This window comes from Pinus tabuliformis, chromosome 1_1, assembly GCF_031772625.1.
Source record: "Pinus tabuliformis cultivar Carrire ecotype Pingquan chromosome 1_1, CPIR1, whole genome shotgun sequence".
NCBI lineage: Eukaryota > Viridiplantae > Streptophyta > Pinopsida > Pinales > Pinaceae > Pinus > Pinus tabuliformis.
Window position 1 is genome coordinate 325,659,451 of NC_142297.1, and position 72,089 is coordinate 325,731,539.

Genomic DNA, 72,089 nt, shown 5'->3' on the forward strand with positions numbered 1-72,089 from the left:
AAATCTATTTTAGCTCTATCATGGTCTCCTTATGATTGGCTAGCATCTGTCAATGAAGCAAGGATTTTGAAGGGGTGGTTCCCCTTTCCTCCTAAGGGGATGTAGCCTTCCTATTTCCCCTGTAACCAGGCTTTGATCCTTGTTAAATTGCAATCACCTCACCATAGTTTTTTAAGTTGAACTTTGATGGTGCAACTAAGGGAAATCTAAGACCTACAAGATATGGAGGTACAATTTCAGACCACAATGGTTTTCTTGTGTTCATTTATTCTGGTATGATTCGTATTAGCAAAAATAATTCCACATAACTAATTGGTCTTTATATGGGGTTAGAATATGCCCATATGCAAGGTTTTTCTAAGATTCTGGTTGAAGTTGACTCCCTAATCATTATAAGTACACTATAGAAACTCCAGAAGGTATCCCACATTCATAAGAATTCATTAAGATGGAAATTGGAATCCCTTTTGGAACATGTATCCTTCATCTCTTGTATTATTGCTCTAATTCCGGCCATGCCTAGGGAACTGGGAAAAAAATTGCATACCTACAAGTGAACCATGGATGTCTAGAAGCCTCTTCCAAGTTGGCTTCAAATTGGAATCTCCTAAAAGATTTTCATTTTAAGGTGGTTTATTGGTAATTATCTCAAAAGGACTATAGATTCATGGATGGGGTGACAAACATTATATACTTGGTGGCGAAAGGGGGGTGGGGGGCGCGGGTGAAACCACTGCCCCACTTGGAAAATAAGTTGGGAGACATAGAACCCATCCCTAGTGAATTTTAATGCACCCATCATATGTGTATAATGGATATAGATTGAGATTTATTATCCTTTAGGCGAAGGTGAAGACAACATGCTACGAATGGTGAGAGAAGATGGTGCATTCATGAGATGGAAGGAGATGTAATAATTTCTCTGGTTATTAAATTTTTAGAAGTGGAATGTTGGAGGCTTGGCTACATACAAAGGGAAGTAAGTGGTGGAGGTTGCATCCACCTCACTAGCAATTAGGGTGTTTAAAATGGGAGCAAGTGAGGGCATTTAAAATGATATTTTTTTGCATACATCTAGCATCCTCTTCCAATTAGTTCAGTTGCGTTGACTACCTAGTATTGATATGTTTCTCCCTTGCTTTCCTTTTTTAAAGTTAATATAGAATTACTTCAGGGGCCTTTGTGTGGCGTCTAAATGAGAGTGGTGGTTGTTTCCTTTTCTATCCTTGCTTTCTCATGCTAGTTATTCCAAGTTGAGCTTACATCTTTCACTATTTGAAAAATCCCTAAGTGATTTTCTATGCCCATTCCCCCAGTTTTGGTCTAAGATTTTCACCCTCGTCTTCCACCCTATCAGACCCATGTTGTTTAACTTCTTTCCTAGAGTTTATCCCATACTCAGTCACACACTTGCCTTTTGGTGTTCTTATAGTGGTGATGGGTTGTTTTGGATGGTGAACTCATGACTAGTAAGTCGCTCTGTTGTTGTTCATTTTCAAGGCCTTCTATTTCTATCTTTGAGAAATTATTGGCGTAGTTCTCTCAGCTTCCTATCACATTTGCTGTTTTATTTTGGTGCTATTGACTCACCCTCTCTCTAACTAGAGTTGAATACTTGTTGGCATGAAGGATTTTCTTTTGTCAAAAGGTGGCTTTGTAGGTGTGTTACTGTTTTTATGAGTGGTGTAAGCTCGACTATAATTCTGGGGGTGGTGGGATTGTATATTACCTTTCTCAATCCGAGGAAATTTGGAGGTTTGGTTCATGGGTGGAGTTGTTTTGGGGTTGTACCTTTGCAACTCTCATAAACAAGGCTAAGATTGGCCATTTTTGGATTCCTTTTTCTGACATGCCCAACAACCATGCCATGCTAGCATGCTCAGGCCCGAAAAGGGGCCGCTTATTCTCAAGAGCTAGCCCATAGATGCCACACTCATATGCATCATCTATCAGTGGCTTGCTCAAGAGAAAGTTCAAGAAGGACTCTTTTAATCTAAGGGAGAATCATCCTCTCATAGGACTGCTCTCTCAAACATGAAGTTGTTGATTGAATGGACTGCTTGGACACACAAGGGGAATGCTCAATAAATACATGTAGACTATAGACTTATATTGGAATTTGGTAGATGGAATTTTTATTGTGTTGGACACTCTTGGACTGGAACAAGAAATGTATGGATATCGTGCATTCTCTTGAACACTTGCACAAGCATCAGAGGCATATGGATGCGAGAATGTAAAGGATTCAGTGACACCTTGGTATTCCTCCAAGAACTAGTGGCATTCCAGAGAACTAAAATGGACCCATTCATATGCCAACATTAGATACAAATCCTTCGTTTAGATATGTTATGATATTGGAGATGGATTTCATAATTATTTTTTTTTAGTCAACTTTGTAAATCGTTATTTAGGCCAATTTCTCCATCTTAGTCATTTTCTTTTTGTCTATGTTAAAACTGATGTATCTCTTTCCTCTTTATTGAGAGTGTACTTTTATTCTCCACAATAAGAGCTAACTTGAGGATATATGCTACACTGTGTAAATTTTAGTTTCTAATGATAATAGTATTCACCCAAAAAAATCAATCTTTTTATAGTTATTTTGCAAAAATAATTATTCATTTTAAAAAAGTTTGTCTAAAAAAATATTTATTAATATTTTAACATATTAGTTTCTTAACCTTTAAATATTCCTTGTCATATGATACACAATCTAAAAAAACATTGTAAAAAAATCAGCATACATATTACGAAAATATATATCTATATATATATATATATATATATAATTATTCAACTTTTTTTCCAAGTGCAAAAAAAAACAATTTATTTTAAAAAATAAACTAAAAATTAATTATATAAAAAATTATCAATATTAACTTAACATCATCTTACCCATAATTAACTATGAAACACCTCATAAGGCTATAACAACATCAATTAACGATAAATTATATTATATATATCAACTAAACATATCTTATCTATTACACATTTTAATCCCATCTTAAAAACTAAATTAAACTGAATTATTTGATAATAGAAATCAATATTGTTACAAATCGACAAAAGCCATTAAAGGTTGTCTCCACGACATACAACACACAACGCCGCTATTATAGGAATGGGATAGGACGCTTACAATACACTCAACTTCTTAAGAGGGAAGCAACATAATATTTATAACCATATATCCGAGCATATACTATTTAAAACAGACAGGAAAATGACGATTTTGCTTTGTTCGCAGAAAACAATGTTAAAAACTATGAGACGGCAACCTTCCATGAAGAGAAAGGAGGTGTTTCTGAGTTCATCCACGTGAAATCCTGGTGATCATCAGGATATCGATTTCCTGAGAATCCATAATTGGATAATATATTTTCTATTTCCTTCATCTCATCAGGTGTGATCTTCACAGAAAGAGCACCAATATTTTCTTCTAAATTCTTCACTTGGGTGGTTCCATGAATGGGCGAAATATCATTTCCCTGATGAAAAATCCAAGCAAGTGAAAGTTGACCCGGAGAACATCCCTTGCTGGAAGCTATTTCAGCTATCTTTGCAAAATTCACCTTATTCTTTTCAAGATTCTCTTCTGTAAGCCTTGGCATTGTCTGTACAAAACATTAATACTTACTAAAATTGTAAAAAACCTTCGACAAAACAATAAAATGCAGAAATTTATCAATGCATTACTAGTAACTCAATATAATCCTGAGAAAATGAACTCAGTAATTTCGGGGAACGGGTATTAAAATGAAATGTTTCGGATAAATATCAAATAAGATTAAGAATGTTAACTTTAACTTTTAAAGCAATACTTATATTTATAATACAACTTTTTTTATATATCAACATTCTTTTTTAAAATACTAAACTCAAATAAAATATAGATAAACGCAGATATACCTTTCTAGCATCATTATTCGTTAAATTTTCAACTGACTTTGCTCCGGATGAAAGAAAACCCCGCCCCAGAGGGCTGTATGGCACAATTCCAATACCGATTTCTCTGCCATTAGAATGTTCATATGTTAATTAGCAATTCATAATACAAAGCTAATAACAATATGGAAAATGCCAACTCCAACATCTAATCATACCTGCAAGTGGGAATAATTTCGTCCTCTACACCCCTAGTCCACAAAGACCACTCTAACTGAACTGCTGTTATAGGATGAACAGCATGAGCCCTTCTAATTGTCGATGGGGACGCCTCCGAAAGTCCGATGTACTTTATTTTCCCTTCTTCAACTAATTTCTTCAGCTCTCCAATCTGTCACAGATGGACACAAAAAGCACCACATCAAACAGCTGTATTTAAAAGGACAAAAAAGTTACGGAGAGATCTTGCTTCTTTTATATGGATGTTTTATGGTGGATTTCGAGCCATTGAGTGTGGTTCATTTCTGTCTGGAAGATGAGATAACTATATCTGTGCTGAAGATGTAGATGAGTCATACTTAATAACAAAAATTTTGACCATAAAAATTTCAATATGAGGAATTCCTAAATGGTAAAACAAAATTGCTTTTTTCACCTAAGCCTCCATTCTAAAATCCAGAACCATTCCAGGAGTAAACCTGAAATCCATTCTGAAATCCAGAATCATTCCAGAAGTAAACCAGAGCTATTGCAACAGCACATACCGTAACTTCAATGGGGACTTCAGTGTCAATACGATGTTGGTAATAAAGATCAATGCAATCCACTTCAAGTCGCTTCAAGCTTGCTTCGCAGCAGGCACGGACATATGCAGGGTCTCCTCGAATCTTCAGTTTTCCATCGACAAAACTAGTTCCAAACTTTGTGGCTAATTGGACTTTCTCTCTAATTCCTTTAATGGCCTGCAAACAACATACCGCAGGTAAAAATTCTATCAAAATTGGATAAGCTCTAGATAATTGCAAATAGAAGGAAAGAGAAAACCCCATACAACAGTCGTACCTTTCCAACGAGGATCTCGTTGGTGAAAGGGCCATAAATATCCGAAGTATCAAGAAAAGTGACACCTCGGGAGACGGCATGGCGGATGAGAGATATCATTTCTTGGTCGGGCTTTGGAGGGCCATAGAAGGCCGACATGCCCATGCAACCTAACCCCAATGCTGATACTTCTAATCCTTGTGACCCCAAACGTAATCTGCCCACTGATGGTAATCCCGCCATTGCTCTGCTCTGCTCTCTGCGCGGCACTCAAACAATCAATCCGGTAATATAGAACCGTTCCTTCTCGTTCGCCCTTAGCCTCGGATGTAGATGGATACAAGCGAGTTTCACCCCATGTATATATATAGATGGAAATATATGTATATGTACCTGCCCTGCTACTTCAATGCCGTAAGAAATAAATCCATCACGGCGTTCGAAATCATTAATGTGGTCTAGGATGAATTGGTCTTTCCTTTGACTAACCCCAGGATCAATTGTCATGTCGTTCTCATTTAAAAAAAACAGTAATCTGGTTATGGGTACAATATTTCGGGACATTGCAGGTTTAGGGTACAATATTTTGGGACATTGCTAGTTATAAATATAAGTAAGCTGATTGTAGTTGGATAATTTCTTCGAAAGCCAAAATTTATTTCAATATATAAAACCACATATTATCAGATAGAATTTATATTTACTATTTTCTTTATGCCGTTTTTATAGATAAGATAAATTGATGTTGATGATGAATCTAGTTCTATAGTGAAAAGATTAATCAATGATATGGACGCTGTCGGCCATTTTTAGATTCGGTAATCCAACAACACCAACCACGAAAAATCTTCACACAGATATTATCACATATTTATTTTATATATTATCATATAGAATTTAAATGTAATTTTTATTTTTATTCTAGTAAATAGACATATGTTTGTCCACAAGAGTAGCTCAAGTGCCAATGGCTGGGTTCCATTCTTTTGCTACCCTCCCCAGAAATAAGGTGAATAAAAAACATGTAAAAACTGGAAGATAAGAAAGTCTTATCTAAACTTACAAAAAAAAATTAACATATGTTTATCTTATTCCATATTCTTTAATATATATATATATATATATATATATATATAAAGTATTATTAAACCTATAATGATTCTTTTATATTATCATGTATAAAATGTTAATATAATAATTTACTCACATTTTATAGATAATTTTTTTGTTTTTAATTTTTTTAATTATTTTATATTAAAAATTAAATAAATTATATATATATATTTTAAATAAAAATAGAAAAAGATTATTTCATATAGAAAAATAAAATAAAATAATTAACCATTTTTATTTTTTTTAAATGGATATGAAATCATTTTAATTAGAAAAAACATTACAATGTTTTATTTATCACGAAAATTCAAAATTTTAATTATTCTGGTAATAGTAATTATAAGGTGTAATTATAGTAATAGTAATTTTAATTATTATTGTGGATGAAAACTGGTAATAGTAATTATAAGGTGTTTACTGGATTTTGGATATAAAGTAATTAGGTGTATTTTTAAAGTATTCTTAAACATTAAGTTAAGAGTTCAATTTTTAATCTTATTTGAATGTCGAAGGAAAAGAGAAAAGCCCATACATCAGTCCTACCTTTCCAAGGAGGATTTCGTTGGTGAAAGGGCCATAAACGTTCGAAGTGTCCAGGAAAGTAACACCTCTCGAGACTGCATGTCGGATAAGAGATATCATTTCCTGCTCGGCACTCAATCGATCGATCCGGTAATATAGTAGTGCTTCTTCTCGTTGGTCCTTGTCACATATCTACATAATTGAACACACATAAAAAAAAAAATTGGGACTTATAATACCGACACTTCATTATAAATCTGGTTGTAAAGGCCACCACCTCGCATGTATATATTTAACCTATGCAGTCTATGGTGTGGCAGGTCATATTAATCATATATGGGTTTAATCATTGGTTAATCCCAAACTTTATTATACCACAGTTGCTACGGTTTATGATTTCAATTCGCGTATGTCAAGGTTGTCCTGCCCATGACTGTTGGCGTTCTGTATGCTTGCCACCCGGCAATAGCATTGACTCTCAGCGTCCTGTTCACGTGACTGAGGTAAGGTTGTCAAGTCTGGAGTTCTCCCGCGCTTTACATTTGGCCATTGGCGCTTGGATCAACGGTTGGATGTTTCCGCATGAGATCAAGGGCCACGGGCGCTCCACTTTACCTCTGTTGGCAGGCAGAGTATATACGCGCCCCTTTCCGGATTCTTCGAGGCTTTTGTCATTCTGCTTGGCGCTCTGCAGCTGCTCCACTCCGATTCACTTCTGCATGGGGTGTCCTTCTGAGGTTTGCGCCGAGTTTCTCCACTATACTAGGCCTGTATGCCCTCTCTGGCGAGATTCTGCTCCATGGTTCTCGCCCTTGAACCAGCCAGGTAATGTTTTTCCCGTCCATTAAGATTTTAAACATGTTTGTGATTTATATGTTGCAAGGTATAGTAATCCCCTGATTCTCTGGCTTGACAGGTTTCGCTCGGCGATTTCCGGTTCTGAAGGTGTTGAAGGATTCTCCAGAAATGTTCCGCTGAACTATGCTCAGGTATTTAACTTTGACAGATGTATGAGTCTTGGTTACTTCTGGTTCAATTCACCTTTGGCTACAGGGGTTATCCTTTGTGCCAAGGCAGGCCTCAACCTGACCTTTGCACGGTTGGCCGTAGATCTTATGGACGGATGCCTTCGTTCCAGTTCCATGCGTTCTGGTCTGGCTAAGGACATAATGATTCTCGCTTACGGCGGTTTTGGGAATTGCTCTCTAGTTACAGGCCTAAAGATTTCGTTTTAAATCTGTGACTCAGATGTATATTTTGTAATTACCACTGTACTGTAGTTTATTCCGAGCTCTGGTCTTCATGCCAGCTCGTCTGTTTTTCATCATAGACTTATATAACTAGACAGACAATGTTTACTGTAATTTGTTACTTGTATGGCGCTATGACTTGCCCATTTTCGTTTACTGTTAACAGTATACTATGAAATATATACATAGGGTTTGAAGTATCTAGATCTTGTATTACAGTTCCCGTTCTGGGTTCTTGCTTATTCAGTTAAGATGGAATGCGCTTCGCTCCCAAAATGTATTAAGGGTTATTTCATTTCTATTATGGGTTACCCGCCGTATATATTTGTGGTATTGAACCGTCGCACCTGCCTCTAATTTCCATAGAGGTATGGCCGACCATTATGGGTTTTTCCCATAACCTGAAACTCTAAGATTTTGAGTAACTTATGACTATGGTTTTATATCATTTTGCTTCTCATTCGTATGGATTCTTTGGAATATATCACCACTGTGTTGATGCAGGACCGCATGAATGCTATAGCATGGTCTTTATTACTTTTGATGACATGCATACATATACTGTCGCAATCTCTAAAGGAATTTTCTCTATGTTACATATATATATATATATATATATATATATCAACCCTCTGGTTGAATAATATCCTGTTTGTCTCTCAGCTCAAGGGTTTCGGCCCTTACCCGATGCTGTGAGATCTCTAGGAAGTCGTTGATACAATTCGACCTGGCTCGGATTAAAAAATTATCTAATCTTGAATACCCTTACGGTATACTTGTTTTTCCTAAAAGTCTGCTTCTTAGAAATGTATATCAGTTTACGGTTAAAGATAATCGTTTTTGTCACACGACTTGCTTGGGTATGGACTAGTGTATAATGAACCATAAAGTCAAGATATTGTTCGACCCAGAACTCCATTCTTGCTTATGTAGCCGAGTTCCATTTGGGTCTCCCTTTGACTATGACTGTTAGTTGATAGGGATAAGGGATTCTTTCGAAATGCATTGATTTCTTTATCTGGGGTTCTTACACATACGCTGCCTGTATTTGGTAGACAGTATATATATATATATATATATATATATATATATATATATATATATATATATATATATATATATATATATATATATAACATCGTCTTTGTTTTCCTTTTACAACAAATAGTGTGTACCCGCGTACAGTTAACTCTTAGTTTATACTTTCTTGGATTTGTACAACAATATCATGCTAGATTTATACAACAATATCATGCTAGATTTTTACAGCAATATCATGTTAGATTTATACAACAATATCATGCTAGATTTATACAACAATATCATGTTAGATTTATACAGCAATATCATGCTAGGTTTATACAGCAATATCATGTTAGATTTATACAGTAATATCATGCTAGATTTATACAGCAATATCATGCTACTCTCAGTTTAATCTAACTTTTATATTCGTACAACATTATTATCTATAACTGGTACAGATAGTATACCCATAACATATTCTGTTCACTACTACTGCACAAATAATAATAATCAGTCTATCAATTACACACATAACTCTGGGGACATAAAGGTTCCACTACTTACCTGGTCTCCTCTGATAAGGTGAGTCTAGAACTAGTCTCCTGCCAAATCTCTGTGTAAGCTTGTTATCCTCCCAACCGTGAGATCAGTCTTTCAAGACCTGAGTCTCCCCTCAAGCTTCCGCTTACTGGATCAATATCCTCAGTAAGCCAACACTGTGTGCTTCACTATCTGGTCCTTACCAGACTTAGTCTTTTTGTTTTTCTAGGGTTCTCTCTTCCCCTTCCTCTTCCTCTGCCTGTCTCTATAGCCCATAGTTTTTCCACCCACCTCCCTTTTTCCTGGAAAACCTTCCAGTTAGGGAAGGTGGTTATATTAAATAACTTTTCTTTTCCAGTTCCCTTTTGGGAATTCAGATATCTTCATGATTAATTCCTTTAATCATTAATTTAGTGAACATGTCACATCAACAGAATATCTTTAAAAGAAAATAAGTTACTCAATATTATTTCAATTCAGTTTTCTATGCTATAGTAACTTTCAAATAATTACATTTTTTTACGGGGTCATCACATCTCCCCCTCCTGAGATTGGACATCGTCCCGATGTCTAGTGTCTCCAAACAGTTCCGGATAAGCTTTGCGAAACAGATCTTCGTCCTCCCAAGTGGCCTCTTCAGGCCCATAGTGCTGCCACTGCACTTTAATTTGGGTAATAACCCGCTTCCGCAACTGCACTTCTCTCCTATCGAGAATGCTCAGTGGCTCGACCAGGACCTCTCCTTCCGGTTCGACCTGCAACCAATAACAGTATCAGTCTTTTGTTCCGATCACTTTTCAATTAGTTCAACTAAAAAAAGTCCTTACCCTTATATTCTGCCACTTGATCACATGCTTAGGGTCATAAACATACTTCTTAAGCATGGATACATGGAAAACATTATGAATTCTAATGTGGCTAGGTAAGGCTAGCTGATAAGATACCGGCCCAACCCTCGCTAAGACCTGAAAAGGTCCGAAGTAGCGGGGTACAAGCTTAGCACAACTGCTCCACTGCAGAGTGCTCTTCCTGGCCTGAATTCTGATGTAAACGTGATCGCCCACTTGATACTCTTTGAATCTTCTTTTCTGGTCTGCAAAATTTTTCTGCCGATCTTGAGCGGCCTTCAGGTTGGCTCGCACCTTTTTGACCATGTCCTCCATCTCCTTGAGCATTTCTGGTCCCAATCTTAATTTGTCCTCCGGGCCACTCCAATTTGAGGGCGTCCGACATTTCCGTCCATACAAGACTTCGAATGGAGACATCTGAATTGATGTATGATATCCATTGTTGTAAGCAAATTCTACCAGATGCAAATAGTCCTCCCATTGGGTCGGTTTCTGCATGACACATGCCTTCAACATGTCCTCCACCATCTGATTTACTCTCTCCGTCTGTCCATTAGTCTGGGGGTGGTAAGCTGTGCTAAAATTCAGCTGTGTACCCAATTCTGCAAATAGCGCTCTCCAAAAGGCGGACGTAAACTTTACATCCCGATCTGATATTATAGTCTTTGGGAGTCCATGAAGTCTGAACACATTTTGCATGAAGATGTGCGCAATTTGCACTGCGCTGTAGGTGGATTGTACGGGTATGAAATGTGCTGCCTTGCTTAGCTTATCAACCACTACCATAATGGAGTCATTGTTTCTTTTTGTTTTAGGCAGCCCAGTTATGAATTCCATTGATATAATTTCCCATTTCCATTCTGGAATGGGCAGGGGTTGCAATAATCCAGCCGGATGCTGATGCTCCGTCTTGATCTGCTGACACTCCAAACATCGCGCTAAATATTCAGCCACATGCTTTTTCATTCCCGGCCAGTAATACTGATTCCGAAGTGCAGTCAGCATTTTCTGGTACCCGGGATGGCCAACGTAATAGCTAGTATGGAATTCGTTCAAGATTAAGTTTTTGAGGTTGTTGTCATTTGGTACAAACAGTCTTTTTTTGTAAAGCAGCATTCCATCCTTGCTAATCTCATATTCCTGCGGACTTCCCTCGCTGGAAAGTGGCATTTGCTGCTTCAACCGTTGGTATTCAGCATCTTGGCTTGCTGCTGTTTTCATCATTTCCTGCAAGGAATTTTCCCACTTACTGAATGTAATTTCATACAAACATTGTACCTTTCGACTTAGAGCGTCGGCTACACGATTTTCCTTTCCCTTCAGATGCTTGATGTCAAAATCGAACCCACTTAAGAAATCTGCCCAACGGGCTTGTCTTGCATTCAGTGTGGGCTGACTAAAGTAGTTTGTTAAGCTATGATGATCTGTTAATAACAGAAATTTCCTTCCTAGAAGGTAGTGTCGCCACATCTTCAGCGCATGTATGACAGCTGCCAACTCCAAATCATAAGCAGAATACTTCTGCTCATGTTCTTTCAATTTTCTTGATTCATAGGCTATCACTCTCCCTTCTTGCATTAACACACCTCTGACGCCTTCTCCGCTGGCATCGGTACATACCACATAGTCTTTGTTCGGATCAGCTATACTTAAAACAGGAGCAGACGTGAGTAATTGCTTAAGCTTCTCAAAACTTTGTTGACATTCAGAACTCCATTTGAATGACCTTCCTTTCTTTTGCAAAGACGTGATGGGATATGCCACCCTTGAAAAACCTTCCACAAATCTTCTGTAGTATCCAGCCAATCCCATGAAGGATCTGATATCTGCCACATCTTTTGGCACAGGCCAATCCATTATGGTTTTTATTTTCTCAGGATCCACGACAATCCCTTCCTTAGAAATCACATGACCCAAATACTGGATTTCCTCTTTATAGAAATCACATTTGCTGAGCTTAGCATACAACTGATGTTCTCGCAAAGTTTGCAGTACCATCCGAAGATGTTCCTCATGCTCCTCTTTAGAGCGAGAATAGATCAAAATATCATCAATGAATATTAGTACAAATTTGTCTAAAAATGGATGGAACACGCTGTTCATTAAACACATGAATGTGGCAGGTGCATTAGTCAAACCAAAAGGCAGCACTACAAACTCGTAGTGTCCATACCGGGTCCTGAAGGCTGTTTTAGCGATATCTTCTTCTTTAATTCTGATATGATGGTATCCAGATCGCAGATCGATTTTAGAAAATACTGTCGCTCCCTTGACTTGATCAAAAAGCTCATCGATCCGAGGTAAAGGGTATTTATTTTTAATTGTGAGCTTGTTTAGTTACCGGTAATCAATACACATTCTAAGAGTTCCATCCTTCTTTCGGACGAATAACATCGAAGCTCCCCATGGAGATACACTGGGGAGGATATAATTTTTATCTAGCAACTCTTGCAGCTGCATTTTCAATTCAGTCAACTCCTGTACACTCATTCTATAAGGTGTTCGCGAAACTGGAGCAGCTCCTGGTATTAACTCAATGGTGAAGTCTATGTCCCTCTTGGGAGGTAATCCAGGGATTTCTTCTGGAAATACATCCGCGAACTCTTTTATCACCAGGAGGTGTTCTAATGGGTTTTCCTTATTCTTAGTTTCTGCATAGCCCACCTGAATAGCATACACTTGGCATCTATTCCGGATGCATTTTGCCAGATGAGATGCAGTGATTGGTCGGATCTGCACGGGTCGTTTAATTCCCTGCATATATTGTTCTATTCCAGCATCATCCTTGTACCGTATAACCTTTGTTTTGCAGTTCACTAGAGCCCAATTCTTTTCTAGCCAGTCCATCCCAATTAGGACATCATAGGACCCGAGGGGAAGCACGTCCAAGTCTGCCACCACTGGCTGTCCTGCTATGACTATAGGACAGCTTTTGACCTTTGCCATTACTCGTCTTTTGGTTCCTATAGCTAGTTGTACCAGCCAAGGATTCCTGAATTTTTCAGGCTGTAATTTACACTGTTCAACTATCTTTGGACTAATATAACTTAAAGTTGCGCCAGGATCAATTAGAACAGAGATGGAGAGGTTTAAAATTTTACCTTCAAACTCTACCATGGTGGGCTGATATTCTGCCTGGCGGTCGTCCAAGGCTGCGTTAATTCTTGGCTCACTTCGTCCCACGTCACCCACGGTTGATGCCTCATGAATCTGGGATATCTGGTCAGTTCCCTTCCTTTGCGGACAATTCTTGACATAGTGCGGTCCACCACAACCCTAGCACTGCACTGGAGGTCTGGTTGTTCCCTCACTATCCATCTTGGCAGGTTGTTCACTCATTCTGGTTTCACCGATGGACTTGGCCCTGAATGCACTTCTCGGTGCTGCTCTACTGTTTTGGCTCTTGCTGCTACCTTTGATCCCATCGCTTCTACTTCCTTTATTATTTCCAACAGCTTTACTGTTCTTTTTCTCATTCCATTTTCTGTTGGAACTGTCCCCTTTCTGTTTGCTCTGCTGATAGCAGATTCTGGCCTTGCGAATCGCTTCATCCATTGTTCTAGGATTGTCAAATTCAATCCTTTCCCTCATATACATGGGTAGGCTGCTAACAAACCGCTGCACCTTGGCTTTTTCTTCTTTAAGGTAGGGTACATAGCGAAGCAAAGATGTGAAACGATTGATGAACTCATCCATAGTCTGCTGTCCCAATCGCAGATCATGGAATTCCTTTGCCTTCTCATCATAAAACCGTTCCGTCAAGTATCTCTCCTTGAAATATTTCTGGAATTTTTCCCATGTTATGGTTCGTTCAGTTACTCCTTTAACAATTTTCACCTCCTCCCACCACAGTGTCGCCTTCCCTTGTAACTGGAAGATGGCCAATCGTGCCTTCAAGTTATGGTCATATTCATATAACTGAAAGTATTTATTCATGTTGATTAGCCATGCCTCAGCTGCTTCCTCTTGTTCCCCATCGTAATGTGGGGGTTTAATCTTTCGAAATTCTCCTTGCAATTCCACCTTTTCACACTTTTAGGTCTGCTGTTCTGATGCATTAGCAGATTGGTCCTCTCCTTCTTCAGGGATTTTAGACTCTGCGTGATAGCGTTCTTCCTCTGTTATTCTCTGCTGTTCTGCACTGGGGTTAGCTAGTGGCGGGTTCTATTTGTCAGACAGAATTTTTAATATCCTCTCCTGCTCCATTGTCAATCGTGCATTGTCTTCCCGGAGCCGGGCCATTTCATTTTTCAGTTCTTGAACGGTTTCTAGTATGGCCAGATTCGTGCTGCGGGTCTCCTCGCCCAGCTGCACCCATAATTCTGGATTGTCTCCAAAATTTGTTGCAGGCCCCATATAGGCTGCAGGCCTGTGCGGTGCGCTGCCAGACCCCTGCATGCTAACTATCACTTGTGATACCTTTGTTGCTCTTTTCCTTCTTCTTGACTAGCCTGGTCTGATCATGAAACATATAACATTGTGAGCTACCTGCACAATTTTGTTTTTCCAAAAGATTATTAATGTCATCATGATCTTCTCATCTTTTTAATACTTATTCACATCCCAGAGGCCACAGTATGGATAATCTGGGCTCTGATACCAATTGTCACATATCTACATAATTAAACACACATAAATTTTTTTTTTGGGACTTATAATACCGACACTTCATTATAAATCTGGTTGTAAAGGCCACCACCTCGCATGTATATATTTAACCTATGCAGTCTATGGTGTGGCAGGTCATATTAATCATATATGGGTTTAATCATTGGTTAATCCCAAACTTTATTATACCACAGTTGCTACGGTTTATGATTTCAATTCGCGTATGTCAAGGTTGTCCTGCCCATGACTGTTGGCGTTCTGTATGCTTGACACCCGGCAATAGCATTGACTCTCAGCGTCCTGTTCACATGACTGAGGTAAGGTTGTCAAGTCTGGAGTTCTCCCGCGCTTTGCATTTGGCCATTGGCGCTTGGATCAACGGTTGGATGTTTCCGCATGAGATCAAGGGCCAGGGGCGCTCCACGTTACCTCTGTTGGCAGGCAGAGTATATACGCGCCCCTTTCCGGATTCTTCGAGGCTTTTGTCATTCTGCTTGGCGCTCTGCAGCTGCTCCACTCCGATTCACTTCTGCATGGGGTGTCCTTCTGAGGTTTGCGCTGAGTTTCTCCATTATACTAGCCATGTATGCCCTCTCTGGTGAGATTCTGCTCCATGGTTCTCGCCCTTGAACCAGCCAGGTAATGTTTTTCCCATCCATTAAGATTTTAAACATGTTTGTGATTTATATGTTGCAAGGTATAGTAATCCCCTGATTCTCTGGCTTGACAGGTTTCGCTCGGCGGTTTCCGGATCTGAAGGTGTTGAAGGATTCTCCAGAAATGTTCCGCTGAACTATGCTCAGGTATTTAACTTCGACAGATGTATGAGTCTTGGTTACTTCTGGTTCAATTCACCTCTGGCTACAGGGGTTATCCTTTGTGCCAAGGCAGGCCTCAACCTGACCTTTGCACGGTTGGCCGCAGATCTGATGGACGGATGCCTTCGTTCCGGTTCCATGCGTTCTGGTCTGGCTAAGGACATATTGATTCTCGCTTACGGCGGTTTTGGGAATTTCTCTCTAGTTACAGGCCTGAAGATTTTGTTTTAAATCTGTGACTCAGATGTATATTTTGTAATTACCACTGTACTGTAGTTTATTCTGAGCTCTGGTCTTCATGCCAACTTGTCTGTTTTTCATCATAGACTTATATAGCTAGACAGACAATGTTTACTGTAATTTGTTACTTGTATGGCGCTATGACTTGCCCATTTTCGTTTACTGTTAACAGTATACTATGAAATATATACATAGGGTTTGAAGTATCTAGATCTTGTATTACAGTTCCCGTTCTGGGTTCTTGCTTATTCAGTTAAGATGGAATGCGCTTCGCTCCCAAAATGTATTAAGGGTTATTTCATTTCTATTATGGGTTACCCGCCGTATATATGTGTGGTATTGAACCGTCGCGCCTGCCTCTAATTGCCATAGAGGTATGGCCAACCATTCTGGGTTTTTCCCATAACCTGAAACTCTAAGATTTTGAGTAACTTATGACTATGGTTTTATATCATTTTGCTTCTCATTCGTATGGATTCTTTGGAATATATCACCACTGCGTTGATGCAGGACCACATGAATGCTATAGCATGGTCTTTATTACTTGTGATGACATGCATACATATACTGTCGCAATCTCTAAAGGAATTTTGTCTATGTTACATATATATATATATCAACCCTCTGGTTGAATAATATCTCGGTTGTCTCTCAGCTCAAGGGTTTCGGCCCTTACCCGATGCTGTGAGATCTCTAGGAAGTCATTGATACAATCCGACCTGGCTCGGATTCAAAAATTATCTAATCTTGAATACCCTTACTGTATACTTGTTTTTCCTAAAAGTCTGCTTCTTAGAAATGTATATCCGTTTACGGTTAAAGATAGTCGTTTTTGTCACAAGACTTGCTTGGGTATGAACTAGTGTATAATGAACCATAAAGTCAAGATATTGTTCGACCCAGAACTCCATTCTTGCTTATGTAGCCGAGTTCCATTTTGGGTCTCCCTTTGACTATGACTGTTAGTTGATAGGGATAAGGGATTCTTTCGAAATGCATTGATTTCTTTATCTGGGATTCTTACACATACGCTGCCTGTATTTGGTAGACAGTATATATATATATATATATATATATATATATATATATATATATATAATATATATATATATATATATATATATATATATATATATATATATAAACATCGTCTTTGTTTTCCTTTTACAGCAAACAGTGTGTACCCGCGTACAGTTAACTCTTAGTTTATACTTTCTTGGATTTGTACAGCAATATCATGCTAGATTTATACAACAATATCATGCTAGATTTATACAGCAATATCATGTTAGATTTATACAGCAATATCATGCTAGATTTATACAACAATATCATGTTAGATTTATACAGCAATATCATGCTAGGTTTATACAGCAATATCATGTTAGATTTATACAACAATATCATGCTAGATTTATACATCAATATCATGCTACTCTCAGTTTAATCTAACTTTTATATTCGTACAGCATAACTGGTACAGATAGTATACCCATAACATATTCTGTTCACTACTACTGCACAAATAATAATAATCAGTCTATCAATTACACACATAACTCTGGGGACATAAAGGTTCCGCTACTTACCTGGTTTCCTCTGATAAGGTGAGTCTGGAACCAGTCTCCTGCCAAATCTCTGTGTAAGCTTGTTATCCTCCCAACCGTGAGATCAGTCTTTCAAGACCTGAGTCTCCTCCCAAGCTTCCGCTTACCGGATCAATATCCTCAGTAAGCCAGCACTGTGTGCTTGACTATCTGGTCCTTACCAGACTTAGTCTTTTTGTTTTTTTCTTTTCCAGGGTTCTCTCTTCCCTTCCTCTTCCTCTGCCTGTCTCTACAACCCAGAGTTTTTCCACCCACCTCCCTTTTTCCTGGAAACCCTTCCAGTTAGGGATGGTGGTTATATTAACTAACTTTTATTTTCTAGTTCCCTTTTGGGAATTCAGATATCTTCATGATTAATTCCTTTAATCATTAATTTAGTGCACATGTCACATCAACAGAATATCTTTAAAAGAAAATAAGTTCCTCAATATTATTTCAATTCAGTTTTCTATGTTGTAGTAACTTTCAAATAATTACATTTTTTTACGGGGTCATCACAGTCCTCAGCCTGGTAGATGTAGATGGAGGCAGGTGAGTTCATCAATATATAGAGTTGTATATGTGGCGTAATAATAATTCATTTGTATTCAGTCCGTCAAGGCGTTCGTCATCTGACAGTGGTCTAAAGTTAAACGGACCAAGTTCAATTCATCACGGCTTCTAAAGTTAAACGGACCAAGTTCAATTCATCACGGCTTCTAAAGCTAAACGGACCAAGTTCAATTCATCATGGCTTTCAATCCATCTGGCCTAACATCAATTGTTTTTTGCTGACTGAATGCAGAATCAATCGTCATGGCGTTCGTCATCCGGCGAAGTGTGCATGAAGAATCATTAAATCAACATGGAGTTACTCATAAAGTATCACTCATTAGGCTTTCGAGTCATTATAATATTTTGGCAGATATTTTTGGAGATTGGTAGTATAAATTATTAACAATTATATTAATAAATATGGTTGATATAGGATCATACTTTATATGAAATATATATATACAATTATATTTTGCAATATAGTTGATATACAGAGAAACTTATATTAATCACATTAATAATTATTATATATATATTTTTTAAACATTTACCATTTATGATTATTAATAACTATATAATAATAACAACCATATTTTTATATATTTATATATATTTTTATATAATTTTTATATTAATATTATAATAATAATATTAACTCATAATAACATTAGTAATATTAATTAATAATAATAATAACTCATAATAATATTATCTTATTATTATATTATTATAATAATATAATAATAATCCCAATCAGGATGCGGGCCGACAGCTGGGAGCACATGGGTGTAGGTATGTTGGGTACTCGGGCACTTAATACTTCTACCCCCTACATGTTCGAGGCAGGGGGTGCGGTGTCCTTCGACATGATGGCAAGCTGGGGAAGTGGGCAAGGTGGCAGGACTCGAGGAACGACAAGGCATATTGGATGGAGGGGTATTTCAACTTGCAATCTTAGTGCGATAGTCTATGGAGAAGGGTGGTGGCTCAGAGTTGGTGGTGAGCGTCGGAACGTGAAGAACCAGGGTCGTCGTCGTTGAACAACTGGGAACTCCGGGTATGTTATTCGACTCCACCTCAAACTTGTTATTATGGTATTGTTGTGGTTAAGCTAGGATGTAAGGGGGTATGTCCAGGGGATAGGAAATTGCTAGTGTCAATGTGATAGGCAACTTCTCGCCATGGCCTGGTTTTGCGTCTTTTCCCTATGTCAAATGGGTAAACCCATGCCGGTTGGGGGGGCAATTGTCCACAATTAGGTTGGGAAGCGTTGTCCTCTGCCATCAAGGGGAGGGGGAAGCTTTTCAGTCACAGGGTAATGCAGGAAGGGCAGTGGAGTATAGATGGGGGCAAGGTAAAGTAGGTGGTAGGCGTCCTAGGATGTAGCCATGCCCGCAATTCACATAGTAAGCACTGGGTTACCAAAAATTATGGGTGGAGACCTAGCTCGGGGGAAATGAGTGGCAAGAGTTCTATGATGGAGGCAATGGGGGATAGGAACCCAAGCCATAGCTGGTATATTGCAGATTGCAAGGGGAGAATGAGAGCTTGGCATGGGTATGGGACGATAAACCTACATATGGCCGTGAGAATTGGAGAGGGGGAAAAGGCCACTTCAAGGGGCTGGGGCCAAGGCCTTCCCCACTAGGGGCTGTAGGCGCCGACCCACCCTAACAAGACTGTGGCGAGAATTGGTGGTGAAGAGAAACAAGGCAAGACATGGTGTATTGTTTCAATCCTATGTTTCAAACTAACTTACTATGGATGTCATCAGTGCTCAGGATATCAGGGTACGACATGTGCTACGTGAGGCCGTGGATGTGGCAGAAGAGGCCCGACTCCCAAGCAAGATAAGGGGCCGAGCACGTCGGAGCCACGCAAGGGCAGAAAATATATTGAACACCTCATAACAGAGGCAATAGAAGCTTACTGTGAGGGGACAGATGAGGGCATCTAGAAGCTGCTGGAAGAATGGGAAGAAGAAATGAAACAAGGCAGTGCGTCAGAGGAGGAGATGGAAAACTAGAGGACCTTAGTCCCAGATCTGGGAAACACCCGCGGAAGAATCACTCAGTTTAAGAAAACTCTGTACCTGTATTGGCTCATGAAGAGCCTATTAAGCAAGGCTATGGAGCAAATCTCAGTTGGGATGGTAGTGACACTACAAGGATTGCCAAATTACAAGAAGGATATGGAGAAAATCCTCTTTTAGCTTCATAAACAGGACATTCGGCTGGACATAATAGACCGCCATATCCCTTGCATCCTGGAGCTGTATGGTATGCCTGGTGAATTTGCCCAGGACCCGTCATCCATTGCATCTATCTCAAAGGAGAAGAAGGATTAGAACACCCATGCATAATTTTGTCTTATGTAGATAGCTTTTAAATTCTATGTTGCCATTATTAGTTTATTTAGTTATGTAGTGTTTGGTCATGAAGTAGAGACATATCTAGCCTCGCTAAAAAGACTAAGACAATTTTGTTTTTGGATGGCTTATACAACTGACCAGTGGCCAAGAGACTTGGTTTCCCTTCAGGGCAAATTGAGGCCATTCGATTTATCAGTGTGGTGTAAAAAGTCTAAGACAATTTTGTTTTTGGATGGTTTATACAACTGACTAGTGGCCGAGAGACTTGGTTTCCCTTCGGGGCAAATTGAGGCCATTCGGTTTATCTTTGTGGTGTAAACTTGTTTATATTTAATAGAAAATGGAATGGTCCTACAAATCTTAACAAAAAATAATAATATAATAATGTAATTATTATTATATTATTATGATAATAATATAATAATGTAATCATTATTATATTATTATGATAATAATATAATACTAATAATAATAAAAAAATAATAATAATAACAATTATATTGTATTATTATTATAACAATATAATATATTTACTATTATATTTTTATAGCAATAATATTAGTAATATTAATTAATAATAATAATAATTGATAATAATATTATATTATCATTATATTATTATAATAATATAATAACATATTATTAATATATTAAAATAATAATAATAATAAGAAGATAATAGTTATTATATTAATAATAATAATAATAATTATTATTATATTATATTATTATTATAATAATATATTATAATTATTATTGTATTATTATAACAATAATATAAAATAATAATAACGGATAGTAATATTATAGTATGTGAAAAGTTAGACATGATGAAGATGTAGTATTATTATATTATTAAAATAATAATATAATAGTTATTATATTAATAATAATAATAATTATTATATATATATATATATATCTATATATATATATATTCTAAATAAAATTACTCTATTAACATTAAAGGGGTAAAATTACATTTTAACCGTAGTAAAATACAACTGCCCTGAAGGATAGGAAGAGAATATCAGAAACACTGCCCATGAACAATAACTTGAACAAAAACTTGAACGCTATTATGGGCCGCAGGACAAGAAACAAAGGCAACAAAGAGCGAACTAATCATCTGGAGGCTCTTCCACAATTATGCACCAACCGGAATCAGGCAGATCCCTTGCACGAGTAGCATCAGATACAGAAGATCCAAGATCCGCCGGCGCCATCACCATGTCAAGAGCATTGCGATCTTGAGCCTCTGAAACCTGCAAAAAAAATGGATTCGGCACAGAGACAGAGCCAAGGCTCTCCTGATGAGAGCTAGACTCTCCCACCTGGGCTTCCTCATGAAAGAACACCGAAATGTGAGTTGTAATCCTTGGGTGATTTACAGAGCAGTTGAAGGTGAAAATCGCAGAGCCAAATGAGGGAGAAGACGTGGAGTCTGGAGGACGGGGCTCAGGGTAATGGCTGGGCAGATGAAGACGCCCTCTCCCACTGCGAGTGCGAGGGTAATGGCTGGCTATGAATTCACTGGAGAGGGAGGGAGAATTGGAGGACGGGCTGGAGGGCACACGTCGAGGAGTACCTCTGTGGCACCTCATTCTATGGCGAAGACAGGGCATAGCGAAAACAACAGCAACAATATGAACACAAGGCTGAGCCACCACAATGGCAGAGCACGGTCAAATCAGATAGTCATCCAAACGAGGGCCAGAGGCCCTAGAGAGAAACCAGGGAATTGATGGAGGCAGCTCCTCGAGAATACCAAAGCATAGCTCCAGCTTAGCTGCCCCTTTCAATTCGCAAGAGCCAGCACCATACAGATCATAACGAGAACGACAAAGCAGCAAAGGCTCAATAGTAATCCCATGCCTGAGCCTACATTTATCACCCTCAGTGGTTCCTCGATTAGCACCCGCCATTAGTATGGCATTGAAGAGAGTAGAGGTCCGGTGCAGTCCAGAGCGTGCGGAGGCGATAAACATATCGAAGGACAGGCTGGGAGGATCTGAGCCGCTTGAGGTGAAGCAAATGAACACTGCAATCCTCAAATGTCGAAGTTCTTCCTTCAACTGGCGATTATCTATGCGGTACTGGGTAGGCAGGTGTCGTCCCACCTCGCCGCACCCCTGTCCCATCAAATTAACATCCTAGCGATACACCCGCATCCGGGGATTATATTATATTATTATTACTCAAGGGATTAATACTAAAACCCCAAGGGATTATGAACCCTAGGGAATAATATTAAACAAAAGGGACTAATATTATAAACCCAAGGTATACAAACCCTAAGATAAATATTAAAAATACTAAAATAAACATGGTTGAATTAATAAAGCCTAAGAATTAATATTTTAAAATCAAGGGAATAATAAACCAAAGGGATTATTAATATTATAAACCCAAGGAACTAATAAACCCAACCGTTTAATATTATAAACCCAAGGAATTAGTGAACCCAAGGGATAAATATTAAAAACCTAAGGGATCAAGAAGCGCAAGGGATCGATATTACAAACACAAGAGATTAATAAAGTTGACCATGATTGATATTATAAACCCAAGTTAATAATAAACCCAAGGGATTAATACTAAAACCCCAAGGGATTATGAACCCAAGGCAATAATATTAAACCCAAGAGACTAATATTATAAACCCAACATTGGTAAACCCTAATATAAATATTAGAAACACTAAAATAAACATGGTTTATTTTCATGGTGAGACAATATTTGTCACAATGTGACATTCAACCATGGCTGACCATGGTTGGATATGATTGACAATGGTTGACCATGATTGATATTATAAACCTAAGGGAATAATAAACCCAAGGGATTGATATTATAAACCCAAAGGAATAATAAACCCAAGGGATTAATACTAAAACCCCAAGGGATTATGAACCCAATGGAATAATATTAAACCCAAAGGACTAATATTATAAACTCAATGTATATAAACCCTAAGATAAATATTATAAACACTAAAATAAACATGGTTGATCATCTTTGACTTTCATATTGAACAATCTTTATCACAATTCCATGTTGGACCATGGTTCACCATGGTTGACTTCATAATAAACCATGGTTGACCACGGAATAATAAATCCAAATGATTGATATTATAATCTCAAAGGAACAACAAACCCAAGGGATTAATACTAAAAACCCAAGGGATTATGAACCTAAGGGAATAATATTAAATCAAAGGGGCTAATATTATAAACCCAAGGTATATAAACCCTAAGTGGACACAATTTGTTTCATAATGTGAGGTCAGACCAAGATTTACCACAGTTGACCATGATTGATATTATAAACCCAAATTAATAATAAACTCAAGCGATTGATATTATGATCTCAAGGGAAACATAAACCCAAGGGATTAATAATAAAACCCAAGGGATTACGAACCCAAGGGAATAATATTAAACCCAAGAGACTAATATTAAAAACCCAACATTGGTAAACCCAAATATGATTATTACAAACACTAAAATAAACATGGTTTATTTTCATGGTGAGACAATCTTTGTCACAATGGACATTGAACCATGGTTGACCATGGTTGGATATGATTGACAATGGTTGACCATCATTGATATTATAAACCCAAGGGATTGATATTATAAACCCAAAGGAATAATAAAATCAAGTGATTAATACTAAAACCCCCAAGGGATTATGAAGTCAAGGAATAATATTAAACCCAAGCTGAATAATATTAAACCCAAGGGACTAATGTTATAAACCCAACATTGGTAAACCCAAATATAAATACTACAAACACTAAAATAAACATGGTTTATTTTCATGGTGAGACAATCCTTGTCACCATGCAACATTCAAACATGGTTGATCATGGTCGGCTATGATTGACAATGGTTGACCATGATTGATATTATAAACCTAAGGGAATAATAACCCAAAGGAATAATAAACGCAAGGGATTAAAACTAAAACCCCAAGGGATTATGAATCCAAGGGAATAATATTAAACCCAAGGGACTAATATTATAAACCCAACATTGGTAAACCCAAATATAAATATTACAAAAACTAAATTAAACATGGTTTATTTTCATAGTGAGGCAATCCTTGTCACATTGCGACATTCAACCATGGTTGTCTATGATTGACAATGCTTGAACATGATTGATATTATAAACCTAAGGGAATAATAAACCCAAGGGATTGATATCAGAAACCCAAAGGAATAATAAACCCAATGGATTAATACTAAAACCCCAAGGGATTATGAATCCACGGGAATAAGGACTAATATTATAAACCCAACCTATATAAACCCTAAGATAAATATTATAAACACTAAAATAAACATGATTGACCATTGTTGATTTCATATTGAGACAATCCTTATAACAATTCCATGTTGGACCATGGTTGACATGATAATAAACCATGGTTGACTGGGGAATAATAAACCCAAGTGATTCATATTATAAACCCAAAGAATAATAAACCCAAGGGATTAATACTAAAACCCCAAGGGAATATTCTTTAACCCAAGAGATTAATGCACATTGTGAGACAATCTTTCTCAGAATGCAACATTGGACCTTGGTTGACCATGGTTGATCAAGATTGATTTTCATATTAAAATAATATTTGTCATAATATGATGTTGGACGATGGTTGACGATGGTTGACAATGGTTGTCCATGGTATATTTTCATATTGAGACAATCTTTGTCATAATCCGATGTTGGACAATGATTGACCATGATTATAAATCCAAGGGATTTATATTAAACCAAAGGATTAATATTACAAACCCCATCAATAATATTATATCCTACAAATATGAACCCTTAGATTGATAAACCCAAGGGATCAATATTATAAACTGGAGGGACTAATATGCCCAAGAGATTAATACTAAAAACCTAAGGGATTATAACCCCAAGGGAATAATATTAAACCAATTAGACTAATATCATCAACCCAAGTTATATAAACCAAAATATAAATATAATAAACCCTAAAATAAACACGGTTGATCCTTCTGGGATGGGGGTGATTAAAGGCGTTGGTACAACGCAGCAAATCTCGGCTAGCAAGTGGCGCGGCCACATGGCCACTGATGCTTCCACCCAAAAGCTCACTGCCGAAATTAATGGCGTTTTAATACTTTGTGCGGGCTAAGGAAACCTCATTCTGATACATAAGATGGTGATTTCAAATCGCCTTACCCCTGTTCCGCCTCCTTTGAACTGCAACTGCCTCATTGCTGCTGTAGAGCCGAGCTCATGCACGACAATGGGGAGAAGTTGCCAAATTCTTTGTTGTATTGAAATGGTAGAAGGTGCCCACTTCTCACATAATCTGATTTTTTGCTTTTGCACTACTGCTTCGGCCCTGAATCCTACATCTGAACCTCGAATTCCCTATTATCCTCCTCCCACTGGCCATTCCATCCCTCGTTCTGCCCCTCCTAGTCCTCATCGGCCCAATTTCGACCAAGCGAATATGACTCATCTGTGTCACACGATGCACTATAGAAGAGGTAGCAACAGAGGAAGAGCAATTCGTCCCCCCTCGCTGTCCCTCTCTGACTGTACCCCTTGGGATTCCTCCTCCCCCTCAACGGTGGATCATTTCACGGGTTGTTATCCCACCACTAGCAGTGGTAGGGGGCATGCACAGACGGCTGGCCCTAGGCATGTTGCTGACACTCCACAACCACTTGCTACCTCTGTCTTGACGTAGCAACCCAGCCACTCTACCCAGTTCCAGTTTTGTTGCACGCTAGAACACACTTGCATAATTACAACCATTAGAGTCACTTTCAGAGAGGAGCCTCAAAGCTCTGATATCTTGGCTCACAACACTCTGGAAAGAACCAACACCAGCAGAAGGAAAGCTCCTTGTAGCAGCTATGGGACACGCAGAACCCATGGTGAAGCTCTGGATCAAATAGGCGCAGCTCAGGAACACAATCTTCCAGGCGGCTACATGAATATGGAAGCACCGACGAGAGCTCAATAGCACGAGGAAGATGACATGGAGGCATACAGGTGTTTTATTGTGGAAGAACCTCCGCCACCTAATGACACCTAGTTGCCAAGGTATCTTTCAGGTTTTCAGCTCCCGATCACCAAATTTAGGGGTTTTTTCTCATGTTTCTTTTTTTTAATTGTTTTCAATGTTGATGTTTTGTTCAACAAACTATTCCACTATGGTATTATAAGCTGATTCCCCTGTGTGGGCAACACACTCCTCTAGTTTTGGACTGGTTTCCCCGATGAGGGCAGTCATTTTCAGTTATTTTTTGTTAAACATGGCATAACCTGAGACAGGATCTGCAGAGGCCAGTGCCTCCATGTACTATGTTTTGTTGCATTAATAGATTTAATCATATTTAGAAAAAAAATGTTTGATCCTCGTCTACCATGGTTTATTTTCATACTGACACAATCTTTGTAACAATTCAATGTTGGACCATGGTTGTCCATTATTATCACAATGTGACATTGGACCATGAGACAATCTATGACATAATGTGACCATGGTTATTGACCATGGTTGACCATGATTATAAACCCAAGGAATTTACATTCAACCCAAGGATTAATATTATAAACCCTATGAATAATTTATACCCTAGGAATATGGACTCTTCAATTAATAAACCGAAGGGATTATAATAAACCCAACGGGTTAATAATAAAACCTCAAGGGATTGGAAACCCAAGGGAATAATATTAAACCCAAGGGTTATTATATAAACCAAGGTTATAAACCCTAAGATAAATACTATAAATTCTAAAATAAACACGGTTGACCATGGTTTACCATGATTGGTTTTCATGTTGAGACAATCTTTGTCACAATACGACATTGGACCATAGTTGACCATGGTTGATTTTCATATTGAGATAATATTTGTCACAATTTCACATTGGACCATGAATCACCATGGTTGACAATGCTTCACCATGGTTCATTTTCATAGTGAGACAATCTTTGTTACAATGCGACATTGGACCATGGTTGACCATGATTGACCATGATTGATTTTCATATCGAGACAATTTTTGTCACAATGTGACTTAGGATTATGACTGATTTTCATATTGGGAAAATCCATGTCACAATGTGACGTTGGACCATGATTGACCATGATTATAAACCCAAGAGATTTATATTCAACCTGTGGATTAATATTATAAACCCTATAAATAATATTATACCCTATGAATATGAGCCCTTAGATTAATAAACGAAAAGGAATAAAACCCAACGTATTAATACTAATATAACCCTAAGGTAAATCCAATAAACCCTAAAATAAACATGATTGACCATGGTCAACCAAGGGTATAAACCAAATGGATTTATATTAAACCCTAGGATTAATATTATAAATATTATGAATAATATATATATTTTTTTTCTAAGTAAAACTATTCTATTAATATGAGACAAAATATAATTACAGTGAGGTTGGGGCCTCAGTAGTGTTGAGTATCGTTCATCAAAAAATATGACTGTCTAACCTTGACTTCCCCAACAATGGGGAAACCAGTACATGAAAGTAAAAAAACCCACATAGGGGTTATCAGTTTTGACCAAAAACAAATCAGACATTACATAAACATAACCAGAAAACACAGACATAACCAAAATTGTCGAGTCATCAGAAAAGCATCCACCTGGCAAAAGGGCGACACCTAGCTGCGAGGTGTCGAAACTAGAGATTGTTTGGGGCTAGTTCTTCCTCGATCAAACACGCGTATTGATAGCAATCCTCCTCTTCTGCTAACGTGCCGCTTCCTCGAGTTGGATGGGCATCCGTGGAGCTACCCATAGTTGCATGCAGTCTGGACGTGTCTCCCGATCTGCTTCCTAAAGCCTGCATGTCGCCAATTATACCTTCAGCAGCCTGTTGACTGCCAAACAACTCTTTGACATGCAGGGTGGCAACATCTTCATCGAGTTGTTGTTTGCCTGGGTTGCGATTGCATCAATTTCTTTGTGCTGCCCTCTGCTACTCAGCATTGTGCTCAGGTGGAGCTGCCAGTGGGTCAATTTCTTCATAGAATGTGATAGTGACAGTAGCAGTGATAACATGTCGATGAAGGGTGCTGTGGAAGTGGAATTGTGTTGTGTGGGGAGCTGGGTGCACCTTGGAGCTGAGCTCTTCCCCTTCCGCTACGGGTGTTGGGATACCGGCCAGAGAAGGAGCCATAAGGATTGGGAATGTCAGTTGAGGTGGAGGGGGAGACAGAGTCTAGGCTAGGCATTGCAGGAGGGTGGATGCTTCCGCCACGAGTGCCCCCTCTCTTGCTCCACATTCGGTGGTGGATGCGAGCCATGGCAGGATTCAAAGCAAGGCTATCAGCAGGGAGATTGGTGGAATGATTGTGCAGAGAGTGAGCGAAGGAGGTCTGAGCGGGAGCTAAATTGCAGAGCTTGGTGTGGGAGAAGTGAAACCCGTTGCCAAGGTCTATACAGCTAAGCAGCCAGCAGCGGCTTCCCATTACTATGCATGAGTAGGGCTCTGCGGCTTGAGGAGGACAAATGCAGTGGAGCAGGGGAGGAGGAATAACATTATGGTATGTGGAGGTCATTGCTATGAGCATTATTCTGATGTCTCGACCAGAGCACTCATTTAATGGCATCTGCAAGGTGCCCTGAATGCCCTTCAGGTTGGCATGGGGGAAGACGCAGGCGTCCATGTGGCGAGTCCTCCAGCCGCCCTACTGTCTAATCACCTTAAGTGACTTGATTATCACCTGCATCCAGGTAATATTATGAAAAAGATTATAACTTAGGAATATGTGTGATTAGATTAATAAACCAAAGGGATTGATATGAAAATAAACCAAAGGGAATAATATTAAACCCAATATATTAATATACATTGTGAGACAATATTTCTAAGAATGCAACGTTGGACCTTGGTTGACCATGGCTGGCCATGGTTGAGAAAGGCTCGTTTTCATATGGAAATTTTCTATCACAATGTGGCATTGGACTGTACTAAAACCCCAAGGGATTATAAACCCAAGGGAATAATATTAAACCCAAGGGATTACTATTATAAAGCCAAGATATATAAATCCTCAAATAAATATTATAAATGCTAAAATAAACAGTGTTGACCATGGTTTACCATGGTTGATTTTCATGTTGAGGTAATCTTTGTCACAACGCTACGTTGGACCATGGTTGATTTCAATATTGAGACAATCTTTGCCACAATGTGAAATTGGACCATGATCAACCATGAGTGTAAACCCATGGGATTTATATTAATATACCTAGGGCCTATAGTATTAATCCCTTCAGTTTAATATTATTCCCTTGGATTTATATTCCTTGGGGTTTATAGTATTAATCCCTTGGGTTTCTTATTCCCTTGGGTATATAATATCAATGAGTTTAATATTAATAAACCTAATGGATTGATATTTTAAACCCAAGGGATTTATACTAAAAACCGTAGGGACTATCATTAACCCAACGGAATAATATTTAAACCAAGGGATTAATACACATTGTGAGACAATCTTTCTCATAATGCAATGTTGGACCTTCGTTGACAAAGATTTATTTTCATATTGAAATAATATTTGTCCGAATATGACATTGGACCATGGTTGACCATGATTGACCATGGTTGACGACGATTGACAATGGTTGTCCATGGTAGATTTTCATGTTGAGACAACCTTCATCAAAATGCAACATTGGACCATAGTTGACCATGATTATAAACCCAAGGGATTTATATTAAACCAATTGATTAATATTATAAACCCTCTAAATAATAGTATACCCTAGGAATACGAGCCCTTAGATTAATAAGCCCAAGAGATCAATAGTATAAACTGAAGGGAATGATAACCCTAAGAGATTAATACTAAAAACCCAAAGGATTATAAAATCAAGGGAATAATATTAAACCCAAGGGATTGGTAATATAAACCCAAGGTACATAAACCCTAAGATAAATATTATAAACCCAAAAATAAGCATGGTTGACCCTCATTTACCATGGTTGATTTCATACTGACACAATCATTATAACAATGCGACGTTGGACCATGGTTGACCATTGTTGTTACGATGTGATATTGGACCATGAGACAATCTTTGACACAATGTCACCATGGTTATTGACCATGGTTGACATGATAATAAACCCAAGTAATTTTTATTCAACCCAAGGATTAATAATATAAACCCTATGAATAATATTATACCCTAGGAATACGAACCTCTTGATTAATAAACCCAAGGGGTTACTACTAAAACCCCAAGGGAATAATATTAAACCCAAGGGATTATAATACACCCAAGGGGTTAATACTAAAACCCCAAGGGATTACAAACCCAAGGGAATAATATTAAACCCAAGGGATTAATATTATAAACCCTAAGATAAATACTATAAACTCTAAAATAAACATGGTTGACAATGGTTTACCATGGTTGGTTTTCATGTTGAGACAATATTTGTGAAAATGCGACGTTGGACTATGATTTTGATATTGAGACAATCTTTTTAATAATGTGGAATTGGATGGACTTATTTTAATATACCTAGGGTTTATATACCTAGGGCTTATAGTATTAATCCCTCAGTTATCCCTTGGGTTTATATTCCCTAGGGTTTATAGTATTATTCCCTTGGTTTTATTATTCCTTTGGGTATATAATATCAATGAGTTTAATTAATGGATTGATTTTATAAACCCAAAGGAAATAAACCCAAGGTAATAATATTTAACCTAAGGGATTACTACACATTGTGAAACAATCTTTGTCCCAATGCAACGTTGGACCTTGGTTGACCAAGATCGATTTTCATATTGAAATAATCTTTGTCAAAATATGACGTTGGACCATGGTTTACCATTATTGACCATGGTTGATGATGGTTCTCCATGGTGGACTTTCATATTGAGACAACCTTTGTCACAATGCGAGGTTGGACCTTAGTTCACCATAATTATAAACCCAAGGTATTTATATTAAACCAATTGACTAATATTAGAAACCCTCTGAATAATATTATGCCCTAGGAATATGAACCCTTAGATTAATAAACCCAAGGGATCAATATTATAAACCCAGGGGAATGATAACCCCAAGAGATTAATACTAAAAACTCAATGGATTATCAACCCAAGGGAATAATATTAAACCTAAGGGATTAATATTATATACCCAAGATATATAAACCCTAAGATAAATATTGTAAACCCTAAAATAAACATGGTTGACCCTCGTTTACCCTAGTTTATTTTCATACTCACAAAATCTTTGTAACATTTCAACATTGGACCATTGTTGACCATGCTTGTCACAATATGATATTGGACCATGAGACAGTTTGTGAGATAATGTGATCATGGTTATTAACCATGGTTGACCATGATAATAAACTGAAGAAATTTATTTTCAACCCAAGGATTAATATTATAAACACTATGAATAATATTATACATTAAGAATATGAACACTTCGATTAATAAACCCAATGGATTGATATTATAAACCGAAGGGATTATAATAAACCCAAGGGGTTAATACTAAAACCCCAAGGGGTTAATACTAAAACCCCAAGGGATTGCAAACCCAAGGAAATAATATTAAACCCAAGGGATTAATATTATAAACCCAAGGGATTAATATTATAAACACGATTGACCATGGTTGATTTTATTGTTGAGACAATCTTTGTCGCAATGCGATGTTGGGTCATCGTCGAACATGGTTGATTTTCATATTGAGACAATCTTTGCCATAATGTGACATTAGATAATGGTTGACCATGACTCACCATGGTTGACAATGCTTGACCATGGTTCATTTTCATAGTGAGACAATATTTGTCACAATGCAATATTGAACTATAGTTGACCATGATTGATTTTCATATCGAGACAATCTTTGTCGCAATGCGACGTTGGATCATGACTGATTTTCATATTGAGAAAATATCTGTCACAATGCCTCGTTAAACCATGGTTAGTCATGATTATAAACCCAAGGATTAATATTATAAACCCTATAAATAATATTATACCCTCGGAATATGAACCCTTATATTGATAAACCCAAGGGATTAATACTAAAAACCCAAGGGAATAATATTAAACCCAAGGGATTAATATTATAAACCCAATGTATATAATCCTTAAAATAAACATGGTTTACCATGGTTTACGATTGTTGATTTTCATATTGAGACAAGCCTTGTCACAATGTGACGTTGGACCATCGTTGAACATGGTTGGCCATCATTATAAACCCAAGGGATTTATATGAAACCCAAGGATCAATATTATAAACCCTATCAATAATATTATACCCTACGAATATGAACCCTTAGATTAATAAACCCAGGGGATTAATATTAAACTCAAGAATGCGATGTTGGACCATGGCTTATTTTCATATTGAGAAAATTCTTTGTCACAATGTGACGTTGGACCATGGTTGACTATGATTATAGACCCAAGGGATTTATATTGAAGCCAAAGATTAATGTTATAAACCCCATGAATAATTATACCCTAAGAATATGAACCTCTACATTAATAAACGCAAGGGATTGATATTATATATAGAATGGATTAATACTAAAAACCCAAGAGATTATAAAATCCATAGATCAATATTAATGAATGCTTAGATTAATAAACCCAAGGGATCGATATTCTAAATCTAGACTAGGGAATAATAAAACCAAGGGATTATAAGCCCAAGGGAACAATATTAAAACCTACCATTGCTCACTCTCTGTGCGACACCCAATCAATCGATCTAGTAATATAGTACTGCTTCTTCTCGTTGGTCCTTAGCCTGGTAGATGTAGAGTTCATTAATATATAGAGTTGTATATGTGGCATAATAATAATTCATTTGTAATGAGTGTGTCACAACGTTCGTCATCTGAAAGTGGTCTAAAGTTAAACAGACCAATTTCAATTCATCACGATGTTCAATCCATCTGGTCTAAGATCAACTAGTTTTCGTTGATTGAGTGTAGGATTAATTGTCATGGTGTTTGTCATCTGGCCAAGTGCACATTGAATAATCATTAAATCAACACGGTGTTTGTCATAAAGTATCACTCATTAGGTTTTCAAATAAGTGACTGCAAAAGTAGGTTCACAGTATAATATATTGGGAGATTAGTAGGTATAAATAATAATCATTATAAATTAGCAATTGCTTCTAAATATGAAAAGATACACTAAAATAATTGAACATGTTTATGATGTTACTGCAAAAATATTGTAGCAAAGAAAATATAACAATCTAAATGGTGGAGTATGGAGGGGAGAAAATGTGTTCAGGCTTGAAATAGTCTCACATTTGTGCAGATGTCAGCCTCACACATGTTGCTCAAACCACCTAGCTAAATCATTTTTTCCCAATGATACCTCTATGTCAAAATATTATATAGATATCATATCCAAGCTATAACATGAAAGATAATAAGGAGAAACATTACCATAGGTCCTCGTGGTCAATGGCGCACAAAAAATGTAATTGCACAGAGGAGGAAATGACTAAAGTCAGTGTGTGTTGATAATGTAGATAATGAGATCAAATAAAGAGCATTTTCACTTGAATGACTATGAGATTCTAGGATATTTTGCAATCAACATAAAGAAGGGGGTTTGTTTTAGGATTTTAGTTATCTCCTTTTAAAAATTTTAAATTAATTTGGAGCCATTTTCCTGGAGCCATTAATTCCAGTTTTAAAATGGAATTTAAATTTTGTCTAGCAATGATTTATTGGAATTGAAAATTTATGTGGTTTACACAATCCAAGTGTCCAAATGAACTTTCAAGACGTTGTATCCATTTATGCATTCAAAAATATGGTTTTAAAAATGAAAAGTTACACATGTTGCATAAGCATATATACATATGCACTTATTTCTATATGTAAACTTATCCATTCATCAGTGACTTGGTGAAATCTTTATCAAGAGTTGCAGTGTATTACAGAGTTTGTTAGGTTGCATTGACTTTTAATAAATTTAAAAAATTAGATTTGTGCCCACCAATTTGATTTGAGATTATTCTGATTCTAATAAGTTCCTCATTGTAATTTATAACATTCATTTATATATAAGAAAAATTTATTTAGCAAAATGGTCAATTACTTTTAATAAATTTAAAAAATTATATTCCTTTCAAGTGGCTCCCCACCGACCAATTTCCTAGGGATTTGAAATTATTCCAATTCTAATAGGTTCCTCCATGATAATTTCTTCATTATTATTTATAATGTTCATTTATATATAAGAAAATTTTATTTAACAAAATGGTAAATTTTACAATAAGATGTGTAATTTTTATTTTTTTTTCTTAAGTTAAAGTTGACCCATGTCAAAACAAATGTGACTTATAATGTCTTGGTGGTTAGCCGTGAAAATTCCATTTGGAAAGTTGTCATGGCTCATTGCTTTGAGAATATTTTAAATTTAAATTTGATAGAAAAGATTTATTTAGTTTAAATATAATATAAATTTGTTTTACTTTTACTTTATTAATTATATTTATTTATAAATATTAATTCTTTTTAAGGAATAGTTTTTTAATAATTAAAAAAAGACTTGAATAAATTTAATTCCTCTTTAGATATAATAAATTCAATATCAACCCTTGATTGGGTGTTATGGTAGATGTGATAGGGTTTAGGGTGTCATGTCCTCCATTTAATGTTGTTGGTACACGGTGGGTACTTCACATGCAAATATACTTTTCTTTGAGGTCTTTTGTAATGATATGAAGAGTTGGTGAGTTTGTTTGTGAAGAGAAAGTGGGAGTCGAGGGTAAGACCTTGGCCTCTTGGAGCTTCTTGTCTGAGAAGGTGAGGTGGGAAACAACCCTAGTGTGAAAAGATTTGGTGTTTCGCACAAGGTGGAGAGGAATTATGGTGTTTATTACTCTCTGGTGAGCAGAGGTAGTGGTGGCTTTTGCATTTGGGTCACACTGGGCGGCGAACTTCAAACCATCTCAATTTGGGTTGTAGCACTCGAACTGTAAGTTAATTTCATCTGCTTTGGTATTTTGGCTACTTTTGGTTGATGTCCTATTTGGTGTATGTGGTAAATTGAGTTGTAAAGGGTGTGTGTCTCAACTGTGGCATGTCAATTACCTCTTGAAGTCGTATATTTTTATTGATTTTTCTACGGTTATTTGATGTCCAGGTTTGTATCACCTTAGCAATGTTGGTGGTGGCTTCAATTGGATTTTGTGGCAGGGACTAGCATGGGCAATTTTATTTTCTTATTAAGTCTAGGTTTGTGAGTGGGGTTTGAAGTTGGGTCTCTATTCGTTGGGTCTATGTAGGTCCACAGTCTTGGGGTGGTGTTTTTCATCCAATGGTGGAGGGAATTGAGTTTGTAGATGACTTTGAGTCACCTTCTTCTTTCTTTGCTGGATTTTCATCTAGGTTTCAGGGCTTTGTTTTGTGTTATTGTGATGAGATTGTGTGCTAGTGTTCGGACCTGGTTGAGGGTGATTTGTTTCAATTTGTGTGTCCTTTTGTAAGTAGGGTAAATCGCCATGGGAATCTAGAATTGTCTCTTCATGACTTAGAGTCATTTGAAAAGACAAAGATAGAGAGGTAGGAGTGGTGATGACAAAACTCAGCCGAGATGGAGGGGGTGAGGCTCTTCGCTCACGACTCTATGGGGACACATTTCAAAGAAATTCCACGAGAAGCGTGCGAGGAAAGAAGGGATTTAGAGATATAAGTTAGGGAGGAGAGACACTCTATGTTTGACTCTAAATTGCTAGACGACCTTGTAGGGTGGGTGCTAGACCCTAAGCACACGAGGGGTAGAAAGAAGTACTTGAATTCAATTTCACTTCATAGGAAAATGAAGGCATTGTTGGGTTTGGTACTGAGAGAAAAACAAGTAGATAAGTACAAATTATTCTCCTCCATGGACGATGCCAAAAAGATGTTGACAAACTTGTGGTTCTGTTTGGATAAAATTGATGCTCACCTCATTTTTTCTATTTTAATTAAATTATTTGATTCGAATGTTGAAATTAATATTTGTGCTCCGTCCAATGTTTCCCAAGGTAACTCCATCCATCATCAAGGACCAAAGGTCTTTCATTATATTTTCAACATTCTCTTCAATTAACTACAATATTATCTTGAATTAAGATTATTTTAATTGATTTAATTTTATTGACAATATTATTTTATATTATTTAAAATTATTTATTTATTAATTTTTTGAATTATAAAAATTAATTTATTATTTATTATATTAAAATTTTATAAATTTTATATTTATATCATTAAATAAAACACAACTTTTTCCAAAAAAAAATAAAAAAATCATAAAACATAATGTAAAACAAAATTACATAATTACATTCTACAAAATATTTCTAAAATTAAATAATTTAAAATAATTATAAAATATTAAATTTAAAATAGATAATTATTATTATATTGATAATTTTTTTTATCAAATGTCAAAAATTACAGTTAAATTTGTATTTTTAAATTTACATTTATCTTTTTATTAAATAACAAAATCTATATTTATCTTTTTATTAATAACAAATAACATCAAAATAAAATGATAGATAGCAAATCACTGACAAACTACATTATTGTAAGGAGAAAAACGATACAAATCAAATAATAATTAACATTGATTAGAAATTACAATTCTATGTTCATTTTACAGGGTTATACCTGAATTGGTGCAAACACATAACTAGTATGGGTGTTTTGAAAATCACAACATCGAATTTCAGGAACAAATTGTAATGATATCAATGAGTTAACGAATTCGATGCAGTAAATACAATGCATTAAAAAATTATCTAAATAAATAGTATTGGATTTAAATAAACAATCATTCATGTATTACAAGTTTCATTATAATAAACAATAGCATCTCATCCAATTAAATATATCAAAACAAACATTAAAGAAAAATGGCCTTGGATTATCAAAATTTAAGGCAAATGCATTGAGCCCACTACCTCCACGGGACCACGAAAAATACCAACGATCCACCAGAGTTCAGTTTAATAAACAATACCATTTCATCCAATTAAATATATCAAATCAAACCTTAAGGAAAAATAACCCTAGATTATCAAAATTTAAGACAAATGCACGGGACCACCAAAATACCAGCGATAGAACAGACTCCATGAAAACCTTAAATACATAACACAAATCCCAATATAATAAATAATTAGCCTATTCAATTAGATAATTGAATGAAAAAAAAATCAAAACTAATAATAAATCACACATAATAATAATATCCAATGCATAATACGTGCGGCAGGCATAATAATAATATCGTTTATGCCACTGGCCGAGTTGGCATTTCACTGTCAGGCGGCAATTGTTTTATAAACTGCCTGATTTACTCTTTTGGTAGAAAATTATTTTCCATTGATTTTCCAGGCAGCCGAAAATAATTTTTTCACAAAAACAAGGGCATCTGAAAATTGATTAAAAAAATAATGTATAGAGGTCAAAATATATATCTCCGATAGTTTAAAATAATAAGTTAATTTGAAAAAGCTAAAAAACCAGAAAGAAAAGGCTAATTGGTAGGTTTACATAGAATTGTATTACTTGCTGGGCAAGCTATTTCGATGTGTATTTCTAGTTCTCCAAGACAATGATGGTCAAGTGGCGATAGGCTTTTATTATTACGTGCTATCCAAGACAGCGTTTTATTATTACTTGCTCTCCAAGACAGCGTTTTTGCAGGAACAAAGTAAAAGAGAAACAACTTTAAATCCATAATAAACATTTCTTTGAAATAATTTATATACAAAATGATTTATAATATCTCAATTCAATCCTGCAAAGTAAAAGAGAAACAACTTTAAATCCATAATAAACAATTTTTTTGAAATAATTTGTATACAAAATGATTTATAATATCTCAATTCATGGTTGCATGGTCACATTCAATCAAACTTTACAGATTGTAGAGTATGTGATCATACCTGGAATAATATATTGCAAATGTTATTGAAGAAACAACCATGAGAAATGCATATTAGACATCCCCAATAGAGTTCAATCTTATTAGACATCGCCAATAGAGTTCAATCTTGTTTCGTGCGGGGAATGAAGAAAACCTAGATGTGAGCATATATATGTTTAGAAGAAACTTATCCCAAACTTTTAACTATCGTTTTAAATTTAAACTAATAATAATGCACTTCTCATTCATAGAGTTCACTTATCATTCACAACATTCAAATTTTAGCTTCAATAACCAAACAATGAGGAACATTTTGTTATTATAATTAAATAACTTTATTTAGTGCCATGGTTACTAACTATGGATTGAATTTGATTGGATCATTTAAATTTTTAAAATTGATGCGAAATAAATAATTTAATGACATGACATATTAATGCCTAGGAAAATTAATTAGATTTTGTTTTCCATAATCACGTTGCTAACTATATTGACTTGAAATGTTAGTACATGGCCATGAGACATAGACAATATGTCTATGTGACAAACCAAAAGATCATAGCCACCAGTAAAGGCATTGTGATCAATGTCACAGTTTAGTGCTAGTACATGGCCACGACACATACACCACGGATCTACGTGACAAACCAAAAGATCATAACCACTAGTAAAAACAATGTGATCAATGTCACATTTTACATTAGCAGGGCTATTGATGCATATAGAACATGTTTCCAAGAGTAGCTCTCAAAGTACATATAATGATATGTAACTCAAACACAAATTGCGAAGGGTTCCATATAAGCGTGAGATGTCCATATCCCAAGGTCTTCTACTCAACCTCGATGGTACAAATCTACAAAATATGAATAAATAAGCGAATGTCAAACATGGTAGAAACAGTCTAACTTCTGATCATTAAGGTATACCAGTAACAAATGTGAGGGGACCCATCAATGATGAAAATGGACCCTGAGGTACCTAGCATAGCCCACAAAGTATGAATGTCTATAGTGAACCATGGATGCCTAGAATCCTCTTCCAAGTTGGCTTCAAATTGGAATCTCCTACAAGATTTTCATTTGAAGGTGGTTTATTGGTAATTATCTCAGAAGAAATATAAAGTCATGGATGGGGTGACAAACATTGTATAGGTGGTGGAGCAGGGGGAGAGGGGCAGTGGTTTCACTGCCCCACTTGGAAAATAAGTTTGGAGACATGGAACCCATCCCCAGTGAAGTTTAATGCACCCATCATATGTGTATAATGGATATAGATTGAAATTTATTATCCTTTAGGGGAAGGTGAAGACAACATGCTACGAATGGTGAGAGAAGATGGTGCATTCATGAGATGGAAGGAGATGTAATAATTTCTCTAGTTATTAAATTTTTAGATGTGGAATGTTGGAGTCTTGGCTACATATAGAGGGAATCAAGTGGTGGAGGTTGCATCCACCCTGCTAGCAATCAGGGTGTTTAAAATGGCAACAAGTGAGGGCATCTAAAATGATATGTTTTTTGCATACATCTAACATCCTCTTCCAATTAGTTTAGCTGCACTGACTACCTAGTATTGATATGTTTCTCCCTTTCTTTCCTTTTTTAAGTTAATTTGGAATTACTTCAGGGGTATTTGTGTGGCGTCTAAATGAGAGTGGTGGTTGTTTCCTTTTCTATCCTTGCTTTCTCATGCTATTTATTCCAAGTTGAGCTTTCCTCTTTCACTATTTGACAAATCCCTAAGTGATTTTCTATGCCCATTCCCCCAGTTTGCGCCTAAGATTTTCACCCTCGTCTTCTACCCTATCAAACCCATGTTGTTTCACTTCTTTCCTAGAGTTTATCCCATACTCAGTCACGCGCTTGCCCTTTCGTGTTCTTATATTGGTGACGGGTTGTTTTGGATGGTGAAATCATGACTAGTAAGTCGCTATGTTGTTTTTCATTTTCAAGGCCTTCTATTTCTATCTTTGAGCAATTATTGGGGTAGTTCTCTTAGCTTCCTATCACGTTTGTTATTTTATTTTGGTGTTAATTACTCACCCTCTCTCTAACCAGAGTTGAATACTTGTTGGCATGAAGGATTTTCTTCTGTCAAAAGGTGGCTTCGTAGGTGTGTTACTGTCTTTATGAGTGGTGTAAGCTGGACTATAATTCTGGGGGTGGTGGGATTGTATATTACCTTTCTCAATCCTAGGAAATTTGGAGGTTTGGTTCATGGGTGGAGTTGTTTTCGGATTGTACCTTTGCAACTCTCACAAACAAGGCTAATATTGGCCATTTTTTGGATTCCTTTTTCTGGCATGCCCAACCACCATAACATGCCAGTAGGCTCAGGTCCGAAGAGGGGCTGCTTATTATCAAGAGTTAGCCCATAGATGCCACACTCATATGCATCATGTATCAATAGCTTGCTCTAGTGAAAGTTCAAGAAGGACTCTTTTAATCTAAGGGATAAACATCCTCTCATAGGACTACTCTCTCAAACATGAAGTTGTTGATTGAATGGACTGCTTGGATACTAGATACAAGACACAGAAGGGGAATTCTCAATCGATACATGTAGACTATATACTTATATTGGAATTATGTTGGACGCTCTTGGATTGGAAAAAGAAATGTATGGATATCATGCACTCTCTTGAACACTTGCACATGCATCAGAGGCATATGGACAAGAGAATGGAAAGGATTTAATGACACCTTGTTATTCCTCCAAGAGTTGGTGGCACTCCAGAGAGCTGAAATGCACCCATTCATATGCCAACATTAGATACAAATCCTTTGGTTTAGATATGTTATGATATTGGAGATCGATTTCATATTTTTTTTTAGTTAACTTTGTAAATAGCTATTTAGGCCTATTTCTCTATCCTAGTCATTTTCTTTTTTGGCTATGTTAAAACTGATGTATCTCTCTCCTCTTTATGAAGAGTGTACTTTTATTGTCCCCCATAAGAGGTAACTTGAGGATATATGCTACACCCTGTAAACTTTAGTTTCTAATGATAATAGTATTCACCAAAAAAAGATCAATCTTTTTATTGTTTTTTTTGCAAAAATAATTATTCATTGTAAAATGATTTGTCTAACAAAATTATTTAATAATAACATCATTAGTTTCTTAACCTTTAAATATCCCTTGTCATATGATGCACAATCTAAAAAAATCAACATACATATTATAAACGAAAAATATATATAAAAAAATAAAAATTATTCAACTATTTTTCCAACTACCAAAAAATACAATTTATTTGGAAAAATGACAATTTATTTAAAAAAATAAATTAAAAATTAAATATACCAAAAATTATCAATACTAACTTAACATCATCTCACCCATAATTAACTATGAAACACCTCATAAATTTATCAACAACATCAATTAACGATAAATTATCTTTTATATATCAACTAGACTTATCTTATCTATCACACATTTTAATCCCATTTTAATTAACTATGAAACACCTCATAAATCTATCAACTACATCAATTAATGATAAATTATCTTTTATATATCAACTATACCTATGTTATCCATCACACATTTTAATCCCATCTTAATAACTAAATTATTTGATAATAAAATTAAAGAAAACATATCCATCCAATCTTATACTCTACATCTTATTTTCAAAATAAAAATATTTTATCAAATATTAATTCTCAATCTTACCCCTCCATCTTTTTTTTACAAAATGAAAAAGTCTATTAACATAATAAGTACCAAAACTTACAAGAAACTCCTTTCCATTGTGTTTACTACCGATACTTGCAAGAAATGTTTGTACATTAGGTCTAATACCAATATTGACGAGAAGCTTGTTTCCATGATGTCTCCATCGAGATCAATATTGTAACCAATACTTATTTATTAAATAAATGGGACAAAAGCCCTTACAGTAAGGTTGTCTCTAGCAGATACAACGCACAATACACTCAACTTCTTACGATATTTGCAACATAATATTTATAACCATATATACGAGCATATACTATTTAAAACAGACAGAAAAATGACGATTTCGCTTTGTTCGCAGAAAACAATGTTAAAAATTATCAGACGGCATCCTTCCATGAAGAGAAAGGAGGTGTTTCTGAGTTCATCCACGTGAAATCCTGGAGATCATCAGCATATCGATTTCCTGAGAATCCATAATTGGATAATATATTTTCTATTTCCTTCATCTCATCAGGTGTGATCTTCACAGAAAGAGCACCAATATTTTCTTCTAAATTCTTCACTTTGGTGGTTCCAGGAATGGGTGAAATATCATTTCCCTGATGAAAAATCCAAGCAAGTGAAAGTTGACCCGGAGAACATCCCTTGCTGGAAGCTATTTCAGCTATCTTTGCAAAAGTCACCTTATTCTTTTCAAGATTCTCTTCTGTAAGCCTTGGCATTGTCTGTACAAAACATCAATTTTTTATAAAATTCAAAAAACCCTCCAACGAACAATAAAATGTAGTTTCAGCAATGCACTAATAGAAATTCTATAGTATTATGAAAATGAACTAATAATGAATTTCCTTCAACTTCATATCCAACAAGATTTACGACGTTAACTTTTTCTTTCAAAACAATACTTATAAGATAGTTTTTCCTACATTATTAATATTTTTCTTTAATACTAAATTTAAAATATACATAAGCACAAGTATACCTTTCTAAAGTCATCATTGGTTAAATTTTCAACTGACTTTCCACCAGAAGTAAAGAAACCCCGCCCGAGAGGGCTGTATGGCACAATTCCAATACCAAGTTCCCTGCAATTAGAATTTTAATATGTTAGTTAGTGATTCATATTACAATGCTGGTAACAATATGGCAAATCCTAACATGACCACGCCTGATAATACCTGCAGGTGGGAATAATTTCCTCTTCTACATCCCTACTCCACAAAGACCACTCTAACTGAACTGCTGTTATAGGATGAACAGCATGAGCCCTTCTAATTGTCGATGGGGACGCCTCCGAAAGTCCGATGTACTTTATTTTCCCTTCTTCAACTAATTTTTTCAGCTCTCCAATCTGTCACAGATGGACACAAAAAGCACCACATCAAACGGCGGTATTTAAAAGGACAGGACAAGAAAGTTACAGAGAGATTTTGCTTCTCTCATATGATGTTTTATGGTGGACGTTTCGAGCCATTAAGTGAGGTTCATTTCTGTCTGGAAGATGAGATAACTATCTCTGTGCTGAAGATGAAGATGAGTCATACTTGATAGCCAAAAACTTTGAGCATAAAAACTTCAATATGAGCAATTCCGAAATGCTAAAACAGAATTGTTTTTTTCACATAAGCCTCCATTCTAAAATCCAGAATCATTCCAGAAGTAAACCTGAAATCCAGAATCATTCGAGAAGTAAACCAGAGCTATTGCAACAGCACATACCGTAACTTCAATGGGGACTTTAGTGTCAATACGATGTTGATAATAAAGATCGATAAAATCCACTTCAAGTCTCTTCAAGCTTGCTTCACAGGCGGCACGAACATATGCGGGATCTCCTCGGATCTCGGGTTTTCCATCATGTGTTACACCAAACTTTGTGGCTAATTGGACTTTCTCCCTAATTCCTTTAATGGCCTGCAAACAACATACCGTAGGTAAAAATTCTATCAAATTGGGTAAGCTCTAGATAATTGCAATTACAAGGAAAGAGAAAACCCCATACAACAGTCGTACCTTTCCAACGAGGATCTCGTTGGTCAAAGGGCCATAAATATCCGAAGTATCAAGAAAAGTGACACCTCTGGAGACGGCATGGCGGATGAGAGATATCATTTCTTGGTCGGGCTTTGGAGGGCCATAGAAGGCGGACATGCCCATGCAACCTAACCCCAATGCTGATACTTCTAATCCTTGTGATCCCAAACGTAATCTGCCCACTGATGGTAATCCCGCCATTGCTCTGCTCTGCTCTCTGTGCGCCACTCAAACAATCAATCCGGTAAGATAGAACCGTTCCTTCTCCTTCGCCCTCAGCGAGTTCACCCCCCCATATATATATATATATATATAGATGGAGATATATGTATACGTACCTGCCCTGCCAGTTCAATGCCGTAAGAAATCAATCCATGAGGACGTTCGAAATCATCAATGTGGTCTACGATGAATTGGTCTTTCCTTTGACTAACCACTGCATTGGTCTCATTTAAAAAAAATAGTAATCTGGTTTTTTAACGTTTTTTTAGTGAGTGACCGCCACAGCAGGTTTAGGGTACAATATTTCGGGACATTGCTAGTTATAAATATAAATAAGCTGGTTGTAGTTAGGATAATTTCTTCGAAAGTCAAAATTTATTTCAACATATGAAACCACATATTACCAGATAGATTTTATATTTACTATTTTTTTATGCCGTTTTTCTAGATAAGATAAATTGATGTGGATGATGAATCTCCTTCTAATATATAGAGTTGCATATGTCGCGTAATAATAATTCATTTGTAATCAGTTCGTCATCTGACAGTGGTCTAAAGTTCAATTCATCACGGCTTTCAATTGTTTTTTGCTCAATGAATGCAGGATCAATCGTCATGGCACTCAATCAATCGATCCGGTAATATAGTACTGCTTCTTCTCGTTGGTCCTTAGCCTGGTAGATGTAGATGGAGGCAGGCGAGTTCATCAATATATAGAGTTGTATATGTTGCGTAATAATAATTCATTTATATTCAGTTCGTCACAGCGTTCGTCATCTGACAGTGGTCTAAAGTTAAACGGACCAAGTTCAATTCATCACGGCTTTCAATCCATCTGGTATAACACCAATTGTTTTTTGCTGACTGAATGCCGAATCAATCGTCATGGCGTTAGTCATCCGGCCGAGTGTGCATGAAGAATCATTAAATCAACATGGGGTTATTCATAAAGTATCACTCATTAGTCTTTCAAAGTCATTTTTTGTCAGATATTTTGGGAGATTGGTAGGTATAAATTATTACAATCATATTAGTAAATGTGGTTGATATAAGCTCATACCTTATATAAAATATATATACAACTACATTTGTCAATATAGTTGATATAGAGAGAAACTTATATTAACCATATTAATAATTATTATATATATTTTTTTAAACACCAACTATTTATGATTGTTAATAACTATATAAATAATAACAACCATATTCTTATATATTTATATATGATTATTATATTAATATTATAATAATAATATTAATTCATAATAACATTAGTAATATTAATTAATAATAATAATAACTCATAATAATATTATTATAATAATATAATAATAATCCCAATTGGTATGCGGGCTGACGCTTGGAGCACATGGGTGTAGGTATGTTGGGTACCCGGACACTTAATACTTCCGCCCCCCACATGCTCGAGGCAGGGTGTAAGGACCTGCAATCCTTCCATTCGTGCGACGAGCTGGTTATCCCTCGGGCGCGCGGTTTAAGAGAAGTGCGAGCTCAGACTTGCATATGCGTGGAGTTATGAATGCATGGTAAAGGAGGGCGAGCTGTTATATATGCATGGAAGCATGGTTTAGAAGCTATGGAGGCCGACCACACTTGGACACGAAGCCGACGGTGAATTGTGATGAAGTGTGGGTGCGTAGGGCGTGGAGGACGAGTCGGCCGGGTAGGCTAACTCGCCCTGCCACCCGTATAAACAATTGGTGCGTGGAGCTCATTTGACAAGCAATCACTCATCGCTCATCCAACACACAAACAAGACTTCGCTCATGTGAAAGAGAGTGCACAGAACAAGGTGTGGACGCAGCAAGGAAGGAAGGCGTAGTTTGGAGATGTGCCCATTCTTGGGCAAGGCTGCACGGAAGTAAAACGCATATCTCGGTTTTGGGTGAAGGGCACGGGCAAGGTCGCCCGCCGGTTGGAGAAAGGCGTGCACGGAGTGTGTGGCGCCCCGGTGATGTGTGGGAGCGCCCAATGGTGAAACGTTGGTGGGCGCCTGGTTTGTGCGACGACTTGGCACAGGTTCTTGGGTGACTCGGGTGAGTGCCCGCCCGTCGTGCAAGTGTGCACAGTGTGACTTTTGGTGAAGTGTTGAGATTGTGAACAGAGGTGTGACTCGTGTAGAGACGCCCGTGTGTGGCGACTTGGAGGAGCGACGAAGTTGGGCAAACAACATGATCGTGTGACGAGGTGAATAAAGGGTTGGTGAGTCGTGCGGCGACCGTGAGGAGGCGCCGATGAGCTGGGTAACTGAGTTTGCCGAAGTTGAAAATTGGCTAAGTGTAAATTTGGGGTTTCCCGAGATCTAACTTGTAAAGCTTTGTAACATTGAAAATTGTATAATATATTGATTCGAGTAGACTCATATTGCAGGGAGTTGCCCCTCCCTTTATACTGTTGTGCATTTCTCTTGTGGGTTTCCATGGGGCTGCGGGCTCCGACCCACCCTAACAAGACTATGGCGAGAATGGGTGGTGAAGAGAAACAAGGCAAGACATGGTGTATTGTTTCAATCCTATGTTTCAAACTAACTTACTGTGGATGTCATCAATGCTTAGAATACTAGGGTACGACGTGTACTACGCGAGGCCGTGGATGTGGTAGAAGAGGCCCGAATCCCAGGCAAGATAAGGGGTCGAACACATCGGAGCCACGCAAGGGCAGAAAATCTATTGAACACCTCATAACAAAGGCAGTAGAAGCTTACCCTGAGGGGATATAGAAGTTGTTGGAAGAATGGGAAGAAGAAATGAAACATGACAGTGTGTCAGAGGAGGAGATGGACAACTAGAGGACCTTAGTCCTGGATCTGGGAAACACCCGCAGAAGAATCACTCAGTTTAAGAAAACTTTGTACTTGTATTGGCTCATGAAGAGCCTATTAAGCAAGCCTATGGAGCAAATTTCAGTTGGGATGGCAGTGACACTACAAGGATTGCCAAATTACAGGAAGGATATGGAGAAAATCCTCTTTCAGATTCATAAACAGGACATTCAGCTGGACATAATAGACCGCTATATCCCTTGCATCCTGGAGCTGTATGGTATGCCTGGTGAATTTGCCCAGGACCCGTCATCCGTTGCATCTATCTCAGAGGAGAAGAAGGATTAGAACAACACCCATGCATAATTTTGTCTTATGTAGATAGCTTTTAAATTCTATGTTGCAATTATTAGTTTATTTAGTTATGTAGTGTTTGGTCATGAAGTAGAGACATATCTAGCCTCGCTAAAAAGGCTAAGACAATTTTGTTTTTGGATGGCTTATACAACTGACCGGTGGCCAAGAGACTTGGTTTCCCTTTGGGACAAGTTGAGGCCATTTAGTTTATCTGTGTGGTGTAAACTTATTTATATTTAATAGAAAATGGAATGGTCCTGCCAATCTTGACAAAAAATAATATTATAATAATGTAATTATTATTATATTATTATGATAATAATATAATACTAATAATAATATATAATAATAATAATAATATAAAATAATATTCCGGTGAGGTCTTCTCTCCCCAACCCTGTTGTTGTTTCCCAATGTCTAATACCCATCCATCTGCTACCATTCAAATTGAAATTTGAAATATGAAATAGTGGCTTGATCTCATCATTAGTCATAGGTTCATTTCTTTACATTCTATCAACACAAAACAATTTCATGGTGAGAGTTCTTGTTATAAGAAGTGTGATATCCTCAAATTATGTAAATATTTAATTTAATGTAAATCACACAATTTGTTATTTCTTTATTTATAAAATTGTTTTATGGATTAATTATGTTGGAAAATGAATTAGCATTTATTTATAAATATTGTTTTGTTTTTTGCTTATAAGTAGTTAGAGAGACAGTTATTTGCCCTAACTAATTCTTGGGTATTTACTCAAGAAAGATCAAGAGGATAGGGGTATTTGAGATCAAGAAGAAAAGAAAGAGAAGAAAAGAGAAAAGGATAATCTGTGCTGAGATGTGATGTAAGGCAGAGTTCTATAGCTACCTCCTCTCGTGTGGACTAGATTGCTATGAGACCATAAAGATCTCATATTAAAAAAGAAGAAAGGGTTCCTAGTGGAAATTAATGGATTAATGGAAATAGTAGCAGTAGACAGTAAACAATTTCCTTGCTATTGACAATTAAGTATAAACTGGTAAAATAATTTGCCATCTAAACTTAGTAATTCTTATTAAGAATATATGCAAGTGTATTTCAGTATTGGAAATAATTTTAACAAGTTCGTATTAAGGAACATATGGCAGAATTAAAATAAGCATATTTCTATATTGGAAAATAGTTTTAAACTAGTATGATTCAATATCGAATACCACTATCAAAGAATAAATATAAACGACCAAAATTTCCTCTTCTAAAGAACAATAGAGTACTGAACAAAGAAAAACAAGCATTCAGGTATAAACATATCGATTCAGCATTCATGAAATAGAATAAAGGAAACAATAGATGTTTTGAAAACGAGATATACAGTACGCGACAGGATTAGAAGAATCCCATTATACTACCCTCACGGTTTGGGCATATACCCTTTACCATATCAATGCAAATGGTATGATAATTAAACTGGCTAAACTATAATAACAGGAAGCGAAAGAACAAGGAACTATTGACATTTAAATAACACGATGCATTACACAGTCGTAATGAAAATTATAATATTAAGAACAGTAGGTCCTCAGGAAAAACAACTACATAGCTAGCTAACCAACAATAGAATTGGACAAGCCGTGTTAAAATCTCCCTCGAAAAATAAACAAAATATACATTCGCTTCAAAGATAGTGGAAGAAACTGTTGAAACTCATAACCTAAACAGAAATCTTCATAGAGGAAATCCATCGTAATTTATGCCACCGCCTGTCGCCCTTAAGGGCTGGCTTGTCTAGTACATTCGAAATTAAATAATTATGTATAGACCAAACAGAGCCCTATGGTAGCTGAAACCCCACACTATAAGAAAACTTAAGAAATGCAGTGCCCGAAGGAGATTTAACGCATTCCAAGCAAGATTTCCCACTCGCGTACCTTGTAGTGCATGAATACCTGTAAAAACCTCCACCCCAACTCGGAGGGGTGTATAGTAGGGAAAGAAAACTAAACGAAAAAAACAAGAATTGTATGCAAAATCTTGGAAAAACAATACAGTCATTACCTGACTAGAACTTCTTATGCAAACCCTCGTAGCAGCAGAGTATCAAAACAGAGGCCACAACACGTATCAAGAAACCAGGGGCAGTTAAAGGTCATAGAAAGGCACCCACAGGAAAATAATACAGGGTAACAGTCAAGAACCGTGAATATTACCTCATGAAGTGACTTCGGAGCAAACCCTTGACGCGGAAGAAAGTTGAATCAGAATTCGATACGTCTGCCATAGAGGACGTAGAAAGTCAAAAGCCATGATTTGACAACAACAAACAATTTTACAGTGTATTTCGAGTGATATCACCCATGAGCACTTGAGAATGGCGAAACCCTTCTAAGCTACGACCTCCAACTCTCGAAAGGGAAGAATGATAGAAATGCATCAAGTTTTTCAAGGCATAAAACCTGGGAAGGCATCACCACCATGTGATCCAAACAAAAAAGCAGAGTTGTCAATCTGAAGCTAGTCCCGAGGACAGCGGTGGAGTGGTACCGCCATAAAGGCTTCAGCCAGGAAATTTCTCCACCGAGGCCGAATTGATAGCCAAGTTATTAATGCAGTGTGTGAGAACAGGTAGTAGCGTTATTAACACACAAAAGTCAGATAATTATACAGCCATGCTTAAATGCCAAGCATGAGCAGACTCCTTGAAATCGATGAAGGGACAACTGTCACACAAAATCCCACTCTTATGTTTTTAAGTGTAATTACATTATGAATGATGTGAAATTCACGATGTGTCACGCTTGGCCAAGGTTGTAATTTAGTTAAATAGACTATGTTATAACCAGCGACTCTGTATGTGGAATTAAATATATAATTACAGTCTTGGTATTTACTTTGAATTTATACATAGTTATGTTTTATTTACATATTTAATATTTTTTTTATGATGATATATTTTTAACTTATGTGTATGTTACATATGGTATCAAAGTGCTCAGGTTGCAAAAACTGATACCTCTGGAACAAAGAAAATAACAACATTGGTGATGTGCACAGAGGAAATAGAGAAGCAGCTAGCATGAGGAGAACTAGGAATCCACCACATAGGTCAGTATTGGGAGCAGGACCAACACCATTTCAAGAAGGTAGTCCTGAGGTATGGGTGCAGCTGGGCGATGAGCCACGAAATACCAATACAGATATCATGGAGATTGTACAAGAATTGAAAGATGAGATGGCTAGGCTAAGGGCAGATAATGGACGACTGATGCAGGAGCAAGAAATTATTATGAAGAGACTATCTGATAGACAAAATCATAGGAAACTAGTCTGTAGCACCGAACACGGAAATATGACAGGGGAACAAGAGTTTTGAACTGAGAATGTGGAGAAAAAAGGTGGCGACGAAAATCATGAAGAAGAATCAGATAATGTGTCTGATCACAAGACACATAAGAGATAGAAAATGGAACTTCAAGGTGAGTTTCAAAAAATAAAGCCTCATCTCTTTGATGGTGAACAAGAAGAGGCAGCGGAAGCATGGTTCATCAATATGAACAAGTATTTCTAGCTGTATCGGTATGACCATAATCTAAAGGCTCTTCTAGCCATTTTCGAGCTACAAGGGAAAGCCACATTGTGGTGGGACGAAGTAAAAATACTTCGCGGAGTCTATGAACAAAGCATAACCTGGGAAAAATTTCAAAGATATGTTAAAGAAAAATATCTAATAGAAAGATTTTATGACGAAAAAGGAAAAGAGTTTCATTATCTCCGACTGGGTCAAATGTCCATGGATGAATTCATAACAAAGTTTACGTCATTAATTTGGTATGTCCCTTACATACGCGAAGAAAAAGAAAAAGTGCAATGGTTTATCAGCAGTCTTCCGTTGTTCATGAAATAATGACTAGAGTTTGACAACCCAAAATCCATGGACGAAATTATTGGTAAGGCACGGATCTGCTATCAGAAAAATAAACCAAAGGGAGATATGGTTAAGAGGTGGGCTGACAAAAAAGGAGGTAAATTTTTTCCTAGACACAAGGGGAACAAGGGCACAGACAACAAAGGATTGTATAAAGGTCAAACCAATCGGAATATGAATAGGAATCAACCCAGATTTAATGTACTAGGTGAAACCAGGATGAATGAGCAATCTGGTAGGACTGAAGTAGAATTGACTAACAGACCACCTATACAGTGTTGGGGATGCGAAGGCTCGCATTATGTAAAAAATTTCCCACGCCACAAGGGAGCTAATTAGATCTCACAAATTCAAGAAGCATATACCGTAGGAGAAGTGGCAAGAAGCATTCCAAAAATTAATGCTACCCTTGAAGATCATCAGGCATAATTTCAGCCAACCATGGTTGAATTTTAAGGTACATTTTTTGACCAAACCATATCTATTTTAATTGATCCTGGGGCCATGTTGAGTTATATTAGCCACAAGATAGTGGAATGATGTAAATTTCAAGTTATTAAGTTTAAAAATCCTTGGTTAGTACAACTAGCCATAGGAGCAAAAATAAGAGTTTTGGTCAAAGTAAGTAATTTCCCTTTAAAATTAGCTAATGGCAAATTTGAATGTGTTACCCCTGGGGTCATACGACATCCTTATAGGTATGGACTGGTTGGAACAACATTCGTCCCTCATTAACTGTAAAACCAAAACTATTAATTACTAGGATGAGAAGGGTGAAAGGCTAAAAATTCATGGTATTCAAAAACCTTTGCAGTTAAAACCTATAACAACCTCCCAATTAGCAAAATGCATGAGAAAAGGTTGCCAAGTCTATGAAATACAAGTAGGGTATGCCGACTCTAAATATAAAACTGTGTCACTAGAAAATATACCTGTGGGGCAAAATTTTCCAGATGTATTTCCTGAAGAAATTATGTGTCTACCCTCAAAAAGGGATGTAGATTTCACCATTGAGTTAATTCCAAGGGCTACGCTAGTTTCTCGAGCCTCTTATCGAATGAGCATACTAAAGCTACCAAAATTAAAGATGCAGCTTTAAGAGTTGTTTGAAAAAAAGTATATACGTCCCAGTGTGTCCCCTTGGGGACCTCCGGTATTATTTGTTAAAAAGAAGGATGGAACCCTGCGAATGTGAATGGATTACCGTCAGTTAAATAAGCTAACCATTAAGAACAAATACCCCCTTCCCCATATAGATGAGTTATTTGATCAGGTGAAAGGTGCAACCATGTTCTCAAAGATCGATCTCCGCTCAGGCTATCATCAGATCAGAATAAAAGAGGAAGATATAACAAAAATTGCATTCAGGACTCGTTATGGACATTATGGGTTCATATTTTTACCGTTTGGGCTAACTAATTCCCCAAAAACTTTCATGTGTCTCATGAACAATATATTTCACCAGTTCTTAGACAAGTTCGTGTTAATATTTATTGATGACATACTAATTTACTCTCGGAGCATAGAAGAACATAAGGAGCATCTCCGTATTGTTTTGCAAATCCTAAGAGAGCACCAATTGTACACTAAGTATAGTAAATGTGATTTCTTTAAGGAGAAAATCCAGTACTTGGGACATGTCATCACCAAGAACGAAATCGTAATGGATCTAGAGAAAATAAGAACTATCATGGAGTGGATGGTACCGAACAATGTAGCTGACATAAGATCGTTCATGGGTCTAACAAGATATTATAGACGATTTGTAGAAGGTTTTTCTAGGGTGGCATATCCTATTACCTCTCTGCAAAAGAAAGGAAAAGCCTTTAGATGGACTCCCAACTATTAGAGCAGCTTTGATCAACTCAAACATTTACTCACCACCACACCTATTTTGAGCATAATTGGTCCCAATAAGGAATACGTGGTTTGTACTGATGATAGCAAAGAAGGTGTAGGTGGTGTATTAATGCAAAAAGGTAGGGTGGTTGCCTATGAGTCTATGAAACCTAAAGAGTATGAGAAAAGGTATTCGGCATACGATTTAGAACTGAAAGTTGTGATTCATGCCTTAAAGATGTGGTGACATTACTTGCTGGGTAAAAAAACTCTGTTAATGACAGATCATCATAGTCTGACAAGCTATTTCAAACATGCCACATTAAATTCTAGGCAAACTCAGTGGGTTAACTTCCTAAGTGAATTTGATTTTGAAATGAGACGCTTGAATGGAAAAGAGAATCGAGTTGTCGATGCCTTAAGTCGTAAGGTAAATTTCTTATATGAGATTTCTTTTGGCGAATCACGAACCACTTTTTATGAGTAGATTCGTGAAACAATCATGCAAGATTTAGTATATAAACATTTGTGGTATCAAGAAAAAATTCTGAACAGCCATGAACAACAACCAAGATACGAGGTAAATTCAGAATAACTATTGATCTATAGGAAGAGGTTATATGTGCCTAACCAGAAACTTCTCAAATATTTAATTTTAGACGAGTATCATAAGAATCCTTATGCAGGGCACCCCTATACCAAAAAATGATTTCTGCCCTTAGAAAAGAATTTACCTGGTATGAAGAAGGAGGTAGCATAATATATATCCCATCGTCTGGAATGCCAGCAAGTAAAGGCAGAACACCAACACCGAGTAAGACTACTCCACCCACTGCCTATTCCTGAGTGGAAATGGAAAACCATATCCATTGATTTCATTACCAGATTGCCCAAGCCTAAGAGGCAAAATGACTCTAGCATCGTGGTAATGGGAAAATTGATCAAATCTGCTCATTTCATACCAGTCCAATCAACTTATAAAGTAGTACAAATTGCTAACATTTTTATGCAAAACATTTTAAATTACATGGAATACCCAAGATGATCATTTCCGACCATGATGTGAAATTCACATCAGCCTTCTGGAATGCCCTTTTTGAAGGATTGGGCAAATAATTACAGTTCAACACTGCATATCATCCTCAAACAGATGGGCAGACGGAGCGAGTAAATCAAGTAGTTGAAGACATGTTGCGAACTTACGTAATGCAACAACCATCTAAGTGGGAGGACTACCTGCACTTAGTAGAGTTTTCCTATAACAATGGATAACATACATCCTTACAAATGAGTCCCCTTGAGATGTTATACGGGTGTAAGTGCAGGACACCTTTGAGTTCGAGTGGCGCAGAAGACAAGCTTATGCTAGGACGAAACATGTTAGAAGAAATGGAGGAGATGGTGAAAAAGGTACGAAACAATTTGAAAGCTGCCGAGGATCAATAAAAAAACTTTGTTGATTGGAAGAGTAGCTTCCGAGAATTTCAAGTGGGGGATCATGTTTATATTCGGGTACAAGCCAAGAAAAGGACCTTGGAGTGGACCGGGTGTGCTAAACTAGCACCTCGATTATGTAGCCCTTTCCAAATTTTAGCTCGAATTGGACCAGTGGCTTACCAACTTGCTTTACCCAGCCATATTCATGTGCATAATGTCTTTCACATTTCTCTACTTAAGAAATACATTTATGATGCTAACCACATAATCAACTGGCAATATATCTAGGTAAAGTGTATAATAAGCATATTGTTTGAGCTTAGATTTATTAGACAGGCTAGTTGATAATTTTAGGTGTTTTATTTCTTTGTATAGATCCCCAAATTTTGTAAATATTTAATTTACTGCAAACCAAACAATTTGTTATTTCTTTAATTATAAAACCATTTCTTGGATTAAGCATGCAGAAAATGAGTTAGCAATTATTTGTAAATAAGTTTTTTTGTTTTTACTTATAAGTAGTTATGGAGACAATTATCTTCCCTAACTAATTCTTGGGTATTTACTCAAGAAAGATCAAGAGGATAGGGGTATCTGAGATCAAGAAGAAAAGAAACAGAAGAAAATAGAAAAGGATAATCCGTGTTGAGATGTCAGGCATAGTGTGGACCAGATAGGCATGAGACCATAAATATCTCATATTAAAAAAGAATAAAGGGTTCCTGTGTACAGGAACATCTTGGGGGAAGATTGCAGGATTTAGTAGTCTTAAGGTTTGGAGGCAAAATATCGAGCAAAAATGTTTATTTGCAGGCTAAGTGTGGAAAGCTTGGACCAAATAAGTGAATTTCCTTAAAGTAATTAGAATTCTGTTATGCTTTGTTACATAAAAATATGTATAGGCCATTGTAATAGACTATGGAAATTAATGGATTAATGGAAATAGTAGGAATAGATAGTAAATAATTTCCTTTCTATTGACCGAAGGGAAAAATTACGTACAAACTGGTAAAATAATTTACCATCGAAATTTAGTAGTTCTTATTAAGAATATATGCTAGAATTGAACAAGTGTATTTCAGTATTGGAAATAATTTTAATAAGTTCCTACTAAGGAACATATGGAAGATTTAAAATAAGAATATTTCAATATTGGAAAATAGTTTTAAACTAGTATGATTCAATATCGAATACAACTTTCAAAGAATAAATATAAACTACCAAAATTTCCTCTTCTAAAGAATAGTAGAATACTAAAACCCTTGCTAATTAACCCTAACTAACAAGGACGAAGAAAAACAAGCATTCAGGTATAAACATATCGATTCAACATTCACGAAATAGAATAAAGGAAATAGTAGATGTAATAAAAACGAGATATAGAGTACGCAACAGGATTAAAAGAATCTCATTATACTACCCTCACGTTTTGGGCATATACCCTTTACCATATCAATGAAAATGGTACGATAATTAAAATTTCTAAACTGTAATACCAGGAAGCAAAAGAACAAGGAACTGTTGACATTTAAATAGAACGATGCATTACACAGTCGTAATGAAAATTATAATATTAAGAACAGTAGGTCCTTAGGAAAAACAACTACATAACTAGTTAACCAACAGTAGAATTTGACAAGCCGGGTTGAAACTCCTCTTGCAAAATAAACAAATTATACATTCGCTTCAAAGATAGCGAAAGAAAATGTTGAAACTCATAAATTAAACAGAAATCTTCATAGAAGAAACCCATTGTAATTTATGCCACCACATGTCGCCCTTAAGGGTTGGCTTGTTTAGTACTTTCGAAATTAAACAATTCTATATAGACCAAACAGAGCCCTATGGGAGCCGAAACTCCACACTATAAGAAAACTTAAGAAATGGAGTACACAGAGGAGATTTAATGTATTCAAAACAAGATTTCCCACCCACGTACCTCGCAGTACATGAATACCTGTAAAACCCTCCACCCAAACTGGGAGGGGTAACCGGTTTAAAAGGGAAAGAAAACTGAATGATAAAAACAAGAATTGTATGTGAAATCTTGGAAAAACAATACAGTCATTACCTAGCTAGAACTTCTTATGCAAACCCTCATAGTAGCAGAGTATCAAAACGGAGGCCACAACACCTGCGAGGAAGCTAGGGGCAGTTAGAGGTCATAGAAAGGCGCCCACAGGAAAATAATATATGGTAACATTCAAGAACCATGAATATTACCTGATGAAGCGACTTCGAAGAAAACCCTCGACACGGAATAAGGTTGAATCAAAGGTCGATACGTTTGCCATAGAGGCCAGAGAAAGTCAAAAGCCATGATTTGAAACAACAAACAATTTTACAGTGCATCTCGAGTGATAACACCCATGGGTACCTGAGAATGGTGAAACCCTTCTGATGTGCGGCCTCCAACTCCCGAAAGGGAATAATGAAAAAAAATCATCAATTTTGTGAAGGCATAGAAACCCTAGAAGGCATCACCACCGTGTGATCCAAACAACATAGGAGAGACGTCGATCTGAAGCCAGTCCCGAGGATAGCAGCGGAGTGGTACCGCCATAAAGGATTTAGCCAGGAAAGGACTCCACCTAGGCCAAATTGACAACCAAGTTATTAATGTAATGTGTGATAACAAGTAGTAGTTTTGTTAAAAAACATAAGTCGGACAACTATATAGTCAGGCTTAAATTCCAAGCACGAGAAGACTCCTTGAAAACGACAAAGGGAAAAGTGTCACAAAAAATCTCGCTCTTATGTTTTTAAGTGTAATTACATTATGAATGATATGAAAGTCACAATGGGTTGTGCTAGACCAAGTTTACAATTTAGTTAAGTAGACTATGTTATAACAAGCAACTCTGTATGTGGAATTAAATATATAATTACAGTCTTGGTATTTATTTTGAATTTATACACAGTTATGTTTTATTTACATATTTAATATTTTTTTATGATGATATTTTTTTAACTTATGGGTATGTTACAAGAAGTTACAATAAGGACAACTTCCATGAAATTTCGATAGCAGTTAACCAAATATAAGTTACCAAATCAGTGCTGAGGGGGTTTGTCAATCGTTATGTGGTTGATTCAGTTCGATCTTATAATGTAACAATGTTGCGTTGAGAATTCTGTTGTCCCGATGACTGTAAAACAAAGTTACCTATGTGCTCTATTTGAATTCAGTTTTGACACCCCTGTTGGTTGTTGTTATTGGTGCATATCATAATAGGGATGCATTAGCTTTGGTATTTTTAACCTTAATCATAAAATAATTTTAGCTCCAAAACTTAATTGAATGAACGCTAGAATAGGGGAAAGGATTAGTGGATAGGATCAGTTTAATATGTAAGGTAATGAGGAAACCTGCAATATCATTGTAGCAAATACGATCACAACTACTGAGATGAGGTAAATACACCCTCTAATCCATTCGCTTGAATTTTCATTTCTCTCCTAGTAAAAGCTAACAATAATGTTTTCCACTGAGTGTAGTGGATTAGGGTCATAGTTGGAATTTGAATGTGTCACTAGAGAATAGACTTGACTTAGAGCAGGACCCTGTAGGAAACTCATAGCCATTTCTCCACAAACATAAATCAAATTTCCCACAATTTTGGCTTTGCTATGAGCGCAAATTATGTTAGCTTTCTCCATGCTACACATTTTAAACTCACATTAAGCTTTGAAGACTGCAAGATAATCAAACTGGAAGAATCAACCATAAATTTCAACTAATGTGTCTCTGAATACTCACCATGAAGCCCATGCCATGAAAAATATAATAGCAGGAGCCAAATAGGGCATTGCCGACGCGAAGGTAGGAGATGTATCCTTCAATCCCATTAGTAAGAACACTTGAAAAGCACAAACACTGTAACAAACATCGAAATTCTTGAGATTATGATATGAATTAATGAAAGTCATGAGGATGCAGGATGTGGAATTCAAATTGTCCGAAGAAAGTTAAACTCACTATTGTTGGCTGATTCTCCGTTCATTCCAGACATAAAACCATGACTATGAATTGCTTGGAATTAAAACAATGCTCAACACTTCAAAGTGGTTATTAACTTCAATCGAAATGAAGCGAGGGAGCCATACATTCTTCTCAAGGAAGAAGTAAAATGGGGTAATCACCAGTGCTCCAACCACATCGAAATAAATTATGAAAGCCATAGGATTCATCCACTTTGATAATTCATTTCCCATAACAACACCCATCACTACATTAATCTTCTAGATGCCCACCATGGAGGCATAGATGCCTAAATCTTCTACACTATAGAATTAGCATTGGTTAGTGTATATTTTGGATCAAATCTTCTTTTATTCCCTTGGCCTTCAGTTTTTCACATCATAGATAACCAGCTCTACTTTATGAGAAAAAAAAAGGTTACAAACTCCATGCAAGTGTAAATATGGCGGATGAGGAATTTAAAGCCTGTTATTATACTATATGCAATACTGATAGACCAATTATGATTATTAAGTTTTTGAATGGAATATTGATATATCCATTATGATTATTAGGTTTTTGATAGCTTAATTCAGACTCGTGGAGTTCTCTTGCAACATAAGTTAAAGGCAACGTAAGGCCACATTTCAACCCTATTTCTACCTAAAAACTATGTCAACAAGTCAAGTATAGCACGTGGATACCTTATCTTCACTCAATTAGGGGAAAATATTTTTTAAAACAATTCAAAAGAAATCAATCCAGACCATTTTACATTCAATTAAGCAAGTCCGTTAGACAAACCCTCTTTTTTTTAAATGAAAGGAATCTGTTTTCTTCTCGGCTAGAATGGCAACGGAAGGTGAGAAGATTTGTAGCAACCTAGAGAAAGGTGTGCTCAATTGGTTCCAGAGAAAAGAACCAGAAAGATGCCAAAAGACCGAGTGAGGAGGGCTTGGTGAGGTATCGTGTAGTGGGGAGAAGACTGTTACTGTAGAGGTTGGTTGCACCTCACAGAAGATCATGAAGGCAGTTCCACTGAAACAATGGGTAGAATTGCTAAGGATAAGGAGAAGAATATGACCAAGAGGTCATAAAATTTTGTGCCTCGTGAGTCTGATGCAGGAGCATCCGGCACTCTTAATTGAACGAAGAATCCAAAGTGGAGAAAAGAGAGGACGTGAACCATCGAGCTGAATAAGGGGACTTTTCTATTTAAAACATAGTGAATGATGGAATGGATAAATATCTCAAAGACTTGTTATTGAATGTAATCTTCCATGTATGCATTATGGAGTGGTTTGTTAGAGGATTGATCAGATCCTTTCAGTGATCCAATCCAATGTTTCTTAGATATTGATGAACCTGCGTGTTATATATATATCGTGAGACAGACAGGAGGAGGAATAGAGTGATAGGTAAAGCTTTGTAAACTTGAGTGTTAAAAATGTAGTTGAGAGGAGAACTTGCATCTAAGGCTGAAATGCCTTAACCTATATTCGATATTGTATAATGTATAGATTATGTGTTCTGTGAGTTCCTTGTGCCTGTGTTTATGCCTTTGTTCAATTATGCTGTATATATGTGCGAATGACTTAAATTTCATTTGTAGGTAATGTTGATCGACCATCGATCACTTAAGGATCGATGGTGATCCATTGATAAATGAGTTAACTGTGTGTCTTGTGTCTAAAGAGGAGTATGGCAGAAACTGTGGATTTAACACAGAAATCCATCAATCGAAAGATATCAAGTCCAAGAGGAGGTTGGAGGAATGATACACAGGAGTTGTTGGATTAATATGATCAATGGTCCAGATGATGTCGCTGAGGGATAGAGCTTTATCGCATCGGTGGAACCATTATAATGATATCGGAACTGGCCTTTTCAATATAGAGATAGTGATATGCGATTTAAATCACAATCATTGGATCGAGGGTCCAGATCGACGGTTTAGCTAAAATCGGCCATCACATATTGGGGAGGTCAAGGAACGGTGATACGCCGATGGTCGATATTGCAATATCGCCAATAAGCCGATCGACAATCGGAGATCGGGCCGATTGGAGGTCGGAGGATTAGCGCAGTGAAAAGTGATAAGGAGTGGACTCGACAACAATTCTGAGCACGGGTTTATAGTATTTGAGATCCACCTATATGTTCAGGAGCAGAATTTTCCTGTGTTTCTGTGTATTGCGGTTAAGTTTTGATGCTCTGGGATTTAAAGGAAATCCTGATAATTAATGGCCTACGAAAGTTATATGGTATCGGTTTAATGTAAAAGCACCATTTAAAGGCTTAGGGTCAAAGGAATGCTTCCGATAAGGTTTGTGGGCCCATAACCCACAGGCCTCAGGATCGAATTATTGTGAAGAAAGGGGTTTTGGCCTTACCCCAAAATCTCTTTTCATCAAGTTATGTTTAAAAGGAATCTCTTAACATTTGGATTTTGTTTCAATGGATCATTTGTCAATGCTTTTGGAGGGCATTCATTTTGTACTACTTGGCATTCATCTTGTACTACTTCACAGGAATATCATTGGATGAGTTGGAACGAGCTTTGAAAAAGAATGGAATATATTATGACAAAACAATTAAGAAAAATATTACCAATGTGGACACTGACCATGTATGTAGATCTTTGTAATGTTTCATATATACATGTACCACTTTTTGTTAAAAAACAGAAAGACAAACTAGAATGAATCTTACACAATGAAGCTAGAAGCTCATAGATGAGCAAGCTACACATGGAGACTCCCCAAGCAGTACTGCTCTATATACCATTAATCATCAAATCAAAAATATATAAGTTTACATTCAATTTAGGGAGATCAAAACTATCTCTTAAAAAATAGGAAATAAGTCTGAACTAATACACACACGCAACTGTGAAACAAACTTTCTCCATTAATTTCAACTCTTCCCCTTAATGGAGAAAGGATTCACTTTCACACCTAACAACTCCCTCAATAGTTCAAATTTGATCTTCCCAAGAGGCTTGGTGAAGATGTCAACTGCATTTTCACAGGTGTTACAATATTCAATAAAAAACTCTTTGGACTAAACCTTTTCTCTAACGAAATGAAATTGAGTATCTATATGTTTTGTGTTTTTATGAAAAACAAGATTATTTTCCAGCTTGATAAAACTTTGGTTGTCGCATTTGATCACCGTAACATCCTCTTTTTCTTCTCCTACATCATGAAGAAGTATTCTCAACCAAATTTCTTTGCAAGTGGCTCCACATACGACTTGATACTCTGCTTTTATTGATGATAAAGATACAATACTTTGCTTTTTATTTCTTCAAGAAATGACTCCAGAACTAGTATTGAAATAATACCTAGTTATAGATCTTATATCATCCAGATCTCCAGCCCAATCTGAATCTGAATAGCCTATCAGTTAACATCAAAAGAATGAGTCTATTTAATGCCAAATTTTATGGTTCCTTAAAGATACCTTAGGACACCTTTTGCTACCACCCAATGATTTTCAAGATGTTTTGTCATGAATTGAATTAACATACTAACTAAATATGCTAACTCAGGTCTGGTTGTAGTCAAGTAAATCAAACTTGCAACCAGTTGTCTACATAATGTAGCATCGACCTTTTTAGAACCATCATCACTTTGAAATTTAACATTCTGTTGTATAAGTACTAAAACGCCTTTACACTGATCCATTATGAATTTCTTCAACAAGTCCTTGACATACTTTCCTTGAGTAACAAAATTCTGGCTAGAGCCCTTTGAGACTTCAAGACCCACACAATAATGCAATTCTCTCAGGTCCTTCATTTCAAATACCTGTGACATCTGCACTTTAATTTATTCAACCAATTCATCATAATTTCCAGTGACAATCAAATCATCAACATATAATGAAATCAACACAATCTTCCCCTTTGAATAAAATTTAGTATACAAATTTGGATCATTTTACTTATCTTATAACCATGTTGTAAGAAGAAATAGTCTATGTTTTCATACCAAGATTTGGGAGCTCGTTTCAATTGATACAATGTATTCTTTAATTTATAGACCAAGTGTTCCTTCCCCTTTTTAATAAACTCTTTTGGTTGTGTTAAACAAAATTTTTCCTTCAATTCCCCATTTAGAAAAGCAGATTTCACATCTAGATGGTGTAAGCCCCAATGGTGCTTTATAGCTAGATCTATTAACATACTAATATTATTTAAATTAGCTACAGGAGCTCATAATCAATCCCTTCTTTCTGTGAGTACCCTTTGGCCACCAACCTATATTTATACTTGTCTACACTACCATTTGCTTTGAACTTAGGTTTATATAGCCATTTACAACCTATGGGCTCTTTTCCTCTTGGCAGTTAAACTATTTCCCAAGTTTTATTTTTAATTATGGACTCATACTCTTCTTTCATAGCCGACCTTCATTCATCATACTGGTTTGCTTCATTACAATTCATGGTCTCAACAACATTTAAAATACTAGTCATAAGAGCATAATATTTGTACCTTGTAGGTAAGTGAGTTTGTTGTCTTGATCTCCTTGGTAGTGGACTTTCCTCAATTTTGTCCCATGTGATTTCTTGATCTCCTCTTAATAGACTTCGATTGCTGAAAGTATCCACATCACTAGGTTCCTCTTTCTGCTACTGTTGCTGTTGTAAATGACTATCTTTGGCTTCATCATTATTGCCATCAATCAATAAAGGCATGTGGAACTCCTCATAACTTCTGTCCTTATTCCCTTCATCAACCTATTCATGGAAGATAACATCTCTACTCGCAAATACCTTGTGAGTAGATGGATTAAACATCTTATATGCTTTGAAATTAGAACAATACCCTAAAAATATGCATTTTATGGCTTTAGCATCAAATTTACTTCTATCTTCCTTAGGAAATGTGTTCAAAATCTTTAGAACCAAATACTCTCAAGTGATGGACTGTAGGTTTAAAGCCACACAAAGCCTAAAATGGAGGCTTCAGATCAAGACACCTAGTTGGACTTCTTTTCTTTAAGTGAATTGCAGTACTAATAGCTTCTGCCCAAAAACCATTAGATAGGTTCTTACCTTTCGTCATGTTGTATGCAAACTCAACCAGAGTTCTGTTCTTTCTCTCTACAACCGCATTTTGTTGTGGAGCATGGGGTATTGTAAACTATTGTAGTATTCCAAGATCTCTGCAATATTTGATGAAGTTTCCAAGCCTGTATTCTCCCCCTTGATCTGAGTGGAGAATTTTGATGACTTTTTCAACCATATTTCTAAATTCTTTAAAATACTCGAAAGCATCTCTTTTCCTTCTAAGAAAGTATATCCATGTATATCTTGTGCAGTCATCAATAAATAGAAAAGAATAATAAGCTCCACCTAAGGACCTTGTCTGCATAAGTCCACAAATATCAATATTCACAAGTTCAAGTATATCTTTCTTTCTCTAATTTAAGCTAGAAGGAAATTCATCCCTATGCATTTTTCCAAGTGTACAACCTTCACAATCAATATGCTCATTTCTTAAAATAGGAAGTCCATCAACCATACCTTGTTTCTGTAGCAATAATAAGTCATGAAGGTTGATGTGACCAGACCTTTGATGCCAAAGATTATCTGTTGTCAAAGATTATCTGTTGTCATAGTCATTGAAGTTAAAGCTTGATGTGGCATGCTTGTAACATTCAACTTATACAGGCCTCCAACTCATACTCTTGATGCGACCATCTTTTGATGATCTAGAAAATCCTTTATAACACAGTAAGTTTTGAAAAATTCCACCTTTAAATTATAATCTGCAACCATGGATATAGAGATCAAATTCTTTTTAATACCAGGTACATACATGACATTCTCGATGCGCCTGATATTACCATTAGGCAATATCACATGAATATCTCCATACCCTTTAATATGATATTGTCTTTCATCTCCAAGGTAGATGTTATCACTATTATTGGTATCCTTAAAATTTCCATACCAGTGTTTATTACCTGTGATATGAGTGGATGCTCTAGAATCCACAAACCAAGTCTTAGCCTCAGCGGTCTCAATAGAAAGAGCAACATCAAACACAAATAATTTAAGATCATGATTCTGATCCTCACCAGCAAAATGTCTTGTATGCCTCTTTGTTTATGTTTGGTTTCATCAATATTATTTTTGTAACAATCTCTAACAATATGACCAATTCTACCACAATAAAAACATTTAATTCTTGAATCATTTTAGTAGATGACATACCTTTAAATGGCTTTTTCTGGGATGGACCACCTCTTTTATGTCCTCCTCCTAGTTTCCCCCACCAATGCCAGATCTGCATTCTGGGGCTTCAAATTCATACACCTCCCTTCTTCCTGCACCAAAATCCCTATCAACTCTTCAAAGGTGGAAGCTTTCTCCCTCACCGCAAGCCCGGTAATGAACATTTGATAATCCTTTATCATGCCAATTAATTTAAGCACGACGAGATCTGTTTTGGACACTTTCTCCCCTATGTCGCCCAAATTGTCTATTAGTTATTTAATATGTGAGATGAATGCACCAACAGATTCATTCTCCTACATTCTAATGGAGAGAATCTTACTCTTCATAAACAATAGACGATTTCTATTTTTTGTTTCATACAAATCCTTGAGTGTCACCCAAATGTCAATAGCGGTTTTGCATTCTTGGATATGAGGGATTATGTTGTCTTTTAACGACATCTTCAACAACACATTCACTTTATTTCCCCACCTTTCCTAAATTTTGAATTGATGCGGTTGTGGCACCACTGACTGCAATCAGCTTTGCTTCATCTCTGTTTGCAATTGTCCACACACTTGAACCCTCAACCAATGTCTACAACTTGAACTTTCAGTTGGCATAATTTGACCCATCAAGTTTATTTCTCTCATTAAGGTATGTCTCTGCAGTGTAATTATTCATTGTGGCAGAACCATGACTCCAATAACATATCCATTGGTCCAATTTACAGATCCAATAATCTAACAAATGATCTACAGATCCAACGGCAGATCCTCCACCAATCGATCTACATATCTAACTCCAGATCCTCCAACAGTCGATCTATGGATCGAACTTTAGATCCTCCAATAGTTAATCTGCGAATCAAACTTCAGATCCCCCAACAATTGATCTGAAAATCAAACCTAGATCCTCCAACAGTTGATCTGTAGATCGAACTCGAGATCCTTCAATAGCTCCAAATTCAGGTGCTAGAGATCCAACTCCAGACATATAGCCTTAAAAAAACGTTGGACAAGACCACCAAAACAGGTACAGTTGGTCACGGGCCACCAATGCTGATCTAAACCCTTTCACTGTGTACCACCATCGCTATTCAGCATGGCTTCTCCTTTTTCAGGGTTGCGTTGATGAGGCTTACTCAAAATCTCAGTGCTCTGTCACAAAAAAAGTTGTACCAACCACTAAGGCTGTCAACCACCAAGGCTTACATGCTCTCCAATCTCAACCACAAGGGCTCTCAACCACCAAGGCTCACCACAAAACCAACTCAGCCACAAGGCTCTCAATCTAGCCACCAAGGCTTTGATACCATGTTAAAAAATGGAAAGACAAACTAGAATGGAACTTACTAGCAGCTCACAGGTGAGCAAGCTACACCTAGAGATTGCTCAAGCAGTGCCGCTCTATATACCATTAATCATCAAATCAGAAATATATAAGTTTACATTCAATTTAGGGAGATAAAAACTATCTCCTGAAAAATAAGAACTAAGACTAAACTAAGACACACACGAGTGAAACAAACTTTCTCCATTCATTTCAACTCTTTTCATATATACATGTACAACTCTTAGCCTACAACCAATTCATTGATTAATTTAATCTTCAAGATGGACGGATAATCTATAATTAGTTTGCAGCGATGATGAGAAAAAGGAAACCTAGACCGAAATCCTGAAAACAGACATTGAGATATTTATATGATTTGACTCCAAGGCATAAATGAATTATGAGTAAATTGTTGGTATAAAGTTTCTTATTGTTCCGGTGATGAGTTATTTTTTGTTTTGTGATCACAATGTGATAAGTTACAACTTGAACCCATTATATAAACGTTTCCATGGATAACAAACTAGAAAGAATTTATGAAACAATGTATTCCCTCTTTTGTAGAGGGTGTTCTAGGGCGCATTTGCAAAAGCTGTTACAGGGCAACCTTTCCTCTAGGATCATTGATATTGTTAATTTCAGCCCCAATCTTTGACTTTTCTGAATAATGTTATTTGAACTTTTTGTAGCAACATTCAAGAGTCATTCAATATTCAATAATTTTCTTCTGTTGATCGTTCTTTATATTCTTATTGTCTTGATATTTGATCAACATTTCATGCAGCCCACCTCAACCTATTCAACTAACTTTAAAATGGTACTGTGATAACTTTAAAATGGTAATGTCATAACCGACATACAACTTTTCTTTTTAAACATGGACACATTCTAGTGTCTGCTTGTGAATTGCATTCAAGAGTCAAGTAGCTAGATGCCTGGAGCATATTAGCAATAAATGAATTTTTTGAATACTTTCCTTTTTCAATCTCTCTTTTGCTACCAATATATAAATATTCTGAATACTTTACTCTTTCAATATATTTTTTGTTTTGTACATACTATGCTGGTATTGCAGATATGTCAATTGTATTTCTTTGGATATTCTGAATGCTCTTGGATTATATGGAATTAATCCCAAGCTTAGTTATTCGGTGTGAATTAATCATGGGCTTAGAAACAAAATAATTCTGCGGCTTACATTTAAAAACCAATTCTTGTTTACTAAGTCTTGCGGTTCTTGTTTATAAGTCAATGGGTTGAAGACCCTTAAAGTAAGCACACAACATTAAAATTATTATATGTATGTGATATATGTATATGTACCTGCCCTGCTACTTCAATGCTGTTCGTAAGAAATAAATCCATCACGGCGTTCGAAATCATTAATGTGGCCTACGATGAATTGGTCTTTCCTTTGACTAACCGCAGGATCAATTGTCATGTCGTTCTCATTTAAAAAAAAAAGTAAAGTAATCTGGTTATATATATATATAACCTTCTGAAAAGAAAAATAGTTGTTCTGGATAGTATAGAAGGGCAGGTCATTTCCGCTTATTTCATTCTTGATTTTCTTTTCCACATGTCCTAATATATTTGTACAGGTCTACAATCTTGTTTCTCAGGAATCTTATTTTTACTGCATTTACTGGGTCAACACCTAAACGAATGCCTCTGTTTTCTTTTACCCTGGATTCATGGTTTTTGCTAATAATTACCGAAAGGCTTAGGCACACTACTACCTACATTAGAATTTTAGTTTTACTATTGCCATGATGGAAATTTCGATAGTAACTTTTCAAGTGTCTGAACTATTAATTAGCAAACATACCTAGGTTCGGGCTACATTTAGTGCAATCTTTATTTGACATAAAGGTTCTTTTTCTCTTATCTACAATAGTCAAATTTACATATTGTTTAGCATGCGGATATTACATGTTTAATATTTCTTTATTGTGCCTATTTCTTAACAAAAATTTGATCCTCCAGATGTTTAGAGTAAATAAAAATACTTATAACTTATTGTGTATTTTTTCTCCTATATTCTGTTGTTTGTTTATTAAATCTAATATTTAATAAGAGTTGGAACTATCAGCTACCAAAATAGAAATAATTACAAATAAACTTTTATATAGCTTTTCCTAAATCTAGCCTGCACTCTTCTAGAACGCCAAATCTGGATTATGAAAGATTATCACAGGTTTCAATATAACGAGATTTCTTATAAATCTGTCATGCATAGTATACCACAATTGATCAACAACCAGACCTGATCGACGCTTTTCCTCCAAACCTTGAGACTACACATCAGTAGTCTCCCCCAAGCTATTCCTGGCCCAGGAACTTCTTCTCTCCCTCGAGAACCTTGTTTGTTGCATCTATCTGGTCTCAACTAGACATAGCTATCACAGGCTGCTTGACCCTTCAGCACAACTCTCCATTTTTCCTTTATGATCTCAGATACCCAATCCTCTTGATCCTCTTGGGTAAAAATACTCAAGAACTTAGTTTTAGGATAGATAACTATCTCTCATAACTAATTAACAAGTAAAAACAGTATTTACTAGTAACTATAAAATTCACTTTTTTTCAAAACTGAATTTAAAATAGTTTTAGTTTAAAATAGTAACAATTTGTTTGTTGAAATTGAGGATGGAGTTTTAGAGCCTGTCTGAAAAGGGTTAGTGCTTTTTGCAGCCGAGCGACACGAATGCACCCTACCCAACCTACCTACCCTAGTTGTTGTTGTCTACTCTCCTCTGGCTACCTCCACCACGGCAGTTACCGTATCCCATCGAAGCCTTTCGTAACAGTGTAGTTTCCCTATCCTCCTCCCTGATTACTGCATACTCGCTGATTTCTGACACTCTAACGCGGCGATGGTTACATGGTCTTGGAGGCAGCTGGCGGAGAACATCTTGGAATAGGCATGGAGCTTGACCTAGTAGACTATTCAGAGGCCCCGTTGGAGAATGTTAATATCTGGCAAACTCCTTGCTCTCCCACGGATGACCTCCTACCTTTCTGTTGCGATCTATTAGCTACCATTATGGGTCTACTCTCGATCTCAGGACCTTCCTGCTCCACCGTGACCTTCTCTGAGCCTCCTCCGATCTGGCCGTTTCCTCCCTCACCGCCACAGTCACCCTCGGCTGCAAATTTTGCATCTGCCTGCTTCCACCCTAACCTTGAGGCTGCAAGCTCACAAACCCCCCTTTCATCCCATCCCGTCAGATCTACAAGCAACCCCCCAGGACACCTTAACCCGGCTGAGGGTAACCAACAAGCTACAGTACCTGAGCCGTTGCCATCTAGTAGCTACGTGGAAGTACCCCCACTTTCAGTACGAATTCCAATGGCCGACCATCTTTGTCCTGATACAAACCCTAACCAGCTAGAGGATCGTTCAGACGCCCCTAAAGAACCGACTCAGCTGGTCAAAAAGAGGAAATGTTTCAAACCTAGAGGCGAAGACATAATACTCAGACTCTGGGAGGATATATAGTGGGGCGACACCATGGACACAATGGACAAGATGTTGGTTGCAAGGATTCACGACCAAAACTACATAGCAGCTAGGCTCAAGCTGTGGACCTCTGAGGTATTGGGTCAACGCCTCGCAGACCTCCCTTTTGTTCAAACCTCTGTTAGGGGTTGGTTTGCTCTACGCTTTGCCAGAGCCGAGCACACAAATTGGGTCTTGTCTTCTTTCTGGCATTTTGAGCATGCTCTAGTTCTTCACCGGTGTTGGAACCCTATTTTTGGTTCAGAAAAAGAACAGATAGGAGTTGGGCCTATTTGGGTTCGGCTACCTAGACTACCCCTTCAATTCTGGTCAGAGGACATATTCCAGCGCATCGGCAACACTCTGGGAACCTATCTAGAGCATGATAGATCATATCTAGCTACCGACATGATGGCATATGCCAGGATACTAGTTCATATGGATACTCGGGGAGACCTTCAGGAGCATATCACCTTATAGTGGAAAACCTTCTCCCGTCAGCAAATTCTAGATTACGAAGGAGTCTCATTCCGTTGCAGATGTCGCCACAAGGTGGGACACTTGTTCAAAGACTGTCCACTAAATAAGAAGGTGAGGGAGGGAGCTAAGGGGAAGGAAACCCCGCAGAAAAGCTCACAAGCACAGGGTAGCCCTCCAGTGGAGGAAGAAGCAACAAATTTGGCACATTCAGATGCAGTACCCGCACCTACAAAGGAGATCAGAAAGAAGTGGGGGAAGGCACCCATCGACGCACCCTCTCCTCCTCTAACCAGAGAAAGGGCGGCTGCTGAGGCTGCATTCTCTATGGGTATGAAGAATACAAACTCCTCCTCTGCTTACTCTAATGTTTCTCTGCATTACATTGATAAAAGTTATATTCAGTCCCTTTCTCACACCTTCAACCCTCCCATAACCTTGGATTGCCCTATCAAGCTCTCCTCCCCCATCATCTCCTACACTCCACCATCCTTTCCCGAGGAACATCTTCTTAACCCCCTTATCCATGCTGCCCCCCACATCCTAGCCCTCCATCCTATAGATGCCTCACCCACTCTCGGCTTCGATCACAGGCTCCTGATACCCTGGGTATCGGCCTGATTACCTCTCACCCTCCTCTAAAGCTGACTAGAGGCAGACCCTCCTCCCTATCCAAAGCTAAGCTACAAGCTGGGGAAGGGATTATTGTTGCAAACAACATTCCATCGATTGGGTACTTAGAGCAGTGAATACCCACGAGCACCCTCCTCCATGAAAATTCTCTCCTTCAATTGTAGAGGGTTGGCTAGCCCTGACAAAAAACTAGCCATGAGAATATTTCTCTTATCTGAACCCTTTGATATCCTTTTTCTTCAGGAAAGCCTAGGTCAAGGTTGTGTCATTACCCACCTTCTTAAATCGTGGCTATCTGGTTCGACATTTTATGCCCTAGATGCAACATGGCATTCTGGGGGTCTCGCACTGGGTGTAAACAACTGTTCCATCAGAATCTGTAATACTTGGGGGAGCTCAGGTCACCTAGGAACAGACATGTACTCCTCTGAACTCGATTTTGAGCTTAGTTTTATCAACATATATGGACCCTATCACAATAGGGAAGGATTTTGGAGCAAACTGTTAGAATCACACATCCTTCAAAATGACAAGCTCATTTTGGGGCGGGGGGATGTAAATTTCTCCATTGGCTTTGCGGAATCATGGGGGCACAATGCACAAAGAGATAACCTCTCAGATTCTTTTGAGACCATTTTGGAGGATCATAATCTCATTGGTATCCCCTCCTCAAAAATCTTAACTACTTGGATAAATAACAGAACAGAGGTGGACAGTCTCTCTAGAATACTAGATAGATTCCTCATCAAGGATGAATTGCTAAACTTGGGGCAGGGATTTAGACAGTGGGTGGGCTTAGGGGGATTATCGTACCATAGGCCGATCTATCTAGAAATCAAAGGGGGTATGAAAAAACCAAAAGGTCCCTTCAAATTCAACATTGCATGGCTATGAGATGCGAATTATATCCATCTAGTAATCGATTTCTGGAAGGCTCATCCCCCTGTGGCGGATAGGACTATCTCTGAAGGATTTGCAAAAAACCTGAGAGAACTAAAAAATCTCTCCAAAAAATGGGCACATAAGAAGAGAACCCAGGAAGACCATATCCTCAAAATGACTGAAGAAGCCATAGAGGATTATGAGAATGCATTTGGGGGGATCTTCTCTTCCCCAGAACACAAAGAACAGATAACCTCTCTTCTGGCTAAGAGAAGTCAGATTCTTAAGGATAGGGAGGAGAGCTAGAGATTTAGATGCAGAGCCATATGGCTCAAGGAATGAGATGATAACACCAAGTTCTACCATAAATTTGCGAATGGACGCAAAGCTATAA

General features: G+C 36.9%; 1 protein-coding gene across 1 annotated transcript; it reads right to left on the bottom strand.

Moving 5' to 3' along the window:
• Positions 1 to 3,073: 3,073 nt before the first annotated feature.
• On the bottom strand, positions 3,074 to 44,406 carry LOC149212883 (putative aldo-keto reductase 4). The gene is made up of 8 exons (XM_089391917.1): positions 44,109 to 44,406; positions 43,815 to 44,009; positions 43,274 to 43,446; positions 43,078 to 43,180; positions 42,479 to 42,820; positions 4,110 to 4,267; positions 3,916 to 4,018; positions 3,074 to 3,620 (listed from the first exon to the last, which is right to left on the bottom strand). Exons 1-8 carry the CDS (start codon positions 44,328 to 44,330, stop codon positions 3,270 to 3,272), a joined length of 1,647 nt encoding a protein of 548 aa, XP_089248043.1. The 5' UTR covers positions 44,331 to 44,406; the 3' UTR covers positions 3,074 to 3,269.
• Positions 44,407 to 72,089: the final 27,683 nt, after the last annotated feature.

What these genes read in the sequence shown, in the direction of transcription:
- LOC149212883 (XM_089391917.1), bottom strand. Translation starts at nt 44,330, where the DNA reads ATGGCGGGATTACCATCAGTGGGCAGATTACGTTTGGGATCACAAGGA. An exon ending in AAGTCCCCATTGAAGTTACG is followed by an intron (nt 43,447 to 43,814) that starts GTATGTGCTGTT and finishes CATCTGTGACAG; the next exon opens with ATTGGAGAGCTGAAAAAATT. An exon ending in CCAATGATGACTTTAGAAAG is followed by an intron (nt 42,821 to 43,077) that starts GTATACTTGTGC and finishes TGTTTTGTACAG; the next exon opens with ACAATGCCAAGGCTTACAGA.